This window comes from Castanea sativa, chromosome 12 (assembly GCF_040712315.1).
Source record: "Castanea sativa cultivar Marrone di Chiusa Pesio chromosome 12, ASM4071231v1".
Taxonomy (NCBI): domain Eukaryota; kingdom Viridiplantae; phylum Streptophyta; class Magnoliopsida; order Fagales; family Fagaceae; genus Castanea; species Castanea sativa.
The window spans coordinates 15,501,306-15,571,688 of record NC_134024.1 but is presented as its reverse complement, the minus strand read 5'-3'; the positions used below and the strand labels follow the sequence as shown (position 1 = coordinate 15,571,688).

The 70,383-nt window shown below is 36.2% G+C and overlaps 4 protein-coding genes and 1 pseudogene across 9 annotated transcripts; 4 read left to right on the top strand and 1 right to left on the bottom strand.

Moving 5' to 3' along the window:
* Positions 1-12,240: 12,240 nt before the first annotated feature.
* LOC142619293 (glutathione transferase GST 23-like) lies at positions 12,241-13,911 on the top strand. Its single transcript, XM_075792356.1, has 2 exons — positions 12,241-12,618; positions 13,329-13,911. Exons 1-2 carry the CDS (start codon positions 12,304-12,306, stop codon positions 13,683-13,685), a joined length of 672 nt encoding a protein of 223 aa, XP_075648471.1. The 5' UTR covers positions 12,241-12,303; the 3' UTR covers positions 13,686-13,911.
* Positions 13,912-17,815: 3,904 nt separating this feature from the next.
* On the top strand, positions 17,816-19,101 carry LOC142619294 (glutathione transferase GST 23-like). Its single transcript, XM_075792357.1, has 2 exons — positions 17,816-18,217; positions 18,525-19,101. The coding sequence occupies exons 1-2, from the start codon at positions 17,903-17,905 to the stop codon at positions 18,864-18,866; spliced, it is 657 nt and encodes a 218-aa protein (XP_075648472.1). The 5' UTR covers positions 17,816-17,902; the 3' UTR covers positions 18,867-19,101.
* Positions 18,866-27,253, bottom strand: LOC142619292 (pentatricopeptide repeat-containing protein At5g27460). 4 transcript variants are annotated; one of them, XM_075792355.1, is made up of 5 exons: positions 27,113-27,253; positions 26,762-27,017; positions 24,706-26,115; positions 24,518-24,606; positions 18,866-18,918 (listed from the first exon to the last, which is right to left on the bottom strand). In XM_075792355.1, exons 1-3 carry the CDS (start codon positions 27,148-27,150, stop codon positions 24,880-24,882), a joined length of 1,530 nt encoding a protein of 509 aa, XP_075648470.1. In that variant the 5' UTR covers positions 27,151-27,253; the 3' UTR covers positions 18,866-18,918; positions 24,518-24,606; positions 24,706-24,879. The 4 variants fall into 4 exon arrangements, with proteins under 4 accessions (XP_075648470.1, XP_075648469.1, XP_075648468.1 ...); XM_075792354.1 differs by having other exon boundaries at positions 18,874-18,918; positions 24,760-26,115; XM_075792353.1 differs by lacking the exon at positions 18,866-18,918 and adding an exon at positions 24,163-24,301.
* On the top strand, positions 20,913-24,266 carry LOC142619295 (glutathione transferase GST 23-like; annotated as a pseudogene).
* A 2,085-nt stretch (positions 27,254-29,338) lies between the features above and the next one.
* On the top strand, positions 29,339-53,107 carry LOC142618508 (chaperone protein dnaJ 1, mitochondrial). 3 transcript variants are annotated; one of them, XM_075791452.1, is made up of 20 exons: positions 29,339-29,553; positions 29,639-29,729; positions 29,814-29,903; positions 30,009-30,100; positions 31,766-31,849; positions 32,012-32,050; positions 32,322-32,432; positions 32,515-32,556; positions 32,657-32,744; positions 43,705-43,769; positions 43,932-43,994; positions 44,088-44,160; positions 44,818-44,906; positions 47,352-47,423; positions 49,171-49,227; positions 49,870-49,918; positions 50,002-50,071; positions 51,827-51,916; positions 52,611-52,808; positions 53,009-53,107. In XM_075791452.1, exons 1-19 carry the CDS (start codon positions 29,527-29,529, stop codon positions 52,708-52,710), a joined length of 1,392 nt encoding a protein of 463 aa, XP_075647567.1. In that variant the 5' UTR covers positions 29,339-29,526; the 3' UTR covers positions 52,711-52,808; positions 53,009-53,107. The 3 variants fall into 3 exon arrangements, with proteins under 3 accessions (XP_075647567.1, XP_075647566.1, XP_075647568.1); XM_075791451.1 differs by having other exon boundaries at positions 52,904-53,107; XM_075791453.1 differs by having other exon boundaries at positions 52,575-52,808; positions 52,904-53,107.
* The last annotated feature ends 17,276 nt before the right edge of the window (positions 53,108-70,383 follow it).

Below are 70,383 nucleotides of genomic sequence, written 5' to 3'. Positions count from 1 at the left end.
CACTCACCACGAAAATAATCATAACTCCTCCACTAGTCATGAGCTATAAATATGAGATGAGAATAAGGAAAAGGGGTTGGGCATTTTGAGGGTAAACACTGGGAAAGATAGGGAAATAATTTAGAGAGAGAGAGAGAGAGAGAGAGAGAGAGAGAGAGGAAGTAATTCTGAGAGGTCCAAGGAAGAGTGGAGGAGACGAGTGTCCCTGAGTGGCCGAGCACGAAACCCCCATAGTAGGAAACCCAAAGTCCACAATACAAATAGACTGTGAGCTCAACAAACACATTTTGGGCACGCACATTCAGTTTAAATAAAACTCTATTAGATATATCTTTTAAGAGCTTGAAAATTATACTTCAACTAAAATTTTATAACAAAAATTTCCCAGAACTTGCTAAATCATCATTATTTTTTTTAAACAAAATTATTAAAAAAATTGACTTGCATGTAACCTTTTTGAGAAAATTTGCATGGATGCTTAAACATGTGTCTTGTGGGCAATCTATATTTTATTATATCTACAATTCTACATTATCCATCTAAAATTTGAAAGAGATTTCTTATTGATAAAGTAACTGTGGGGTTGGGTTTATCGGATTAGATTAAGCTCACAAAACATCAATTATTAACAATGAATTGTATGAATTTTTTTTATGTCCTTATTAATCTATATATATATATATATATATATATCTATCTGAAGCTTTTGACTTTTTATTAACCTTCTCCAGAGCTTGTCACATCATTATCATTTTTTTAAACTAATTTATTAAAAAAAAAAAAACAAAATTATTTAACTTTTTTTAATTAACAATATCAACTTCAACCCGATGAGGGTTAATCTTTGACATCAACAACTAAAGTCCAAACTTAATAAGGAGTGAAATTCTATCTCTCTAACAAGACTAATTTAAACTCAAACTCAAACATTGATAATCATGAACGCTATAAAAGCAGTACAAACCTCAATGTTTTTTTTAAGCCGAGTAGAGGTATAAGCTCTTCTTTTGTTATTTTCTTCTCCTCTACTTTGTTAAAAAATATATATTTATTTTATGGTTTTTCATGTATATATGATTTTTTTTCATCTTTTAAAGTTTAGACCCGTTAAAACTTAAAATTTATTACTTTATGGGTTCATGTACTTTTTTCTTTTTCTTATATTTCTCTTTTGAATAGTCATATTTTTTTGAATTGTTTCAATAACTTATTTTTAAAATATATATCTTTTTTGGCATTTTCAAAGTTTTAACATTTGAATTTGTGTTAGTTTTTGCAATATTTGGACATGTTTAGCAGATTTCAATGACTATACCATATGTTATTTTTCTGAAGGTAATCAATTTTTCTTTTATATTTCTCTATTGTGTAATCATATATATTTTGTGTTTCTTCAAAAATTTATATTCTTTCATTTTTTTTTGGTCTTTCAAAAGTTTTAACATCTAAATTATTCTTTTGATGGTAACACATTTTTCTCTTATATTTCTTTGTTGTGTAGTCATATATATTTTGTTTTGTTTCAATAATTTCTAAGCTGTGAATCATCTAATTCTTTAATATTTTTTGTTAGCCATTGCACATTCAAGCAATGCTTCTTTATCAAATTGTAACACAAATTAAAGTCATACAATAGCAAATCATGCAGTGATGTAGTTTCTTAATCAATTTAAGATTTTATATAATTATTTTAGTCTACTTCACAAATAGGTAGGTGATGATGCGATTCAATCAGTAGACTGGATAATCCGGATTCGAAAGGACAACTCGCTTTCCAATGGCCTGAAAAACAGAGTAAAACAATCAAAGGTAACCGGAACCGCCGGCCAAGAACCCTCCGATGGTAAAATCAGTTTTCTCTATATTTTTGGAGTTCCAATCTTTTGGGAAAAACAGTTCAACCTACCTTTCATTGGTCCGGACAAGTGCTTATATAGTGTCTTAGGAGCAGTTACTTGGGATTGTAACCTCTCCTGAATTTGAGGAAGCCGGGGGTTCGTGGATAACTCCTACAACCGTTTGGGAGTTATATTCTCTCCTATAACGGTCGCCTGAGGTTAGGCGTGAATTACGGGTGGTAAAATGTGCTTGATAATTTCAAGTGTAACATCCTCGTCCATGAGAAATTATGTGGACGACTCCTCTCGAGACAAGCGGTGCGCATCTCATGGACGAGGGACATAGCTTCGCTATCTCCCCAAGACGGCCTTGTTCGTTACCTCGTCTTGAAGATAACTCCTGGACGGTTGTCGAGGTGATGACCGTCCAGGGACGGTCTGAGCATTTCATCCCACATTAGTTGCCCCTCGTCCAGGAGTTATGCAACGTATCGACAGATTTTAGGACGAGTCTCTTTCTTTTCCCTTTTTTTTTATTATTATTATTTAGGAATGACAACCATGAAGGGAGACAAGGGGAAGGAAGTGATCGATGAGGCAGCTAGACCCGAACCTCAGCCCCAGCCTCGTCCTGCTTCTGGAGAAAAAAGGAAAAGCTTGTCCAAGCATGTGGACTTGGCTAGCTTGCCAAGTCGTCGGGGGAAGAAGGCTAAGTCTGGGTCGTCCAGGCCTGAAACTGCTAGGCCTGAACTCCCTTCCCAGCCGCCCGTCCTGGTCGTTGATGTAGACTTGTCCACGCCCTTTAGTGTCATGCCGTCCAAGTCCCCTGCTCCTGACTCATCCCAGCCTCCTCAAAGGATTTCTACTAATTTATTGGAGAACAAGGATCTGGCTTGTGAACGATTCCAAGAGGCTGTGAAAGGCGAGGACGTAGCTGCGTGCTACGACATGTCCTTGAAAGAGTTTGAGCACTCTGGCGTCCACGATCTCTTCAAGGTGACCATTTTTGCCTCGTCTTGGTTTATCCATGTTTACCCAATGTTATTTCTATCTTCTGAACTTTCTATTCTTCCATGTAGGTAATGTCAAAGTTCATAGCTGCGTCCAGGCAGGCCACAGAGATGGACAGGACGAGGATCCTTCTAGAGAAAAGAATAGAAGAGATCAAGAACGACTGTAGGACGTGGGCGGAGGTGGCGAACAAGGCCAAGGACGAGGCTGAGGAGTTGAAGGCTTTGGTGGGGGAGCTGAAGTCCGACGCTGCCAAGAAGGACGACCGTCTTGAACTTCTTCAAAGGGAGAATGACGAGCTGAGTCTACTTCTTAAGAAAGCTAAAGACGAGGCAGTTGAGGAATTCAAAGCGTCCAAAGAGTTCACTGACCTGATGGATACGAACTACGCAGCAGGGTTTGAGGATTTTAGGATGGACACTATGGATAACTTTCCTGAAGTTGACTTTAGCACCATTAAACTCAACCTTGCTGCTGCTACAAGTTCTCTCGTCCACACAGGCTCAGACGATGTCAACATCGAGGCCGACGCTTCCACCAAACCAGCTCAGGACGACCCCAACATTGATGCCCCTTCCTCTTGAAGAAAATGTTTCTTTTTAACCAATTGTTATTGTTGTTTAGCTTTCTTTTCTTTCTTTTTTTATTTAAAATGTATTTAAGAATTTGAAATGTATTCAAGTACAATTACCTCGTCTAGAGTGTTCTGGACGAGTTTATGAATAATGCCTTTTAATGCTTATTTTATAAGGGTTTTTGGACGGTTGCCGTCTACCCTCTTTAGGCTAAAGAATATCTTCTTTATTTGTTATCTATTGTATGGACGAGCTTATACGTTATCATTTCTGCAATTGTCTTTCAAACAATGCTCTAAGTGTTGAATGATCGTCTACACGATCTTTTTATGGACGACCCACTTAGGGCGAGGACGATGACTGCATTACTTTTTCTTGTCCTTTAGGCCATTATTACTCGCCTTCTCGCAAGAAGTTCATAATGTTTATGTTTTCTCGTCTTGACGAGTGCTCATCTTTGGAATGTTATACCTTAATGCTTACTTTTCTTTCTTAGACGAGTAGGCCGTGGCCTTTTTTCCTTTTGCTTTATACTCATTTGAAGGAAAGTCTTAGACGATCATGCCTTCGTTTTTTTTTTTAATCCTTTTTAAAGGGAAACCTTGGACGAGTATTCCTAGGCTTCTTTCTCTTGCTTTATCCTTTCTAAAGGAAAGCTTTGGACGAGAAGGCCTTGGCTTCTTTCTCTGCTTTATCCTTTTTAAAGGAAAGCTTTGGACGAGCAGGCCTTGGCTTCTTTCTCTTTGCTTTATCCTTTTTAAAGGAAAGCTTTGGACGAGTGTTTCTGCATCCGAAGTTTTCAATTCGTCTTAGGCTTTTGCCCCTTCTGTGGGTATTATGGAAACTAAATCTATGCATCAAATACATAAGAAATTCAAACCATATTATTACATGAACATTGTTCACAAACGTGGCACATGCCTATAAGCTAGTGCCTTATTAAGATACTTAAAAAGTACATAGCCTCGTCTTTTGTAAGCTGGTCTGTAAGTAGTGCAAAAGTTTAAGAACTAATGCACTTTTATTCGTAACACACCATAATAGTAGTAAAAACACAGCAGTAAATATAAGCAAACACGCAAATCATAGCTGTAACTTTGCCACTGACTTCCCTCGTCCCTGCTTATCACTGATAGTACCTCCTCAGAAGTTCCACGTTCCAGGGATGCTCTAACTTCCACCCGTCCAGGGCTTCCAGGTAGTAGGACCCTTGCCTCTTGCAGTTGATTACCCTGTAGGGTCCTTCCCAATTGGGTCCCAGTTTTTCATGAGCTGGATTCCTAGTCGCCAAGGAGACCCTTTTGAGAACAAGGTCCCCCATACTGAACCGTCTGGGTTTTACCATGGCATCATGCTGTCTGGCCATAAGATTTTTGTACCTTGCCGTCCTTTGCTCCGCATTCATTCTTACCTCATCAACAAGATCGAGGTCAAGGCGAAGTTGTTCCCCATTGTCTTTCTCCTAGTACTCCATCACTCGATGACTTGCCATATGAACCTCCGCTGGTATGACACCTTCACTCCCATAGGCTAGTTTAAAAGGGGTCTCTCCTGTCGGAGTTCGTGCAGTCGTCCTATAGGCCTAAAGAACACCTGGTAGCTCGTCTGGCCATATCCCTTTTGCCCCGCGAGTCGAGTCTTGATGATTTTCAGCAGGGATCGATTTGCTACTTCTGCTTGTCCATTTGCCTATGGATGGGAGGGTGAGGAATAGTGATTCTTGATCCCGAAATGATTGCAAAAGTCCCTGAAGGGTGCGTTGTCAAATGGACGTCCGTTGTCGGATACTAATACCCTGGGTACCCCGAACCTGCATAGAATATTCTTCCATATAAAATTTTTCACGTTCTGCTGAGTGATTGCTGCAAGAGGCTCGGCTTCTACCCACTTGGTAAAGTAGTCGATTCCTACCACCAAAAACTTCATTTGCCGGATTCCCATGGGAAAAGGGCCTAGGATATCCAGTCCCCACTGTGCGAAGGGCCATGGGGCCATCATTGGGGTTTGGTATTCTAACGGCTGTCTAGGCACATTGCTATAGCGCTGGCATTGGTCACATACCTTGACATAAGCTTTAGCATCCGCCTGCATTGTAGGCCAATAGTAGCCGGCACGGACGATTTTATGGACTAGCGACCTTGCTCCTGAATGATTTCCACACGATCCTTCATGAACTTCCCTTAGAACATAGTTTGACTCGTCAGGAGCCAAGCATCTTAAGTAAGGTTGGGAAAAACCTCGCTTGTACAACACTTCATTTATGAGGACATACTTTGCTGACCTGACCCTTAACTTTCTCACTTCATCCTTGTCTTCTGGAAGCCTTCCATCTTTGAGATAAATCATTATCGGACTCATCCAATTCTCCCCTCCTTCTATCTGCTGTATGTCAGGGATGTCTATGCTCGGCATATATTGGATGTTGTCGCACTCGTCTATGACCCCTGCCGAAGTGGCTTTTGCCAAGGCGTCTGCTTCCGCATTTTCCTCCCTGGGAAGTTGAATAAAACTTATGGCTGAAAATTTTCGTGCAAGGCGTTTCACTTTATTGAGGTATTTCTTCATTCGATCTTCCTTAGCATCACACATCCCATTCACTTGGTTAATGACCAGTTGAGAGTCTCCTCTGATTGTTAACGACTCTGCCCCTAAGGACTTGACTAATTCCAATCCCTTGAGTAGAGCCTCGTATTCAGCCTCGTTGTTGGTAGTTTGATATTGCAGACGGGCCGCATACTCCAGCCTGTCACCCTCAGGGGACTTCAGTACAATTCCAATCCCTCCTGCATACAGTGTGGACGATTCGTCTACATTAATCACCCACATTTCATTTCCTTCGTCCTTGTTCAGGTCATCTTGGCTGGGGGTGAATTCTGCGATGAAATCTACCAACGCCTGTGCCTTTATCGTACTCCTTAGGAGGTATCTGACATCAAATTCGCTGAGCTCAACGGCCCACTGTACTAGTCGTCTAGTAGCTTCCAACTTGCTCATCGCCTTTTTTATGGGATGGTCTGTTAGGACGTTGATGACGTGTACCTGAAAATAATGTCTCAACTTCCTGGAAGCCGTGATTAATGCGAAGGCTAGTTTCTCCATCATCGGGTATCGTCCTTCCGGCCCTCTCATCGCGTGGCTTGTGTAATAGACCGGTTTCTGGACTCTCCCCTCTTCTCTGACTAACGCTGAGCTTACTGCGTGTGGGGACACTGTCAAATACAAGTACAACTCTTCCCCAGGTACAAACGGACTCAACAGTGGTGCCGTCATGAGATACGTCTTCAAGTCTTAGAAGGCCTGTTGACACTCGTTCGTCCATTCAAAAGCCTTCCTAAGGACTTTAAAGAATGGTAAACATTTGTCAGTAGCTTTCGATACAAACCTGTTGAGGGCGGCGACTCGTCCAGTAAGAGACTGGACTTCCTTGATATTTTTCGGTGGCTCCATGTTCAGTATTGCCTGGATTTTATCCGGATTCGCCTCAATTCCCCTGTGCGACACCATAAACCCCAAGAATTTCCCCGATGAAACCCCGAAAGCACACTTGCTTGGATTTAATTTCATGTTGTACCGCCGCAACGTATCAAAAGTTTCTTGAAGGTCGTCCAGATGTCTATCCTCGTCCTGACTTTTTACCAGCATGTCGTCTACATAAACCTCCACATTTCGCCAGATTTGAGGACGGAACATATGGTTAACTAGCCTTTGGTAGGTCGCTCCCGCATTCTTCAAACCGAAGGGCATTACCTTGTAGCAATACAACCCTTGGCTCGTGATGAATAAGGTCTTCTCCTGATCCGCTTCATTCATCTGTATCTAGTTATATCCTGAGAAAGCGTCCATGAAGCTAAGTATCCTGTGACCTGCCGTCGAGTCCACTAACTGATCAATGCGTGGCAATGGGCAGCTATCCTTGGGGCAAGCTTTGTTTAAATCAGTGAAGTCCACGCACATTCGCCATTTGCCATTAGCTTTCTTGACCATGACCACGTTCGCCAACCAATCTGGGTAATGAACTTCTCGGATGAACTTCGCGGCGACCAACTTCTGCACCTCTTCCTTAATGGCACTGTCTCGCTCGGGAGCGAAAACTCTTTTCTTCTGACGCACTGGTTTCGAATAGGGACACACGCTCAGGCTATGGGTAATGACACTCGGATCAATGCCAGGCATGTCCTCATGACTCCATGCAAAGACATCGAGGCTTTTCCTCAGATGCCGGACCAAAGCGCGCTTTGCCCCCTCGTCCATGCTCGCCCCAACTCTAGTATACTTCCCAGGCTGGTTATCGTCCAAAGGGACGTCCTCTAATACTTCAGTGGGTTCCGCCACAATTCTTTTCCTGTCTATACTCATTGCCTGCATGTGCTCGTCCATTGCCAGCATAGCTAAATAGCATTCTCTAGCGGCCAACTGATCTCCTTGTACTTGGCCTACTCCGTATTCGGTTGGAAATTTGATGGGCAAGTGGTAGGTAGAGGTTACCGCCTTCCAACTATTCAGTGTTGGTCTTCCAATGATGGCGTTATATGACGATGCGCAATCAACAACGAGGAAATTTATCTCCTTGGTTATTTGCTATGGATGTGTTCCAACGACCACTGGTAATGTGATGGTGCCCACTGGTTGCACCTTCATTCCTCTGAATCCTACCAACGGCGAGTTCACTGGTCGAAGCTAATCTCGTCCTAGCCTCATTTGTTGGAATGCGGGGTAGTAGAGAATGTCTGCAGAGCTGCCATTGTCTATCAACACTCTTCTGGTCATGTAGTCAGAGATGAGTAGGGTGATGACGATCGCGTCATCGTGTGGGTGATGAAGTCGTCCTGCTTCCTCGTCTGTGAACGTAACGGCCTGTTGGTCTACTTCCCTCGTCCTAGTAGGTCGTCCGGACAGCTGGATGTTCTGCACCACCTTCAGGTATGTCTTCCTTGACTTGGACGACTGCGCCGTCGAGTTTCCTCCTATAATTACCCTTATTTCTCCTAGTGGGGGACGTGATGATTCTTCCACCTTGGCTTTCATTTTCTCATCTCTCTGGTCTCGTCCAAGGAAGTTCCTCAATTTTCCTTATCTAATGAGATTTTCTATCTGCTGCTTCAAGTCAAAGCACTCGTCCGTGTCATGCCCGTGGTCTCTGTGAAAGCGGCAGTACTTGCTCCTATTACGTTTGTTGGGGTCTCCCTTCATTTTATCCGGCCATTTCAAGGACGGATCGTCCTTGATCTGCATAAGAACCTGCTCCAGAGGCATAGTCAGGGGCGTATACTGCTGATTCCTCGCGGAGGAACTCGCCTTCTTACTATCCTTATCTTTCCTCTCGTCTACCCGAGCTTTCTTTGGACGAGGTCCCTGATCCGGATAACGATGGTGACCCACTTCCAAGCGTTCTGCCCTTTTTCTCTTCTTGGCTATGATAGCGTCTTCAGCATTCATAAAATTCTGGGCTGAATGGTCAAGCTCGGCCATAGTCTGTGGTTCCTGCTCGTAGAGCTTATGAATGAACAAGTTAGAATTGACCCCATTGTGGAAAGCGGCCAGCAATAACTTGTCATCCATCTCGTCCACCGTCAAGGCCTCCCTATTAAAGCGGGTGATAAAGGATCACAAACTCTCATTCTCCCCTTGTTCTATAGTCAGTAGACTAGAGGAGGAACGCTTGTGACGTTGTCCTCCAATGAAATTGTTGACAAACAACTTGCTCAATTCTTCAAATGATCCTACCGAGTTTGAGGGTATCTTGCTGAACCACACTCGCGCTGGTCCCTTAAGTGTGGTGGGAAAAGCTCTGCACATGATCTCGTCCGGGACCCCCTGCAGGTGCATGGTTGTCTTGAAAGTTGCAATGTGATCGCAGGGGTCGCGGTTTCCATCGTACGAGTCTAAAGAAGGCATTTTGAACTTCGGGGGTAGAGGATGACTGTTGATGGAAGCTGTGAAAGGGGAGTCCGTTCGATGGACCATATCGTCTACTGGGTTTGCCCTCCTCATATTCTCCCTCATCTCATCCATGGCTTTCCTCATCTGGTCCATCTCTCTCTCCAAGTGCGGCATCCTTCTTGAAGTGGTACCTTTTGTCTGATTCTCGAACTCGACATTCTCCCCTCCTCCTTCCTGACTTGGGGCCCGTCCTTCCATGTGCCCATCTTGGCGCTGCCTCCTGAGGTTGATCTCCTTATTCAACTCCTGGTTCTGACGTGTCAATTCTGCCATAGCGGCAGCCATGGATTGTATGTGTTGCATAGAAGGCGGTTGCATTATAGGTGCTGATCTGCGATCGCGAAGGGGATTACTAGATGCATCCCTACTCTCCTGGTGGCCTGGGCTGGTAGCCCTTGATCTTGTTCGAACCATTCAGCCTTTTGTCTGGGACAGAGTAAACTTTGACAACAAAAACACGATCGAACAAAAAGGACAGTGGATAGTGTTTGTTTGCTCTACTCTCGTTAGTCTCTTTCCCATAGACGGCGCCAACTGATGATGCGATTCAATCAGTAGGCTGGATGATCCGGATTCGAAAGGACAACTCGCTTTCCAATGGCCTGAAAAACAGAGTAAAACAATCAAAGGTGACCGGAACCGCCGGCCAAGAACCCTCCGATGGTAAAGTTAGTTTTCTCTATATTTTTGGAGTTCCAATCTTTTGGGAAAAACTGTTCAACCTACCTTTCATTGGTCCCGACAAGTGCTTATATAGTGCCTTAGGAGTAGTTACTTGGGATTGTAACCTCTCTTGAATTTGAGGAAGCCGGGGGTTCGTGGATAACTCCTACAACCGTTTGGGAGTTATATTCTCTCCTATAACGGTCGCCTGAGGTTAGGCGTGAATTACGGGTGGTAAAATGTGCTTGATAATTTCAAGTGTAACATCCTCGTCCATGAGAAATTATGTGGACGACTCCTCTCGGGACAAGCGGTGCGCATCTCATGGACGAGGGACGTAGCTTCGCTATCTCCCCAAGACGGCCTTGTTCGTTACCTCGTCCTGAAGATAACTCTTGGACGGTTGCCGAGGTGATGACCGTCCAGGGACTGTCTGAGCATTTCATCCCACATCAGTAGGTTCCTGTGCATAGCATGAGTTAGCAATTAGGTTAATCTAATTTGGTAAGTTGTTATTAGTTTTTAATTTTAAGTTATCACTAAAATTACTTTTTAGTTTACAAGTAATAGTTTACTACTTAAAATTTATTGTGAAAATACTTTTTTTTTAACCTAAAAAATTAAAATTGTAAAAATATTATAGATATAACATTTTTCTATAATTAATGAAATTTTTTTCAAGAACTATTTAATTAATGGAGGTCATAAATTTACTTAAATGGGTATATTCTTATCATTTATTTAGAAGTTTCCAACACATTATGTTAGATGATAGAAAAATATTGTTTCACATAATAAAACCTTTCCCCTTCTCAATCTAAATTTCTTATCTTTCTTTAGTACAAGATTCAAAATATTTTCTAAAAGTGAAAGTCTTACTAATTAAATTTCAAAAATAGTAATACTAATGTTTTGATTAGATCCTACAATTAAAGTCTAATTTTACACCATGTGTTTTTAATTATTTATTTTTAGAAAGAGTTTTATTTCCTAATTTTTGAGTTAAATATGAGAGTCCAAATCTTTTGTACCACTCTCCCTGCTCCACAAATAAAAATTTGACACGTGTCCACCTCTTTAATTAGGTACTAATTTTTTGCCTTTTTATATTCCAAACTTTCTGTTTCCTAAAAAAATTAAAACATAAAACCAACACATGTTCACCGGCTCCAATAGAAAGAGATCACCAACGATGTCATCGGCCACCCACTGCTGCTGCCAGGTCCACACCTCAGCCGGCCAGCTAGTTTATTTAATTTGGCTAATGGGTTTAGTGCTCCCTTTTGCTCTTGTGGTGATCTCATTAGACCTTCGTACACTAAAATTTATCCTTGTTATGGGCCTAATGTTCAGACTTCTTTTGCAAAAAAAAAAGAAAAGAAAAAAAAAGACTTTATTACAAGTTCTCTCTTTTGCTTTTGTCATCATCCATGGTGGGATTGGTTTTCCCTGTCTTCTTTTGTTATCTTTTCATTTGTCGCGTGCTCAGAAAAAAAAAAGTCCATCAAGGCGGCTAAATTATTCTAGACGTCAATATTTATTTAAAAACAAACTTTTTATCTTTTGGTGCAAAGATGAATTTTATTTAAAAGAAAACAGATTACCGGATCACATGCTCTTATACAGCCACTTCTCTATGAGTGCCTATTTGAAAATTGTTCCTAATATACTTCTCATAAACAAAAATAGGGCAGGTTTCATAAACAAAAACTCTGTTTTCTTGTAAACTTCCTTTTTTACTAGTCTGTCTGCTACCATATTGGTCTCATGGTAAACATGAAGAAGATGGACTGTCCACTTTTACCTGATAAGGTTGCTGCGATCATTAATTAATGACCTATTTGAATGGAGGGAGGAAGGAGGGAGAGTGGAGAAGAGTAGGGTAAAGTTGGTTAAAAATAAGTTAATTTTGTGTTAAATCTACTCTACTACACTTTACTCTCTTTCTCCTCCCTCAATCTAAACGGACCATAAAAGAACTAGATATGGTGCATATTGACCATCTTTTCTTAGCCATTGTATAACTTTAAAACAAACATTGCGAGTCAAAATTTATTTCTACACATTGCGAGAGGTACATCCATAAATTGTCATGTACTCACAAAAAAAAGTCCAACAAGGTGGCTAAATTATTCAAGGCGGCTAAATTATTCAAGACGTCAATATTTATTTAAGAAAACAAAGCATTGCGAGTCAAAATTTATTTCTAGACATTGGGAGAGGTACATCAATAAATTGCCATGAGATGTTAGACACCTGCATTGTAGAAATTAAGAATGGCCGAAGAATCTGTGAAGTTGCTAGGCTATTGGGGAAGTCCTTTTGCCCTTAGAGTAAAGTGGGCTTTGAAACTGAAAGGGATCCAGTACCACTATGTGGAAGAGGATCTCCCAAACAAAAGTCCCATGCTCTTGCAGTACAATCCTGTTTATAAAAAAATTCCAGTCCTTGTCCATGATGATAAACCCTTGGCAGAGTCACTCGTAATTCTTGAATATATTGATGAGGTGTGGAAGCAGAATCCTCTCCTTCCAATAGATCCATATGAAAGGGCCAAAGCACGGTTTTGGGCCAAATTCGCTGATGACAAGGTAAGAGAAGAAGCCACCTTCTCTATGAGTTTAGTTATATGAACTACTATGCTGGTTACACCAACTACCACACCCCTGACTATTGGGGATAGCTCTTCAATCATGCTCTTATTCATTGAAAAGAAAGTATGCTTCAGCTGGAGGACTATTGGTAATTCAAATACTGATGACTTATATAGAGATTTTTCTTACAAGACAACAATCTTAAAATAAGCACAAGATTTCCATGCAGCTTTATGAGTGCATGCTAACAGCATCTACGTTAGTTCGTGCAAAAAATTCTGTCTATTTTAGCAGAAGAACCTACTTTTTCTATTTTACATACTCACTTTTGAAAATACCCTACATCGGATTATTTATTTTATACTACATTACATTAAAATATCAAAATTTTTTAATTTTTTTAAATTGTTTCTCTTGCTTCACACATAATAATTACTATCCACTTTCTTCTTTTAGCCTTGGAAAACGCATCAAAAGAATATAAAAAACTATATGCAAAGTAAATAGTGTTATTGTAATGCAGTTATTGTAGCAACTTTATAGATTACACATTTTTAGCTTGATTGATGTGAATGATTTTGGGGGTTGAATGTGTAAAATTGATGCTATTTTCTATTTTGCATTGATGCAAATGCTCTAACATGCGATTTCCATCTAAGCTAACTAGCATAGAATAGCCAATTCTTTAATCAGTCTACTCTTTTCAGTGTGTGCCACCAGTGATGGCTGCATTTAGCAAGAAGGGGGAGGAACAAGAGAGAGCTGCGAAAGAAGCTCGTGAGAATTTGAAGACTCTTGAAAGTGGTCTTGAGGGGAAGCGTTTTTTTGGGGGTGAAACAATAGGCTTTGTGGATATTGCTGCTGGCTGGATTGGATGCTGGGCTCGAATGACTGGGGAAATCATAGGCATAAACCTGATTGATGCAGAGACCATGCCTTTACTTGATGCTTGGTTCCAAGATTTCCTTGAGGTCCCTTTTATTAAAGAATGTATGCCACCTCAGGATAAATTGCTAGAACACAACAAGGAATTCCACAAAATTTTGACTGCTGCATCAACTTGAAGTCTTTATATCTCTGAGCACATACTTAAGGCTACCTGCATATGGTGTATGAATGATTGTTAGTGAATTATATAAAACTATAAAGGATGTGGCTTAAGCTGATATTCTTGATCTGAATATCATGCATGTACCATTAGCAAAATCTGATGAATAAGAATTGCAAAATTACTAGGCAATATTATATATATGCAATATTGGAAGTACATGTTTTCGGAAATTTGGTGTATTTTTGTGCTTTTGTTTTGTGATGTGATGTTGGGGGTGAGGGATTGGATGCATCTTTTTGATTTTTGAGATTGTTCAATTGCATGGCAACATACGTGGCTTGTCCTTTGTTGATGCTCACTTTTGACAAATGGCCCAATAACAAGAGAAGCCCAACAATATGAAGAAAGTGAGAATAGAAAATTGTGAAGCAAGCCCAGCAAGACAAAATGGCAAGAATAATAGGCAGTAGACCTATACGAATAATAAGAGGTAAAAAGGAAGTAAATGGGCCGAGAAAGCCCAGAAAGTGAATTAATAAATTCATTGGGTTGGCTTAAAGGCCAATAAGCCTGAAAAGTAATAAGAGGTAAAGATGTGGTAATTGGGTAGAGGAAGCCCAAAGTATTTACCAAAAAAACTCGTGAGAGTAAAAGAGGTAAAGAAAAAGTAAATTGGTCGAGGAAGTCCGAAGAATGAAATGGGCTAGCATAGTAGGAATGTTGGCTAGTAAAGCCCAAAAGAGGTAAAGATGTGGAAAGTGGACTGGCATGATAGGAGCATTAGCCCGTAAGCCCACGGGTAACAAGAAATAAAAGAGAGGCAATGATATAGTAGGAAAATGAAGTAGCATGGCAGGATCCCAGCCAAGAGGCCCACGAATATCAAAAAGAAAGGAACATGGGCTAGGCAGGTAGGAGAGGGCCTTCACCTAAGCAATGCCTAGCCCAGGAAAGGAGTGAAAGGCAAGGGACATAAGCCTAAAAGCCTATATGTCCTTCATGTTGCAAAAGTTAAACACCCACCAGAACATACAACAGAATTAAACAAACATGAAGGTAGTAGGAATGGCGTGAAGGCTAGAAAGGAATAGACTTAGATGGAAGTGGAGCATACATAAAGGGCCCAAGCACCACCTACTTGTACCCAGCCAATACATGGAAGGTAGGCCACGGGTCAAGGGTATCAGAGGGTGTGATTTGGCAGTGAGGAGAAAAAAAGGGTCTATTTTGGGGTTTCCGCTTAAACTTATTTGGGAGAAATGTCTTGGTGAGATGACATCTTACCCAAAAGAAATAAGAAAGAGTTGAGACCACTTGATGCATGCTATAGAAGTAGGTAAGGGAGAGGCTTAATCCTTATCCAGATGAGTGTAGTGAGAATAGAGGAAGGTAAGAAACAAGACAAACCATTTTGTCTAGGAATGAGGAGCGGTGCAGCTAACACATTTCGTGCAATGGTAGTGGTTGGGCGATCAACAGGCCAGTGGGCAATTTTGGAAAGACACCCATAAGGAGCTAAAAGTGGTTAAGGGATAAAAATGGTAAATTCCATCATAGCAGACAGTATAAAGGGTGGTAGCTATGAACAGTAGAGGATCATCAAAAAAAGAGGTATCATCACCACAGAAAGAAATAGAGGTAGAACAAGAAAAAAATAAGAAAGAAATAAAACAAAACAAAACAAATCAAAGAAAAGCATAAGTGATAAGAATAGAGGCATGCATCAATAGGCTACCCATTTTTCTTTCTCTTGACAAACCCACTCTCTGAGAAATTGAGTGTCAAAGTTTAAGCCATTTAGGTCATTTTTCAAAAGTGTGTAATCTCTATGGCAGAAGCCTTCTTTGAGGTTATTTACATTAGAGATTGGTTTCCTTTTGGACTTGTATTGTTGAAAAGCTAAGCCCATTTCTTGGGCATATGAGTTTTACTTTTTGATTGATGAATGATTAGTTTGTTACCTTATTACTAAACTACTTGTTGTAACTTTGTTATTCGTGGTTGTATTATTTTGCCATAACCTTGTTAGATTTATTTGTCCTTTTATTTAGGCGTTAGTTTTATTTGTTAAATGTTATAGTTACTTTGCCATATTGTATTTCCTACTGTAATATTTGTAACAGTTGTTCCTATTGTGGACACGCCATACACTCAATACCCCAGTCGAGGCGCGTCTGTATTGGAAAGGCCCAACTTGTGCACAAACTGGTCTAAGGTGTATTTCACTTAGGCTAGCCCCAACTCTCTTACCCTAGAATCACGGGCCGTGGTACAACAGAAGAAGTTAAAGCCCAACAACACAAAAGGCCCACCACATCCTTCATCATCTAATTTAAGCTTTAATTAGTGAGTAGTTCTAGAACTACATACTTTTTCACAACTTTTTGTTACAACTCTAATATGACAGATTGTAAGTAATTATCTATTACTTACATATGAACCCACTATTTTTCCTTCATCATTCATACTCTGCAACATAACAATTATAACAAAAAAGTTGTAATATAAATTGTGGTACTAGATTTTGTCTCACTTAGTAAAACAACATGCAAGACTAGGTGCGTTGGGTTCACCCATAGGGAACCTATGAACTCTTAAGAATAGAAGTTGATATTCCAAATATCATTGGCAACTCTACGTTTAGTTCAGGGCGGTCATAGGATCACCCTAACTTGAATTTTTTTTTATTATATATAAATTTTAAAAATTTATGATTTTTTAATCCTTAAAAAATATTTGTAACCACCCTAAAATTTTTTAGGCCCAATATAATTAAATTTTGGACAAAATTTGGTAACAAACTCGATTGTAAACTAAAGCTATAACTCTACTCAATATTTTATTTTATTGTACGTGAATTTTGACAAATCCACAAATGGATACATTTTTTTCTTATATCCTCCATATTTCCAAAATTTCAAGAAAATAAAAAATTAATAGCTATATCATTAATCAAATATTTAAATTTCAAGTTTTTGTAGTATAAAATTATACATAAAAAATAAATTTATGGATCAAAAGTAAATAACATACAATTCACATGAACTTTGACATGCGTTATAAGAACATTTAATTCAAAAATTAGATTTTCAAAATTGATAATGTCAATTTATTTAACGATAGTCGTAGCCTTAGGGTATAATTAAATTTGTAGCCAAACATTGTCCTTAAACTTTAGTCCCCTTAACAATATATTAGGTCCTTACAAAAACAAAAAAAAAAATCCCAAGAAAATTTTTATCGAACTAAAATTTTGATAGAGATGTAACTTACAACATTGGTAATGAGACTATTATGCAAAAATTTCAAAATAAAAAAATGTGTGGAAAGAAATTGTAAGACTTTATGTATTTGTGTGAGTGTGTGTGTTTTTTTTTTGGGTCAATATATGAAGTTCTCTTTTAATTAAATTTTGTGTAATTTAAGTTTCTTAATGACCACTCTAGAAAATATTCTTGGAGCCGCCACTGCCAAGAATAGCTCTAATCCATCTTACTTGGGATTCATCCATAGGGATTTGGATAAAATTTATCTATAATTTTTTTTTTTTTGGGTATATGTAGTTATGTACATCTTAGTTTCATGTTTTTTTTTTTTTGGGGTCAATATAGCAATACAGCATAACTAAGTGGCTTTTTGACAGATGTATTTAAGTTTCACTTGATAATTATTTACCCGTAACCTACAATAGAAACAACTTAAAAAAAGAAAGAAATATATATATATATATATATATATATATATATATATATATATATGTATATATATTTGGCCAATGGTTTTGGTGCTCCCTTGTTGTGGAGGTGGGTATTTTTTGCACTTGTCTCTTAAAACTATTGTCTCACTAACATATGAGCCTCACACAATGGTCTCACGAGACCGGCATGTTTACAAAATATAATCCTTGTTGTGGGCCTAATTTTCAGACTTCTTTTGCAAAAATAATCTGACTTAATTACAATTTCTCTCTTTTTATGCTGTCATCATCCATGGTGGGCTTGGTTTTCCCTCTGTCTTCTCTTTTTTTCTTTTCATTTGTCATGTGCTCAGAGAAAAAAAAAAAAAAAGTCCATCAAGGCGGCTAAATTATTCTAGACGTCAATATTTATTTAAAAACAAATATTGCGAGTCAAAATTTATTTTTAGGACTTTCAGTAAAATTTATTTCTAGACATTGGGAGAGGTACATCTATAAATTGCCATGAGATGCCTGCTTTGTAGAAATTAAGAATGGCTGAAGACTCTGTGAAGTTGCTAGGCTATTGGGTAAGTCCTTATTCCCTTAAAGTTAAGTGGGCTTTGAAACTGAAAGGGATCCAGTACCAGTATGTGGAAGAGGATCTCAAAAACAAAAGTCCCATGCTCTTGCAGTACAACCCTGTTTATAAAAAAATTCCAGTCCTTGTCCATGATGATAAACCCTTGGCAGAGTCACTCATAATTCTTGAATATATTGATGAGGTGTGGAAGCAGAATCCTCTCCTTCCAATAGATCCATATGAAAGGGCAAAAGCACGGTTCTGGGCCAAATTCGCCGATGATAAGGTAAGAGAAGGCCACCTTCTCTATGAGATAAGTTATATGAACTACTATGCTCATATTATGCTCTTAAATTATGCTCATATTCATTAAAAAGAATGTATGCATCAGTTGAATGACTATTGGTAATTCAAATACTAGATGACTTATATAGAGATTTTTCTTACAAGACAACAATCTTAAAATAAGCACAAGATTTTCATGCAGCTTTATGAGTACATGCTAACATGCCATTTCCATCTAAGCTAACTAGCATAGAATAGCAAATTCTTATTTCAAACTCTAAAAACATTAATCAGTCTACTCTTTTCAGTGTGTGCCAGCACTGGTGGCTGCATTTAGCAAAAAGGGGGAGGAACAAGAGAGAGCTGTGAAAGAAGCTCGTGAGAATTTGAAGATTCTTGAAAGTGGTCTTGAGGGGAAGCGCTTTTTTGGGGGTGAAACAATAGGCTTTGTGGATATTGCTGCTGGCTGGATTGGATGCTGGGCTCAAATGACTGGGGAAATCATAGGCATAAAGCTGATTGATGCAGAGACCATGCCTTTACTCGATTCTTGGTTCCAAGACTTTCTTGAGATCCCTCTTATTAAAGAATGTATGCCACCTCAGGATAAATTGCTAGAGCACTGCAAGGAATTACACAAAAAATTTTGACTGCAGCATCGACTTGAAGTCTTTATATCTCCGAGCACGTACTTAAGGCTACCTGCATAAGGCGTATGCATGATTGTTAGTGGGTTATATAAAACTATAAAGGATATGGACTTAAGCTGATATTCTTGATATGAATATCATGCATGTAAGATAAGCAAAATCTGATGAATAAGAATTGCAAAATTACTAGGCAATATTATATATATGCAATATTGGAAGTACATGTTTTCGGCAATTTGGGGTGTTTTTGTGCTTTCGTTTTGTGATGTGATGTTGGGGGTGAGGGATTGGATGCATCTTTTTGATTTTTGAGTATGTTCAATTGCATGGCAACATAGGTGGCTTGTCCTTGATCATCTAATTTAAGCTTCAATTAGTGAATAGTTTTAGGACCACACACTTTTTTACAACTTTTTGTTACAACTTTGACATAATAGACTGTGAGTGATTGTTTATTACTTACACATAAACTCACAATTTTTCCTCCACCACTCACACTCTACCACAATGTGGTAAAAAAGTTGTGAGATAAATTGTGGTACTAGATTTTCTCTCGATTAGTAAAGCAGCATATAGGACTAAGTATGTTAGGCTTACCCCATTGGGAACCTATGAAGTCTTTAAGAATAGAAGTGGATATTCCAAGAATAGCTTTGATCCATCTTGCGTGGGATTCATCCATAGGGATTTGGATAAAATTTATTTACAGTTTTTTAGGTATATGTAGTTATGTACATCTTAGGTTCATGTAGTTTTTTTTTTTTTTTGGGTCAATATAGCAATATAGCATAACTACATGGCTTATTGATCAATGCATTTAACTTTCACTTGATAATTATTTACCCCAAACTTACAGCATATAGAACTGGACCCAAGCTTTAACAAGGGAAAAATGTTCACACACTTCCTAAACTTTGAAGTAGTGGCTAAAACACCCCTTGAACTTTTTTATTTGTCAATTTACTCTATAAACTTTACATACCTGCCAAATAAGTACCTCAGTTAATCTATTGTTAAAAACCTAACGGAATATTCATGTGTCCCTCACCTGAGTTAAAAAAAAAAAAAAAAAAAAAAACTCAAACCCAATGAAAAGCAAGTTCTCTAAAAGCCAAACCCAGTTCTTCGTTTCCTACAATCCTAAGCTTTTCTTGGTTCAAAAAGCCTAACCCAGACCAAGTTCTTGGTTTCTTAAAAGTCTCAAGAGTTTTTCTTATCGAAAAACCATATCCAGTTCTTTTTATTTTTAAGAGAAGGGTCACACTTAGGCAAACAAGTTTCGATATTGTAACCCTTCTTGCTTCTTGAAAAACCATACCCAGACCAACTTCTTGCTTCTTGAAGCTTTGGCAAGCCCTTCAATATTTTAACAGCTTCTATCTCAAAATAATAATAATAAAAATAAAATAAACAACTTCATTCTGGTTTATACTAGCATAAAGCAACCATTAAATATACTTGAACTATATTGTTAGTTTTTCTGCGAATTTATATGTGTATATAGGCCCACCCAATTCAACATATCTATGGGGTAGGTACTCTCAATATAAATTGGAACCACTTGGTTTCTGGAGACCTTGCTTTTCTTTGGGTTTGAGTTTTTTTTTTTTTTTTTAGACTAACTAAGGTACTTATTTGGCAGGTATGTAAAGTTTATGGAGTAAATTAGTTTTACAAAAATTTATCCTTGCTGTGGGCCTAATGTTCAGACTTCTTTTGCAAAAATCAATCTGACTTCATTACAATTTCTCTCTTTTTCTGTTGTCATCATTTATGGTGGGATTGGTTTTCCTTTTCCCTGTCTTCTTCTTCTTCTTCTGCTTCTTCTTCTTTATTTATTTATTTATTTATTTTTTTCATTTGTCATGCGCCCAGAAAAAGAAGTCCATCAAGGCGGCTAAATTATTCTAGACGTCAATATTTATTTAAATACAAATATTGCGAGTCAAAATTTATTTTTAGGACTTTCAGTAAAATTTATTTCTAGACATTGAGAGAGGTACATCTATAAATTGCCATGAGATACCTGCTTTGTAGAAATTAAGAATGGCTGAAGACTCCGTGAAGTTGCTAGGATATTGGGAAAGTCCTTATGCCCAGAGTTAAGTGGGCTTTGAAACTGAAAGGGATCCAGTACCAGTGTGTGGAAGAGGATCTCCAAAACAAAAGTCCCATGCTCCTGCACTACAATCCTGTTTATAAAAAAATTCCAGTCCTTATCCGTGATGATAAACCCTTGGCTAAACCCTTGGCAGAGTCACTCATAATTCTTGAATATATTTGACGCAGGACAACAAGAACAAAATTGAAACAACAATAAAATATATAGATATGACCTAAGAGTCAGTACTTAGGCCTTATTTGGAGTCAGCACTAAGCAGGGAAACCACTAAGAGTCAACACTTAGGGTGGATCTAGAGTTAGCACCAGACCAAAAAAAGACCAAATGACCATTGTTTTCATTCATTAAAATATCAACTAACTCCTCAAGGAGTATAATAAGTTGCTTATAAAGGATTGCTAAACCCTAATTCTAATTGGCTAGGAAACTCTAATTACCTTATTACAAAAATAACCTTGCTTCCAAATTAAAATGCTAATAGCCTAATAAACTAATAGGACCTAAAACATTAAAATACAATTGATTTGCAAACATAAATAATATTAAATAATAATCTTCTTGCATCTCTCGCATCATTCTCCTCTAGTTGGAGAAAGCTCGACCTCAAGTTCTAAAGCGTTAACGGATTAGATTGCTGACAAGTAACACTTGCTTCAAGTCTGGAATCACCCTAAGGAGCATAGAGAAAAGAAAAACCTTGAATTTCACCATGTCAAACTCTTCTGGAATAATAAAATCAATGTGTGGAATCAATATAATCTTATCTTGAACCATTGGAAGCACTATGTTATCAACTTTTTTCACTTTAGCAAACAGTTTGTCTTCATTAGCTTCCAATATCACATCATGTGCACCCTCTAACATAATACTCTCTTGAGAAACCATCTCTTCACCTTGTTGTTCTTTAATAGATTTATTTCCTTGCACGCATGTTAAAGCAACACTTGCCGAGGCGTGTACGTCTTTGTCAACATTAGGCTTTGGTGTCACTTGAGGTTTCTCCACTACCAACATATCATCATTAATGTTGTCTTCTATGGGGTAGCAATAATTTCATTGTGATCAATTATCCTTGATTTCCCTATTGAATCAGTTTGAGTCTTCATTTGCTTCATTTGAGCAAGCATGTCTTGAACATTTTTTTTGAGTTTTTCAGATAATTCATTTAATTCCTTGGTAGATTGTTCAAAAGTGCACTGAGGACATGAAATGGGATGAGAATTCATCCTCTTTGCTTCAACTTGAAAAGTACCACACTGAGATTATGGTAGATACTTAGCTCGAAAGTTTGGTGACAAATACTCATCACAAAGTTTTTCTTTCATATCTTCTCACACACTAATGGCAGGTTCATACTTTAAATAGCGGAAATATTCAAGATTCTCCCAAAACATTTGTACTCCACCTCTTAACTTCAACTTTGCATACCTAACCTTTTTGTTATCTGCAAAATTTGCTTGCTCAAAGAATTGCTCCATCCCATTCATCCAATTGACAAAATCCCTTGGATTATTTTTACAACCATCAAAATAAGGTGCTTCTAACATTACCATGATTCTCTAAAATAGTGCTTCAACAAATAGTTGCTGTGATTTCCTCTGGACAAATCGTTGGAATGGGTTTCTAAGACTGTTCTCCCAAATAGTTGCTGGGATTGGGCTTGTTGACAGGTTTGGATTTTGTGCTCTCCTTTCTTTTTCTTTTTTTTTGGGATAGTGGGAGAGCACTCACTTAAAGGCTTGGATTTAAAAACTAACTTGGGTTGGTTTGTGTAGTTTAATTGGCCTGGATTAGGGAATATTAAAATCCAGAAGGCTTCCTAATTGGGTGGGTCAAAAACAAGAGGGGGAACTTGATTAACAAATGGGTTGGATGAGGGTTTTCAAAGACAAATGCGTTTGAATATCGCTTATTTTGCTAAAAACATAAAATAATAAAAAAATAATTTCCGATTACTATTAACACTAAAAAACACTGTTCATTTGTCTATTTGCACTGTTCATGTCCCATGAACAGCACACCAAGCACTAATAAAAATAAAAAAAAAAGGCAAAACGTAAAACGCTGAAACGCATCAGCTTTCCAAACACTCACTAAAGGGTACTTGAGTTAAAAAGAAAAAGGACCGGGTTAGACATTACCTTTGAAATCAGATCAATGGTCATAGGCTACTGTTAGTGGCTGTTGGCAGAACAGTGAAGGCGGCGCGATGTATGATCAGCACTTGGATTCTGTGGGTTGTGGGTAGGTTTGGAAGCAGAATCCTCTCCTTCCAATAGATCCATATGAAAGGGCAAAAGCACGGTTCTAGGCCAAATTCGCCGATGATAAGTTATGAAAAGGCCACCTTCTCTATGAGATTAGTTATATGAACTACTACGCTGGTTACACCAACTATCACAGCCTTGATCATAAGGGATAGCTCTTAAATTATGCTCTTATTCATTAAAAAGAACGTGTGCATCAGTTGGATGACTATTGGTAATTCAAATACTAGATGACTTATATAGAGTTTTTCTTACAAGACAACAATCTTAAAATAAGGGTCCGTTTGGATAGAACTTATTGCTGAAAACTGAAAACTAAAAACACTGTAGCAAAATAATTTCTAAATGTGTGAATAGTGTTGCAGGACCCATTTTTAATAAAAAAAATTGCTAAAAAAGTACGTGAACAGTGCGTGCACAGTGCACGAATAGTGCGCGCACTGCATGTTTGTCCCCCCGCAGCAGAAAAAAAAAAAAAAAAAAAAGCAAAACGTGGAAAAAATAATCTGGATCCAAACGCCACCTAAGCACAAGATTTTCATGCAGGATTATGAGTACATGCCAACATGCCATTTCCATCTAAGCTAACTAGCATAGAATAGCAAATTCTTATTTCAAGCTCTAAAAACAATAATCAGTCTACTCTTTTCAGTGTGTGCTGGCACTGTTGGCTGCATTTAGCAAAAAGGGGGAGGAACAAGAGAGAGCTGCGAAAGAAGCTCGTGAGAATTTGAAGATTTTTGAAAGTAGTCTCGAGGGGAAGCGCTTTTTTGGGGGTGAAACAATAGGCTTTGTGGATATTGCTGCTGGCTGGATTGGATGCTGGGCTCAAATGACTGAGGAAATCATAGGCATAAACCTGATTGATGCAGAGACCATACCTTTACTCGATTCTTGGTTCCAAGATTTCCTTGAGATCCATCTTATTAAAGAATGTATGCCACCTCAGGATAAATTGCTAGAGCACAGCAAGGAATTACACAAAAAATTTTGACTGCAGAATCGACTTGAAGTCTTTATATCTCTGAGCACGTACTTAAGGCTACCTGCATAAGGTGTATGAATGATTGTTAGTGGGTTATATAAAACTATAAAGGATGTGGACTAGAGCTGATATTCTTGATCTGAATATCATGCATGTAAGATTAGCAAAAATGATGAATGAGAATTGCAAATTTACTAGGAAATATTATACATATGCATCTTTTGCAATGACAATTACAATGCTGCAGTTCAATAAAATAATTGCTGGATGTTAATACCTCCAAAAATGATAATTAATTATCTTATCAGTTGACTGCCACAATCTCCCTGAAGGAAATGTGCCCAAGTGACATCTGCCTTCCAAGATCTGCACAATTATAATCAGAACAATTAGAATGAGCTTTTGGATTAAACTTCTGCTTCTTCTAAAAAAAAAAAACTTTTTTGAAAAGCTTGCGCTGGGTACATAAGCTATTATCCTATCCTCTTCAAGAGAATCTTCAGTTGTATATGATTTCACCTCATGCGTCAAGTTTTCCTCGTGAATCTTTAAACCCAGATCAGGCAATCCAAAAATATGAACTGTATTCCACGTCTTTGCTAGAAGCCACTGGGACTTAATCCATGACAACAACTTTGCTTAAACATTGAAGGCTTGAACAAGTGCAGAAGTCTCATCATCCATCTCGATTTTATCTTTTTCCATCATCTTAAGGATGTCAAAAGCTGGTCTCTTAGCTTGAAGGTGCATTCTAAGCAATGATTTATACAAAGGTAAACTTGCAAGACCACAACTGTGGATGAGTCTAATATACCAATTTGCATCTTCAAAACTCCCATGCTTTTCAAAGTACTCCGCTATGACCATTAGAATACCATGTGATGGCCTCCAATCACAATGCTTCAACATAGCAAATCCTTTCTTCATGGCATTAATGGCTTTGTCCATGTTTTTGCTTTTCACCCATCCCTCCATGAGAATCTCCCAAGTCTTGTAATTTGGACACCCACCTCTCTCCAACGTGTGAAGATGCAATGACTCAGCTTTGTCTACCATTCCATTCCGCATATAAGCACCTAGAAGTACATTGGAGACTCTAATGTCATAATTCCGAAAGCTAGATTCCCATTCCATAAAAATTCTCTCAGCCTCTACAATATCACCTAGCTTCACCAAGCATGACAGTACACACATGTAATTGGAACATGTGATTCTCCCTCCTACAGCTTTGCTACCTTCCCAGAGCCTCAATACTCCCTCCTTATCATTCAAAGAGGCATACAGTGTAATGAGGAAGAAATAACCAAGGCGGTTACAAGTAGACAGCTTCTCTTCTGCATTCTTGAGGACCAAAATAGCCTTGTCAACAAGTCCTGCCTTTATATAAACGTTAGCCAAAGTCGAAAGGGTGCTCCATCCAACTTGTATGTTCTTATCACTCACCATTTCTTTGAAAACCATTTCAGCTGAAGCAACCCCAGATACCTCACCACATGCATTCATCCAAAGGTTGTAAGACAGAACATTTCGGGGTAGATTGTTTCGCTTCATCTGTTGAATGACAAGTGGCACTTTCTCACACTGAGATGTGGCCATATACAGCTTCATCATTTCGTTAAAAGGATGAGTAGTCACAATCAGTCCCATCCCACTCAACTTCACCATTAGGGCCTCGGCATTCTTGGTGTCCCTCTCTTTGACATAACCGTGAAGAAGAGCTAGACATGCCGCTTTCTTTGAAGCACTGTCAGTTAATCGTGTAAAATAGTCTTCACCCTCTCTTAAACCACACACTTTGATGATTAATTCCAGTTTGACAGCATGATCACCCGGTGACATCCGGAAACCGTTTCTAGTTTCCATCCATGTTACTATCTGTACATTAAACAAACACATCACATGTTATTTAATGAACTACCTAACAATAACATAGTTAGCAATGCTAAATATAATCTTGCATTCTTGCTACTCCTTTACAGCCACTTGACTGTGCTTATTAGTGAACTAATACTAATAGTGACACTGACGCACAACCTAAAATTAGCAATAACACAATGGAATTCTTCACACAGATTACTGACATTAATATTGAGACAGAAATTAAATTTCAATATGGAATTACTTTTCATTAATTATGGAGTATTGTGTATTGTGTGGATTGGATTGCGTGACACAGTGACAGCATTGTGAAGGAGTGTGTTGAGTATACATTGTGGGTTCCAGTTAACTCAATTTATAAAGTCACTTAAATAAGAGTCTGGATTGAATCTCGCCTACACCAAAAAAAAAATCTATTTCTATTGATGCCTTGACCTAACAATAAAAAGTAATCATTATAAAGTACATGCAATAGTTTCAAATCCTATCATATCTATCAAAAAAAGTCCACATTGGTCCATCCAGTTTATATAAGTGATTATTTACTTGTAACTCAACTGGTAAAGTCTTTTTTCGCGGAATAAAGAACTGGGTTAAAATGAAAATGGGTTATATTTATAAGTGATAGAGTTGAACTTGAAACCTCGAGTGCGTGGTCATGGCGTTTAGACTTGATTAGTTGCCTGGTGATGCGTCGAAGCTCGGAGATTGAGAGCTTGTGGCCTTGCTCGGCTCGATTCTGAAGCAAGGTAATTGCGCTGCGCTTTGGGGATTTGAGCCTCAGAATCTCGGTCATGAGGTCTTTGTTACCGATTCCAGATTGTGCCTTAACGTTTAGTGGTGATGATTTTGAGGATATGGGTCTCCACGGACTTGTTGCTCCGAGTTGATGCTTGACGCTGCGTTTTTGGTTAGATTCAAATTTCAAAGTGTCAATTGCGAGAACTGAGAAAGAGAGAGAGGTGAAAGGTGAAAGGTGAAAGGTGGGACCTACCGTCTTATTAGAGTGGTAAAGAGCGAGCGGTTTGCCATAGAAACCACCTGTTTCAGCGGTGCTGTCAGCTGTGCTCTGCTTTCCTGAAAGTTTTGGCGGAGTAACGGTGTATGGTTTGGCAGTGAACTTTAAGGAGCTATCTGTCTTCGGATCTGGGCTTTCCTAGGTCCAGGTCTGTTAAGAGCTTTTGACCCGTTACATGAATTTCACATTAAAAAAAAAAAAAAAAAATCCAAATTATACTTTTAATTTAGGCTCACTATTTGAAAGAAAAAAATAATAATAAAAAAGGTTAAAAAAAACATCTAACTTATTTGCTTAAAAAAATCACTTTGTGTCTTATAAAGTTATTTTATGTTTGGATAGAGTTTATTTCCTAAAATTGGTTATAAGGAAAATTCTTCAAATTCACAATGTGACAATTCAAATGATCATCCAAATGTACTTTTTTCATTACATATTTAATGAGACATTTAAATAATTTACCGAGTCATGTTATTATTATACAAATGAATGATTTTATGAATGTCATATAATGAGTTTGGATAAAAACTTTATTCTCCTTGTTTTTTGATCAGTTTGGTTAGGCATCTGGGAGCCTTAAAATTTTTTATTTTTTTTAAAACCCAAAATTCTGTTTCAAAACAATAACTCTCCATAACTTTTTAACAAAAACTCATTTTAAACTCAAAACACCGTTTTGCAATCGCTTATACAAACACCCTTTTTATCTTTTAGTAAATAAGCCAAATATTTTATACCTAAAAATATAAGTATTTAACAAGTCACACGTGTGCTTTAAAAATTGCTAGTAAGCCTGTTAAAATTTGTTGGATTTTATTTGTGAAGAGTGGGTTTTATATCGATGATATAATGGTACAATCAAAATGGGTAGAGCTTCTCGTCCAATTCTCAAGTGTATTGGACGAGATACGATGGATACACAAGATCAAATTTAAGCGTGCTTGCATATAGTGTTGTTAATGAACTAAGTTATTTACAAACATCTTGAACATTTGTTTACGTTAGTTAACAAACCAAACTCAAGCCCAACGTTAGGCTTGACTATTTAATGAGTCAAATTCATACATAATAATGTATTCGTGAATATAAGGCTCATTTAAACTATATATATTTAGACTTGAGATTACATTATGTAAATTTGTAAATAGGTCCATATGATATATAAATTACCATTGGTAGTTACTAATAATATAACTAGTTGGTTTGTGATGGATAAAAATTTAAGTCACGGTTTTACTGTATATTGAAAAAGAATAAGTTAATCAAGTAATTTATAAATATGCTCGAACTTATTCGACAAGAAAATAACCAAACTTAAACATATAATCTGATTTGATAATAAATTCAAGTTTGGATTGCGTTTGAAATAAAACTAAATAAGTAAGTCTAAACTTTTAATACTTAACTTGGTTTGACTTATTTACAAGTTACAACTTTAATAATGATAAAAAAAGATAACTGGAAGAAAGACAATAAAATATAGTATTTCAGTTTTAGCCTCTAGCTACAATAAGTTGTATATTCACAAAACACAATCATATTGTTCATGGTTGCTAAATTTTTTTAATAAAACACCCGAGTATAGTTCAATTTGAAAATGTATGTTGTCAAAATAGCAATTTGAAGGGTTTTACACCCTAATGCGAATGCTATTGCTTTTTATGATCCAAAGCAATGGATGTAAGCCTTTTTAAATATATATATATATATATATATATATTATTTATAAAAAATATTGGAAAAGGATGTAAGTCAAATTTAAAATGATGTTAAATTTTATGGACTTTATTATTTAAATAAATAAATTAAAAAAAAAGAAGAAAAAGGGACGGAAATTTTAGTTCGGATTTTAGCTTTAAAAAATGAGAAGTGCTACGTCCACAACATTTTTACACCAAATCATAGGTGGTTAGTTGTTATTGGTTCAAATTTGAACCTAACACTAAGATTACTTTTTTTCCTCAACAATAACAACCAGTAACATCCTGCCACTTAGAATTTATTGTAAAAATATTGTAAAAATGTTGTGGACATATCATTTCTCTTAAAAAATTTCTAAGATTTTATTTTTAGATTTAAAAAAACGGCGCCGTTTCACTTTTCGTAATCCCCAAAAAATAGTATCAATACAGACATACAGTACACACAACGCAACCGCCAACCGTTACATAAAACCCTAAACCCCGGCCACCAAAAATTTCATTTCACCGATGAATCAATTCCTCATAGTTCTTCACCTCTCCGATCATTCTTTTCTTACATAATAACAATACCAACTTTGACTTTACTTTTCTCTCATACTTTTAAACCACACACTATTTCTCTTCAATTTTTTTCCAACACTAAAAACAACAATTTCACTGCTAAAAAATTTAACTTCGTCCATTTCAATGGGAAGACTCAGTTTGTTAGGGCTGGTAAGTCTATCCGTACACTCCAATACGCATTTAATTAACCAGAAACAATCAATTCGGTAACTTTTTTTTTTTTGACTGTTCGCAGTATCGGCGGCATTTACTGTCTTCTGGAACAGTAAAACCGGCCATCGATAACGATGATTTGCTTCGAAGAGTTTCTACATTTCGCTCACAAGGTAATGTGAGGTCTAAAAATTCACAGTGATTAACTTGTGATTTGCTCTGATTTTGATTTATGTGTTTGTTTTTGGTGCAATCAGCTTTGCATAGTTGCAGTTTTGTATTAGGGAAACCTGTTGATTATGCACTCGCGAGAGTGCAGTTCGGAAATCGTTATATTCATGCCACAGGTTAGTTTTTTTTTTTTTTTCGAATTTTGATTACTTTTGTGAATAATTGGATCCTTTAATTGATTGATAGGATTTGGTTTTTATTGAGTGCTTTTGTGTTTGTAGGATTTTGTTCTTCGAATCAACGTGACTACTATGAAATTCTTGGCGTTTCGAAAAATGCTAGTCGAGATGAGATAAAAAAAGCATTCCATGCTGTGAGTACATTTTGGCATTTACATTTATCAATGTAGTTAATCATGTTCCAATCACTATATGTTACACTATGATTATCGATGTGTAAGTTTTAGAAATAGTATGGTTAAATGGATAAGTGAAAATACATGGAAAGATAGGATTAGACATTAAGAAATTTGCTTAAAGATAGGTGAGGCTCCTGTTGATGAAAAGTTGCAAGAGTCGGTTTTGTCATGGTTTAGAGGAGAGCGATTAGTGCATTAAGAGAGAGTAAGATGATTCAAGCTGAGGGGGGAAAAAAAGGCGTAGGAAGACAAAAATAACATTAATAGAAGTAGTTTAAAAAAATATTAATTCAGGAAGTAACAAAAAGTATGATTTCATATACAATAGAATGACGGAAATGAATATATGTGGCTGACCTTGACTAGTTTGTTGAGGATTCATAGCCGGCCCCAAAATTTTGCATTCTAATTAATATCAGTAAATGTAATACTACATGAGTATTGTCGTGTAAGTTTTAGAAATAGTATATGGGAAGCATGTGGTAGAAAAACCATTCTAAATTTGCCTGCATTTATTTGGACATACTGTGTTGGAAATGAACTCAATAATGTCTTGATCTTCCTTGTATTATGTAATGTCAAATTCTTCTTCTGGATCATTTTAATTATATCATTTTCAAAATATATTTTTTGATGGAATCTTATTATTTTTTGTTTTTGTATTTCCTTTAGTTAGATTTATACAGTCTGTGAGGGGTTGAAAAAAGTGTAGAATGGCAATTGCAACTGACAAAGTGTGAAATTTAGTGATTAAGGTGCCTGCCTCCAAAGCCAACACGAATGTGGCTTCCCCTCAATTGATCATGATCCTCTCCATTTGCTTTGAGATGGAGATGGTCCATTTTATGATCTAGATTTAATTTATATTAATCTAAAGGTGCACATGGTACCATGTTGTTTAAAATCTTATTCATTCAAGCCTCCTAGGCATGAGGATAAATTGCTTAGCCCGTCAGGGGGGAAAAACTCTTGGATTACCCGGTAACTAGTTTTGGCGGATGGGGTCAGTTGTCCATAGAAGTTTGATTAACAGTGAGAATTGTTGTATAGTATGCTTTGTAACGTGCAACTAATTTGAGTGAAGTTCTCCTATGGCATAAAAAAAAAAAAAATCTTATTCATTCAAATAATGAATGATAATTGGTTTGAAATGAGATGGTATCACTTACACCTTTAATTTAGTGCAAAATTTAATTCTCACTGTGAGTGAAATGGTCACTCAATTATAAAAACAAATTGAGATGACGAGGCTAGTTATCTTGGCTAATCTGTAAAAAGGAAGACAGGGGAAAAGTTGGATAGATGTATTCTTTTAAGAGTTTTAGATGTCTTAGATTTAACTTATAACATGACATAAGAGTGGTAATTTGTTTTATGTTTCTAAAAGAATAATGGAATACCTATGGGATGGGTCCTTTTTAATTTTCTATAGCACTACGAATGTGATAATTAACAAACGTTTGACCCTTGGCAGATTGAATTTTTATTTTGTTTTTATACAGTTTTGGGAATCATTTTGAAATTTGTTATTTTGGCTAATGCACCTGCTTGCATATAATCATTGTAACAAAAACATTATCATTCTCTGTTTAAGTTGCTGAGTTTCATTTTATTATGCAGCTTGCAAAGAAGTACCATCCAGATGCGAATAAGAACAATGCATCTGCAAAGAGAAAATTTCAAGAGATAAGAGAAGCTTATGAGGTCCGTAGTTGTGTTTGGATGGCAGGACATCAAACACTTATTTTTCAGTGTTCCCCTCCCAATTAATATTGAAATTCTCAAATTTTCAAATGGTATTTGAAATTGCCTAAATTTTCATATAATTGGTAATCTTGTTCATCAATTTTTTGTGGTTAATTTCAGATTTTAAATGATTCTGAGAAGAGGGCACAGTATGATAGGGTAAGAACTTTTTTTCTTTCTTCCTATGGTTATCCGTGATCTTTATATTATTATCATTTTTTTTTTTGGCTGTCAACTTATGCTAGTTTTTGTGGTTAGTGTCTTTGTTGTGTATTCATTAATGTAATAATGCTTGTCATCCATCCAGTGGTTGTTGCTGAGTTTGTGTCTGTTGACATTTTCAAAATTTCTGCAATTTAAAGCCTGTATCTCCTATTCAAGGTTTTCCAAACTAACTGAATTCTTTTATGTGTCTTTATTTCCAATAAAGAAGCGCACCCAAGGTAAAGAAAATGTAGAATATGCAGCTGGTGATGCAGAGGGGTTTAGATATGCTTATCGAACTCATTTTTCTGATTCATTCCATAAAATATTCTCTGAGGTAGTTTTCATAACCTTAAATGTAATACAGTCTATTGTCAATTTGTCATGGATAAATTTAAAAGTCATTTGATACCTTACAGATCTTTGAAGAAGAGGCCGATCCATTTGTATCCGATATCCAGGTGAAGTCCTTTTGCCTTTAGTTTCCAATTATGAAATGGGGCTAATTTCCTGTATTACCTTGGTAAAACATGTGATCTTAATCTTTTTGAAATTTCCTAGGTCGAGCTCTCACTCTCCTTTTCTGAAGCTGTAAAAGGATGCACAAAGGATCTGTCTTTTGATGCATTTGTGCCCTGTGATTCTTGCTGTGAGTAAACTCATATTTTGTTGGAATTAAATTGTGTGTGTGATATCATTGCAGAAAGTGCCTTTTTTCTATATGTATAAGTAAGAATTTTTATGGGTTTAATTTAGGGAATTTTTTTAAAACTTGCTATGGTGTTGTCTAAATTAGCAGTGTCCTGCAGCTTAAGTGCTTGTTTGTGTTAAAGCTTACCAAATCTGTCAGTTTCAGGTCCCTGGAAACAATTCTTGAAGGCCTAATGTAAAATGGGGTTAAAAGTCAATTACATGAATGTAAATAGAGGAAAATAAGCATTCAAGTAGCTTAACTTAATTATGATTGAATTTGAGATGTAATAGGTTTGAGGACAACCTATTGACCATCTTCCATAGAATCTTACCCACTCGCTGATTTCAGTTGAGTCATGCTAAGACTATGTCACTTCTGTCACTTGTACTTTCACTTGCATTCGCAGAACTTTTAGAATAAACTCTATTAGCAGATGTACCATCTGCGTTCATGTTGCCAGGTGTATTTCCAGAAGCCTCAGCCATCCCATTTGGAGAAGGCATGGCAAAAAGGATAAGATCTTGGAGGAATGGATGGTGAGCATATTTGTCACCGTGTAGATACATTCCTACATATGGACATGGAAGCATATATTTTTTGATAAGTAGATGTGGAAGCATATATGGGGAGCCTGGGAACTTTATGCTAAGAACCCATGTGGAGGTATAGGAGAATATGCCTGAAATCCCAACCAGTCAGGATTAAATGTATCAGTGCTAGTAGTGGATGACTGCTCCTGCATAGTTGTAGGAGGTGGTGGAGTTTTCGATGCCCTCTCTTTTTGCCTGTTTATCCAGCTTGCTGCTACATATGTTTAGTATCACCACTTGCTCAAAATTTCCTTCAAACCGTTTACTTTAAACCTGGACTCGTCAAAATGAAATTGTTATCACTTTGAAACTAGATGCGGGGAAGAGTTGGAATGAAGAAAGGGGGCATAGGGGTCAATTTGAAAAAAGGCGAGGCAACATGGGGAGAAGCTCTTTGCCATTTCCTTTTTATAAATTTTTTTTATATTTAATTTGATAGGATTGGAAGGGGATGAGGAGTTTGTGGTTTAAAGACTGTAAGGAAAACAATCTTCAAGGGATATTTAATGATGTAAGCTCATGCCTTAATAACTTTCTATACCATGATGGCTCGATAAACGGCTATACCAAGAACTGGAAGGGGATAAAGCTCCAGGTCCAGATGGTTTCTCTAAGGCTTTTTTCCATCATTGCTAGAGAGTTGTGGAAGGAGATGTCTTTGCTAGGAAAGCACCGACACGGCTATAGGGGTGCCGCACTAGCATCCGATGCGGGGTGCGGTGGGCGACGCCGCTGCCCGCACGTCGGTGCTCTTTTTTTTTTTTTTTTTTCCAATTCCAGATTCACGCTGATTCGACCCAAATCAGCGCCGATTCAGGCCAATACCAACTGATTCAGGCCGATACCCTTCGCTTCATATCGATACCGGCTTTGAATCAAGCCAAAATTCAAGTAAGAATTATTAAAAAAAAAAAGTGTGCAAAAACATCTTTAAACAAAAAAAAAAACCCTAAAACCATCACTACTAGGGGTGTTTCGGTTTGGTTTCGGTCGGTTTTTTTTTAACTGGCCAACCGAAACCGAAATTTTCGGTTTTCAATATTGTCAACTGAAACTGACCGAAATAGTTAAGACACCGTCGGTTTTGGTTTGTTTCGGTTTCGGTCGGTTTTTCGGTGAGTGTTCAGTTTTGGGCCTGGGCCTGGGCCTGGAGTTTGGGCCTCTTGGTTTTTTTTTTTAAAATTCTGTTTGGGCTTCTTAAAAAAAATATCAGTATTCAAGCCATTTGTTTTATGGCCCTTTTATGCTCTAATTAAGCCTATTTTAGAAACATGTTTTGGGCTTATTTTAGGAACCAATTGTGGCCTAGATTCGGGCCTTATCTATTTTGGCCCATGGTCATCTTTAGGCATTTTTTGGCTTTCTGTTTTGGCACTTTCAGCCCAGATTTGGGCCTTTCCTATTTTGGCCATTTTTGGGCCTTTTGCAACCTGCTTTGTATTTTACATTTCATAACTTGCAGATTCATCAAAAAACAAAAAAAAAAACAAAAAAATCACAACCTGAACCTGTTACAAATTCATAAATCCAAAAATACAAACATATATAGTAGATTCATAAATCACAACCTGTCATAAATTTATAACTTGCTTTAGAGCTTCTATTATACTCATTAAAATACACATCACATATTCAAAAATAAAAAAATAACCTGTCAACATGATAAAACCTGTCAACAATACAATTGCACAAGCACAACCTGACAACACAGATTCACAAATCCAGAAATAATCTAGAGCAATTTCACAAGTACAACATTACAAAACAGATTCACAAATCCAGAAATAATCTAGAGCAAAAAATTGCTCTAGTGCTCAAAGCCTCAAATCTGTAACTTTTTATAGGCAGTAGGCACCCATCAAATACAAACAAGATTAAAAAATAAACTGTATAAATCACAATAAAATAACTAGTGCAGATTTCAATACTTACATAATAGCATTACAACAAAATAACACCAAAATAATTGGTGCTGATTTCAATACTTACAAAATAAAATAACTAGTCCATGTGTCAATACTTACATAATAGCATTATAGCCAAAGACTCAAAATAAATTGGCCATATGTCAATGTCAACGTCAATGTCAACATATACTATCCATATTTAATATTTGGCCAAAGATTCAAAATAAATTGGTCATATGTCATTGCCTATTGCCTAATATCCTATATTTTCTATGTATAGGGCACTGTCAAAGCACAAAATAAAAGCCCATATCTATATATCTATACGTAGGCCACTATCTACTAGTGTTTAATATCAAAAAGTGTAAATATCATTATATATCATTATACCACCCTTCCAAAGAGCAAAGAGCAATCTTCAACCATCAACGTCAATAGGTGTTGGTGTGGACATGCCTAGTTCCGATGTAGCAGCATCATTCACAAGTTCTACAAACAAAAAATGAAAAAAATATAAAAGCCACTTGTACAATAAAACAATATATATGCCAAGAATCCAAGACATGCAGTTTTTCTTAATAATAATAGACATGCAGAATTTTTTTTAATAAATAAAGAAATAGAAATTAATTTTTTTTTAATATAACAAATAATAGTCATATCTCCATCAAGCTTTTCAAACTCCTCAACATCATCCATGGCAGCACGAAGGCAGATTGGAGCCGATGAAGGACGGAGCCAATTTTGACCACAAATGAGGGCTTCCACCATAAGTGGAGACAATGAACTCCGGAAGGGATCAAGGACACGACCAGCCGTACTAAAGGCAGATTCTGAGGCCACAGTGGATACCGGAATTGCAAGAACATGTTGTGCAACTCTTGAAAGCATACGGTATCGTGGAGAATTAACCTTCCACCAAGCCAAAATATCAAAATTATCATCAAAGACATCTTCACAACTCTATAACAAGTATTTATCAACCTCTGATTTGGTATTTGAAGAATCAATACCCTTCAAGTGCTCCTTAAATCCCATCATCCTCATTGCCTTCGCATCAACCACACTAGAATCATCTCCCTCCATTGATCCACTTGGTTTTTGGCCTTGGGCTTATGCAGTAGCACTAGCACTACTACTCCCCACTTGATTTTGAGCATAAGCATTATATAAATCCACCAAAACAGCCTTTATTCTTTTTGCCATATCAACAGCCTTTTGGTTCTCATACAAAGTACCAAAACAGTACTCAAGATACCTCATCTTGTATCGAGGATCAAGAACTAGCCTTACATACAACAAGTGATTCATATTATCAAAGTTCCCCCAATACTTTTCAAATTTGGTCTTCATGTAATCAGCCATTTTTTTCAACAAATAACTATATTTTTCATACTCTAAGTCAATTGTGTCATGAATTGACATGAGCTCCAAAAAGAAAGAATTGCTAGTGACATAATTAGCACCCGAAAACCACAAGGTTGCATCATAAAAAATTTTAAGAAATTTCGAAAAGATCCTAATCTTTTCCCAATCCACATCACCCATTCCCTAAGCAACCTCATCTATATCACTTCCATCTTCCTTTTCCTCCTCTCTAATTGTCATAAGATAATTTGGATCTTCTTTCTCCAATCTCTCAAAAGCTTTTTGATACTTCTTAGCCTTCTCCAACATAATATAGGTTTAGTTCCACCTAGTAGGCACATCTAAGCACAACTGATCTTTAAACTCAACTTTCTCCTTCTCCGCACATAACTTAAATGTGTTTTGTCTTTGTGGAGACGATCTCACATATCGCACAGATTTTCTCACCTTCACTATTGTCTCATCCATTTCAACTAACCCTTCACGAACAATTAAGTTCAAGATATGAGCACTACACCTCACATGCAAGTATTTATGCCCTAAAATTGTTGCCTTCCTATGCTTAGTCTTTTTTTGAATAAAAGAAATCAGCCCACTATTAGAAGCAGCATTATCAACTGTAATAGTTAAAATCTTGTCTATCCCCCAATCAAGTAAACACATCTCAACTGCCTTCCCAAGTGTTTCACCATTGTGATTTTCCACTAAACAAAAACTAAGAATTCTCTTGTGTATTTTTCAATCACTATCTATAAAATGGGCAGTGAGACATATGTAGTTCAAATTTTGAACGGATGTCCATGTATTTGTGGTAAGGCAGACCCGCTGCTCTTTTAGGGTTTCTTTCAACTTTTGTTTCTCATCTAAAAACACCTTAAAGCAAGTTTTGGCAATTGTTGTGCGGCTAGGGATTGGATTGAACCTAGGTTGGGTTTTAGACATAAACCTTTTAAAACCATAACCCTCCACAAACCTAAAAGACAGCTCATCTAAAATAATCATCTCTGCCAATGCTATCTTACATTTCTCAAAATTAAACACCCATGGCACTAGTTTACCACTACTTTCTTCTTCTTCTTCTTTAGGTTTGAATGCTAGGGTTGATTGGTTTTTTTTTTCTTCCCTATAAGGATATTTCAAACATAGTGATTGTATGTGAGTTCTCATGGTTGTAGTGCCATTTTGCTTAGTGTCACAAGCATAGGTTGTGCCACAGTAGTTACAAGCTGCCCTAGGTTTATCCCCCCTTCAATAACAGTGAAATGACCCCAAACAAAAGATCTTTTTTTACCAGTATTACCTGCATTTGGTGGGAGTGGGGGTTTGCCTTTGTCTTTATGCACATTGGTTGTGCCTTGACCCGCTTCAAGGTCTTGACCCTCTGGGATTTCCGTTGTCTCATTCATCTACAATAAAAAATAAAACACAATAAGTCAGCAACTATAAAAAGTAAAAAATAAAAAATAAAAATTTAACCCCAATAGCAATAAAACAATAACACAATAAAAGTCAGCAACCAAAAAAAAAAAAAAGAAGGAAAAGGACTCTAGTATACAGCAACAAGCCGACAATAAACACGTCAATAAGATAATAATAAACACATCAACGTCAAGGCAATAATAAACAAATACCCCAACATCACAGTCAACTATTAACAAATGCACCAACATCACAGTTAAGCACATGGGGTAGTTGATTTTCAAGTCCGTAACATCAATTATAAAATAACAACTCAACATCACAGTCACGGATTCACAGCATGTCAACAACAATAAACAAAAATATATCAACAATAAATAAATAAAAAAGCAGCTAACTTTAATTATAAACTAAAGTTAGGGTTTTGAAAAAATCGATAACCCATGTGTTAAAGTTAGCTCAGCTGATTGCCTTTGTCTCATGTGCTCGTTGAAAAGCTCAATAACCCCCTCTCTGTTTTGTATTTTGTATTTTTTTAATACACCCAGTACCCACCCACGCACCCAGTACCCCCCTCCCCCCCCCCAACCACCCACCACCCACCCCCCACCCAAATATGAAAACCAAAGTATGCGGTGTACAGAAAACTCAAAGTAAGCACTATAACATTGCAGACAACACTCTGGGTAATGTCTCACACTGGGCTTGCAGAAAGAGTCAACATGTGACTATTAATATATATTTGCAAAATGAGGAATAACTAAAAATAGCAATTTCAAGAGCATGCTTCGATAAGGTAGATTTGCTTTTTCAACTTAATCTGTTATACTTATACCCATTTCCAAGGCCTCTAAATATAGCTTCTAATAGAATCATTCCATAAGACAGCAAGCACTACACATGACAATCTCAAGTAACACAAAAAATATTGTAAGCTATCTATCCCAATCATATACACCCAGATAACACAAATCAGGCATTACCCAATAAAACATTAATACTTGAAAAAATAAACATCTTGATATTATGTTGTTACTACAAAACAAAATTACTATTTTCAAATACCAAAACACAAAACAGAGAGAGGGTCAAAGGGTAAAGAGATTTTCAAAATAGAGACTCACCGTGAGATGAGAAGCCGATGATTAAGCCGGCGTGGGGAGGGCTGAACGTGAGAGAGAGTGAGGGCTGAACGTGGAGGGCTGGAGGCTGTCAGTTTCGAAGGGTGTAGGCTGAATGGAGGCTCACTGTGGGCGAGAAGGGAGGGCTGAACGTGAGAGAGAGTGAGGGCTGAACGTGGAGGGCTGGACCGCTGGAGGCTGTCTGTTTCGAAGGCTGAATGGAGGCGGTCTGTGGGCGTGGAGGCTGTCGAAGTCTCTATTTTGGAGATGGAGAGTGGCAGCTGAAGAGAAGAGAGAGTGGAAAGTGTGAGACTGATAGAAAAATGTGGGGTATGTAGGGTAGGGTTTCCAACTTTAGATTTTATAGTGTAATTAGTTTTAGTTTAATTAGAATCATTAGATATTTACTTAGTTTAATTATAGGTAATTATAGGTAATTAATTTAATGGGTTTTATTTTAATTATAGGCCGGATCACTTATGACTTATCAAAAAAAAAAAAAAAAAACAAGGCCGGATCAGTCAAGACTCAAGGCCCATAGCATTATCACTTGAAATTTTGAATCACTTGGCTCAATTGTGAATAAAATTGGGCCAAAGTATGCCACTTATTAAATATATATTATATTATATTATATATTTAATATAATAATATATAATAATATTTCGGTTCGGTTCGGTCGGTTCGGTGTATAAAAAATTGACACCGACAACCGAACCGAAATATTCGGTTTTTTATAATATAAAATCGAAACCGAACCGAACCGAAATTTTTGCCTTGGTTCGGTCGGTTTGAATCGGTTTTTTCAGTTCCACGGTTTTTTGCACACCCCTAATCACTACCTCCCTACCTCTCTGCTCTCTACCTCCCTCCCTGCATTCTAATTTCAATGTTTTAGTTTCAAACCTGTGGATTGTATTTAATTTATGAACATCAAGTTATCATCTACTATTACTCTTAAATTTGGTATATGTTTATATAATGTGAAAAGTATGCTTAGCAACATATAGAAAATATAAATATAAATATTTTTAATAATTTTTTAATCGCCGCACCCGTGCCTTACTTTTTCAAAAATTGTTGAGTCCTGTACCCGCATCTGCACCCGAATCCAGAAACGCACTTGTGCTTCATAGGTCTTAGCGGTCTTTGAAGAATTCAATCAGCATTATAAGTTTGAAAAATCTCTCAATTCTACTTTTCTAGTCTTAATCCTTAAGAAGAATGATGCCTCTAATATTCGAGACTTTAGACCTATTAGCTTGGTGGGGAGTCTTTATAAGATTTTGGCTAATATTTTGGCAAATCGTTTAAAAGTGGTGATGGATCAGTTGATGTCTGAATCTCATAATAGTTTTGTGAGAGGCAAACAAATTCTTGATTAAGTTTTTATTGTTAATGAGTGTGTTGACAGTCAGGTTAAGAGTAAGTTTTGGGGGTGATTTGTAAGCTAGATATTGAGAAAGTTTATGGTCATGTGAATTTGGAGGTTCTTTTAAATCTATTGACGAGAATGGGCTTTTGGGAGAAATGGTGTAGATGGATTCGTACGTGTATAACCATAGTTTAGTTTTTAGTGTTGGTTAATGGGTCTCTAGCAGATTTTTTTGACAGGTCAAGGGGTTTGAGACAAGAGGATCCGTTGTCTCTCATGTTATTTTTGGTTATGATAGAGGTGTTTAGTAGGATGTTGAAGAGAGTGGAGGGGGCAGGTTTACTTCATGGCTTTAGGGATGATGGTAGGAGGGTTGGAGGGGAATGTGTTTCGCACCTGTTGTTTGCAGATGATACTATTCTTTTTTGCGATGCAGATGTGGAGCAGCTCCTACATGTTCGTTTGTTTCTACTTGTTTTCAGGCCGTGACAGGCTTGAAGGTCAATGTGTTTAAGAGTGAAATAGTTCCTATAGGGGAGGTGAATAATATGTATGCTTTGGCAGAGATTTTGGGTTGTAGGGTTGGGTTTTTGCCAATGACGTATTTAGGCATGCCATTGGGGGCGTCTCATAAGTCCCCCTCTATTTGGAATCCTATATTGGAAAAAATTGAACGAAAGTTAGCCGGGTGGAAAAAGCTGCATTTGTTGAAAGGTGGTAGACTGACTCTACTAAAGAGTACGTTATCTAGCCTCCTTACTTATTTTTTGTCTCTTTTCACCATTCCTACTCATGTGGCTAACAAAATTGAGAAGTTGCGAAGGGATTTCTTGTAGGGTGAGTCCAAGACACATTTGTTGGGATGGGATAAGGTTTGTATGCCTATTGCCAATGGTGGGTTAGAAGTTGGGAAACTGACCACCTTCAATAAAGCCTTATAAGGAAAATGGCTTTGGCGTTTCGAGGTAGAGGAGACTTGGCTTTGAAGGAGGGTTGTAGCTGCTAAGTTTGGGGAAGAAGGGGGGGAGGGGAGGGGGGACTTCCAAGTTGGGAAGAGGTGTCCACGGGTGTGGCTTGTGGAGAAGTATCTGGATGGGTTGGGATGCTTTTAGCAAAAACATATAGTTTAGGGTTGGGGTGGGGAATAGAATGAAATTTTGGACAGATCGGTGGTGTAGGGACCTTCCTCTCCATTTGGTTTTCCGGTCTTATACAGTTTTGCTATTAACAGAGCAACCTCTGTTGACTGTTTTGATAAGACAAGGAGTGGGTGATAGGAGAAGTTGGGATGTTCGTTTCATTCGATGTCCTAATGATTGGGAGGGGGTATTGGTGGGTGATTTCTTTCGTTTCTTTGCAGCAAATTTACTTTCAATGGATGATGGTGATCGTATGTAATGGAAGTTGACGAAGAATGGGGATTTCAATATCCATTTTTTGTTTTATCATAATTTGCGTGGTTCTTCTTCCATTGTTTTTCCTTGGAAAGGTATGTGGAAGGTTAAGTCACCCTGGCGTGTCTCTTTTTTTGTTTGGACGGTAGCTTGGGATAGGATTCTCACAGGTGATAATTTGCGGATTAGGATATTTGATTTCGTTAACTGGTGCATCTTGTGTCGTTGTTGAGGGGAGATAGTGGATCATTTGTTACTACATTGTGAGAAGGCTCATCATTTGTGGAGTTTTGTCTTTAGAACTTTTGGGATTTCGTGGGTTCTCTCAAGATCAATTGCAGATTTCATTTTTGGTTGGTGGAATTGGTTGGAGAAGCATTCATCTAACATTTGCAATCTAGTTCCGTTGTGTTTGATGTGGTGCATTTGGAGGGAACGCAACCGGTGGACTTTTGAGGACTTAGATAGATCTGATGACCAGTTGCTTGCTCTTTTTACAGGTTCCCTTTTTGATTGGTCTAGGTTTAGGGCTTGGGGACTCATATGTAGTGAATTTCTCCATTTATTTCTTAGCTCTCTTTTTCTTTGTAATTAGTTTCTTTTTGTTTTTTTTTTCCCTCTCTTTTTTTGTAATATTTATGCTTTCTGCTTCTTTGCATAAAGTAGTTTTTTTGAATATGCATCTTTCTTACTTATCAAAAAAAAAAAAAAAAAGTTCCAAGTAAGTCAGTACTTAAACAAAGTTTATAGTAACGTAGCAACTAGTTGTGCCATAAAATCAAGTTTACTGTAGTGCATTTTAGCCAGGTGTACCTCTGCAGAAAGGCTTTTGTTGTTTTTGTTGTTGTTGTTAACACCACCCCCCCCCCCCCCCTCCTTCCCCTTTTTAAACTGCTCTATGTTCTCTGATAAACTATCATTTGTGCCAAAAACTTAAGTTGTTAGGAATAGTGAATCTAATCGCTTAACTATCATTCTAACATTCCTCCTCATTTGTGGGCTCAAACTTCCCCTTAATAAGTGGGGTGCAACACATGGGATTGTAACTGTTCAAATGGGTGGTAGATTAGAGACAATGTTTGAATTTAGGACCACATGCTTTGATAGCATGATAATTACTTGTCCCAAAATCTAAAACTATTATGAATGGTGAATTTAATTATTATTATTAGAACATTAGTAATATAAATAATACTTTGTGATAGCAAGTTGCCAAACAAAGCTCAATGGAGAAAATTCAATCAGAATGGAAGAATATAGCAAGATGTTTTCTTGTCACCTTTAAAGTTGATGGTAAAGCTGAGATAAAGCTTAACCATATCAAATAATTGTGATTACAATTTTTTTCCCCTCTCTAGATAGCAGTAGAGGAAGCACATCAGGGGAAAACCTTTTTTTGGAATACATTTAAGTAGCATCTAAAAGTTAGCAGGTTTAACAATTCCAAGAAATTCATGAAAGAAAGTGGATTCAAGGCTTTCATTCAATCATGTAGAGTCCTTAGGTCTTATTTTATTTCATTGTCAAGGAAAACCTAATTACCACAAGCCTGTTGTAAACATTTTGAACTGATTATGAACAGTTGGATATTTAAAATATTGCTTTGTTTTGATGAACATATTTAAAGTAAAGCATGCTTTGATCTTATTCATGCCCTTTATGTAATCCCCTTTTAAGTCTATTGATTACTTGGTATAAATGATTGGACTGCTCTTATCTTTGTGTTTATCTTATGATGCAGATGGGCGTGGCTATCCACCTGATGCCAAGACAAAAGTTTGTCCAACTTGCAGAGGCACAGGGAGTGTAAGTGCTTTGAAGATCTACATTGATGATGATTAGTGGATAAATCATTCTGAAAGGACTCACGTTGTGAGGAGGATTTCTTTTGCCTTTTATTTTGGAAGTGTGACAGGTTAATAGTTTGAATGTTCTTTTACTTCTAATCCTATCTAAATCATCAACCAGGTAACAATTCCTCCGTTTACATCAAGGTGTGGCTCTTGTAAAGGGTCTGGCCGAATCATTAAGGTCTGATATGAATTTCAGTGAATAACTTTGTTGAGCTTGATTCTTGATTTAGTTATAAGATATGTTAATGATTTTTTAATTCATCTGGTGCAGGAACACTGTATGTCATGTAGAGGATCAGGGACGGTTGAAGGTGTAAAGGAGATTAAAGTTACAATTCCAGCAGGTTGGTCTTAGACTCTTCTGTTTGAAGAAATCACTAAAGATGTAGCTGACATGGCCTGGGGGTGTGGCAAAGGAAAATCATACATCTAATTCTAGCAAATACAAGGAAAAAAGAAAAAGAAAAAAAGAAAGAAAAAAAAGAGAGAGGCTGCAGAGCAATTATCACATATATTATCATATAGTAATAATCAGAAGCATGTTTATTTTTATTAGGTTGGCCCAACAAATATTGTCCGGACACGTCTACATGCTCAATATATGATTTTAAAATTGGGAAAAATACTTTTGAGAGGTTATATGGCATTAATGCTTATGGAAGTTTGGTGCGATTTTCTTTATTATATTTTTCACTCCCTTTCATTTATTGTTAATTGAATCTTCTCTATGACAAGAACAGGCAGTGGTTCTGTCTCACATAACACTAATTTTTGAGAAATTGAAAAGCGATATGACTGTAGAAACAGATAGGATTTGGAATTGAAATTGAATACAGAATGCCTTACAGGGTGAAAAGAAGGGGAAAAATAAAAGTTCTTACTGAAAACCTCCCTTTTGTTGTGATCTATCTCAAATGACAAAGAACCGATATAGATAGATCTTATTGGTAGGAGTTCATGTATTTTATCTTATCATTATTTCTATTTTCTAAATGGATTAGGTGTGGACTCTGGAGATACGATTCGTGTACCAGGAGCTGGTAATGGAGGACGAGGAAGTCAACCTGGCAACTTATTCATTAAGCTAAAGGCATAGTTTTACTTATTCATAATTTAGCTTACTCAAAAGATTCATTGCTGGAGTCTGGAAGAGTGTGTGATTGCAAGTTCTTATTAGTTTCTATGATGGTAAAATAAGTGAAGTTCATTAAGGGAGGTTCCTAGGTTGGGAGATGGTGGGCAACAGCATATAACCTTTTTTTATAAAAAATAAAACCAAAAGAAAAAAGAAAAAAGAAGCATGATTTTTGTTCTAGTTTTCAGTTGGGTAGTCCTGTTACTCTTTACTTATCCAAAAAAGGAAAAAAAATCAGTTGGGTAGTCCTAATCTGTCATACTGTATGAGTAAAAGCACTTGGATCTCTCTCTAAACTAGTTTTACTTATTGATTATATAGCTTATTCAAAGATTTGTTGCTGGAGTCTGGAAGATTGTATGCTTGCAACTTCTTATAAGTTTTCATGATGGTAAAAGTAGTTGAAATTCAATAAGTGAGGTTTCTAAATTGTGGAGATGGTGGGAAACAGCATATCCGTTGTCTATGAAAAATTTTAGAAAAGAAGTGAGCAAAAGAAAAAGAAAAAGGCATGATGGTAAAAGTAGTTGAAATTCAATAAGTGAGGTTTCTAGGTTGTGGAGATGGTGGGAAACAGCATATCCGTTGTCTATGGAAAATTTTAGAAAAGAAGTGAACAAAAGAAAAAGAAAAGGGCATGATTTTTGTTCTTGTTTTCTGTTGGGTAGTCCTAATAAGCTGTCATGATATATGGGCAAAGCACTTGGATCTCTCTCACTCTCTGAATTAAGCTTAATCAATAACTAAACACTGTGCACATGTATCACCTCCTAATTTGTTTATTTATCAAAGTGCATGCGTGTATATCACCTCCCAATTTGTTCATTATTTCCTTTTGAATTTTTTTACCATAATGAAGTGAATTTTTAAATGGTAGCTTGCTCTGTATTTAAAATCATGTGACATAGCAAGCCACTGTCCAACATTCTTATCTAAAGTTTGATATGATGCTTCTATTATTTCCTTGGTTAAATATTTGGTCATTGATGTCAATTAATAATGTATTGGAAACATAAGTAAACTATGATTTTTAATTTTTTTAAAAGTTTCTATAGAATAGACTTGCATTTGTTATATTTTGCTAATTATATGGACTGTTTCAGATCTCTTAGTCCCTGAATTCTGCCTAGTTGTCTAAAGGATAATTTAGTGTTTGAAGGCTGATCTATCGAGATAATTAGAATAATATCAATACAAATTTCTTCTACTTTACTGCATTTATCGTAAATTGGTGCATACACATTACTTACAAAAAAGTCCTGGGTCAGTCAAATCAAAGATGGGTTCACATGAAAAAGAAGGGGTGTATCTTTTTTTGTTCTAAATATATTTTTCTCAGCCTGGTCTTGAGGGAAAATGAACAATAATAAACTTTTTTTTGATAGGTATGAACAATAATAAACTAATTGTGAATATTGTTTTATTTTTATTTTTTTATAGGTATTAATTTTATTGAAACGAGACTACTTTGTGGAAAATACACGAAGTAGCCTAAAAAGAATTACGACTGAAATAATATCGACATATGAATTGACTCTATGAAGGATTGAAAAAAAAAGTTACTATCTATGAGACTCAATACAAATGACCGTTCACAGAGAGAACTAATGAAGGATACAAAAGACCACTCATTGTTTAATCTTATGAACTAAGACTTGGTAGACATCCTTTCGTTACCAACAATTTAATTTTTCTAAGCCTGCTTTTGAAAATTACTCTCATTATTTTAAGGAACATAATAATGCCTTGTTTAGTTTCATTTTTCATTGTTGCATGGAGAAATTAGACAATTTATTACCAACCAAAAAAAGTACAAAAATTTTCTTCAGGAAAAAATTCTATCTCATTTAAAATAATGATTTCTCTCTTGCTCTTTCTCCCTCCAATGAAAAAGTGAAAAACTAAAGAAAAAGTCCATCTTGTTTGTAATGTTTCATCACATCTGCATTTCAATGGCCTGCAACTCTTATTTGCATATTTAAGATAAATGTGCCTATAGCATAGATAATCATTCGGTAAATTGTTTTTGCACTTTAGCTGTCTGTCACAGAGGCAGAGTATTTGTGAACTCATCAGTGCAATTCCAGTTTATCACAATTAAAGCAAGCCCCTTCCTTTTACTTCCTTTAGATTGACTTTATATTATTAATATGCATTATATGTTGTCATGAACTTGATAAGCAGCAATATGCTATCTTTGCAGCATAATAACTTTTCTTTCGGAAAATTTTAGTTCCTTTGACTGTCTCTGGACACCTATGTTTGAAGCATAGAATGTGAATTTACTTGAACTTGACTAAAAGAGGAATGCTTGCTGCTGTAGAAGTAAATATTTTTTGTTGGTTGTGGGATGCCTTTTGTCATAGTCCTTCTGAACTTTCTGTTGTTTTGGTAAATTAGGTTGCTGAAGATCCTGTCTTTACTAGAGACGGTGCAGATATCTATGTGAACTCTAATATCAGCTTTACCCAAGTGAGAACTAAATCTTTATGTAAATACCTGTCACACTTGAAAAACTTAACTTCCTTCCTCAATAAAAATGTGAACAGTATCATTTATAACACCTTATTTATATTTTTGCATACTGTGCATTTTTTTAATAAAAAAAAAACTATGAGTTCATTTTATACTTTCTAAATTATGGTAATTGTTTTTTTGGTCTCTAAAGTTTCAATTTTGCCAATTTGTCCTCAAATTTGCAAATGTTGTCAATGTGGACCTTCAATCCACTAATGTTAAAAAAGTATAATAGGAAACACACTCATAAAAATTAAAAAAAAAAAAAAACTACTATACTTTTTCAATAACTACATTTTTTCAATAAAAAAATAAATTCATAAAAAATTCTACACCTGTGCCAAATCCCCAACACCTTGCACTGCAGCAGAACCACCTCCCTGCAAGTGCAAATCTCCAATGGGGGCCACCCATGAAAACCCCCTTTCCTCATGGCCGTTGAGCACCCCTAAACAACCATCTGCCAAAAATCAAGCTGAGCCATCACAACAGAACCCAAAGCAAACACCACTGGCCACATCCTGACCTTCAAACTCACCATAAGCAGCCACTGCCTAAGTCCAAAACGATAACTGCCGAGACCCAAACTCCCTCATCAAAACCAACATCATAGACATATATTTTCAATTATGAATTTTCAAGCTGCTGCTGCATAATTATCAATTTGTCCCTTTTGACCTTGGTATGAACCATACTGGGTATAGGTGGTCATCAAGGGATTTCTGCGTACTATATCTTTCATGATTTGGTGAGCAACTCATGAAGGATTTCATTAACAATGTTAGACATATACAATATTAGAAGTCTGATCTTTTATGACCTCTAAAAAAAGAATATTACAAAGAAATGAAAACCAAGATTGAAGAAAAAAAGAAGAAGAAGATATTTGGTTGCAGAGAAGAACACATAAAAAAGAGAGTTTTCAGGAGTCTTGTTGCTCAATGACATTGCTTAGTCTCCTTTAAAAAGTAGAACTAGAGTTCAAATTCCCCCTCCCCCACTTGTAACAATTGAATTATCAATGATAGAGAGAGAGAGTCTATTGGGGAAGTTTGAAAATGGGGCAGCAAAGACGAGCAGGCAGGGGAGTGTAGGATCTCAAAAGAAAAGAATGACCCACTAGAGTTGAGAGGCAAAAGGATTTCAGAGTCCCATGGAAAGGTTAAATTGGTGTGAAACGTAATAACCAACTGTTTCTCATTGGCAAGACCAAACTGTTTCCCATGATCCATGAGTGACCATACTAGAGTGAGATGAGAGAGAAGCTTGGATGGGTTAGATGAGAAAGAGAGAGCGAAGAAGAGAAAAGAATAAAGAGAAACAAAGAGGGAAAGAGGGGAAATAGTGAAAGAAGAAAGAATATTTTTATAAAAAATATTCAAGTTCAATTTTTTATTTGAAAGATTTTAATATTTTTTAGTACTTATTAAAAAAAATTGTATTGAAAAACTGGAAAAAAAAAGTCTTTTTCATGGGGTTAATGGCAACTTTTTTTAACGGCTGGATGGAAGGACCACATTGACAACAATTGTATTCTTGGATGATGAAATTAACAATTGAAACTTCAGGTCCAAAATGGCAACTACCCCAAACTTAGATGGTGTAAAATGAACTTTATCTTCTTCCTTTCTTTATTTTTTTTATTTTTATTTTTGGATAAATATACTTTGGTCAATTAATTTGAGTTTTGAACTATTTTCAGGCTATTCTGGGTGGCACAGTCGATGTGCCAACTTTATCAGGGAAGATGCAACTAAATGTAACAATTTTATCCTTTATATTGTTCTTTTTGTTTAACAGAATGTTTCTTTCCTCTCCATATTTTAAGGAAACTGCTTGATTTTTTATAAACAGTGTAGCAGTGATGGGAATGGAATCTGTTGAAATATGGCTTAACTTTTTCTTTAAAGATTCACTGAGAAGGCATAGGTAGTGCTATAGTTTAAGAAAAGGGATCAAAGGATCAAATATTGTCAGATAAAATGAGCTAATTTGACAAAATAGCGGGCAAACTTTTAGCATGAACATGGTCGTGAGTCATAGATATGATGTGAACTTGACATGTAGTAGTGACTAGTGAGGTCTTGAAGAATCAAATGTAGACATGGCACTATGGCAGTAAAAAAAAATTATGTAGCAGGAATCTTCAGTGCTCTATTCCTCCAAATTAATATTAAAGAGAAGATATATATTTCTTCTGATCTATGCTAAAAGTGTTATGTTAGCTATCTTAAGACTGCTATGTTGGAAGTCATTGCAGCTGGGAAGTTCCTACCTTTTTATGTAAAAATATGCCAGGCCATGTCTGGTGGTGTACATGATATCTCCTGGCCCTTGTTTGGACATGCACCAGCTCAATTTGACACTGACTTTTGATGCATTACAATTTTGGCCTTCTCAGATACCAAAAGGGGTTCAGCCAGGACAACTTCTGGTTCTAAGAGGCAAAGGTATAATGTCATCCCCACCCTAAACCCTCTTCCCCCCAACCCCCCCCCCCCAAAAAAAATGCTTACATTGTAAGTTGCTGCAGGACTGCCAAAGCATGGCTTTCTTGTAGACCATGGAGATCAGTATGTTCGCTTCCGTGTTAACTTTCCCACGTAAGCTTCTTACTCTTTGTTGTTTTATAATTCTAGCTAAATATTCAAATATTCTGTTGCTGTCTATTTCTGCAATAGCACCCACAGATGATGATGTTGAACTTAATGTGTATTTTTTTTTGATAAGAAGAACTTAATTTGTATTTAGGGGAGTTATTTTTTATGAATTACATTCTATAATGTTGTATTTGGAACTGTATCCTTTGTTTCTTGTTGTGTTCTCTTCTTGGCTTTTCCTTTTATACATCTTGTGTATTTAGGATAGTGTCTTCTTTTTTAATTTTTTTTTTCAATAATAAATTATAATTTCTTATCCCAAAAAAAAAAAAAAAAACTCTTAACAGTAGATGGAGTTCTATCTTTAAAGTTTTCGGTAATCAAGGACTTGCTAAACATACAGTCTACGTAGTTCACACACTTGAAGTGATCTAAACTTGGGTGCCAACTTATTTATTTACTTTATTATTATTTTTTGTTTTGGGGGGGGGGGGGGGTGTGCTAGGCTTGGTTGTTGTTGTCAGTCATAACTTAGTTGCAACAGAGATATCTCCTGGAAATTGAACTTCTGTTTTACCTCGACTATTATTTTCAAGAGGAAAGTATCTTAAGACAAGAAACACTTATGGAAGAGACCTTTTGTATACATGCATCATCTCTTTGATAATTTCCTGGTTATTCAACCCAATGATCCTTGGCTCAAATAGCTCTTCTTCCTTTCACAAGTGTGAGTGGAGGGCAGGATCATGGGTTCATACCCATTGGGTGTGAGTGTAACTTACCTGTAAGAAAAAAAGGTTCCTGGTTTTTTAAATACGATTAATGTTAGATGGTATCTTGTGACAATGTAAAACTCTCAATAATAGTTCCTATGTTTTCTGAACGTTCATTAGAACACATTCTTGTGTCCATTCAGAAGTTTTCTTCCTCATGGTTGCTTCCAAGTTCATACTCATTATCATTTATATTTCCATTCATAAGTGTAAGGAAACCTGGTAAGATCATGTAGTTTGACATACTGCCTTAGAGTGGGAGAAGTTGAAGGTAAATCAGAACATTGATGCACGGTTGCTTATGATGAAGAGAAACCAATTATTAGAGCCGTGGTACCTCATAATGTTGTAATGTTTTCTCTGAGTTCTTGAAATTGTTGTGACTAATAAAGAAATTGCTTTGCTCATGAAGTTGGGATTGGTCAAACTGGAACCAAGTTCAACCAGAACTGGCTTCATGTTTCTGCTTGGCTTGTTTATATGCCTTAAATATTGCCTCTAATTTGATTTGTTTGTGCATGTTAGTTACCATTTGTGGCCCCATTCCTTCCTGCAAAAAAAAAATTGGGAACTATTTATGTGACTGATTGTAAGGTGCATACTATATTTTCTAAGAAGGCTTATCTTTGTTGTGCCTTATACCTTTTTTCTTTATAATTTTTGTCTTGGGTGGCTAGGTTCCCCAATAAGAGCTATTAGGGCATACTTTTGATTATCGTTTCCATTGGAGTTTACTTGTGTGAATGGCTGGATTATGATCACTTGAGTTTACTAATGTAATATTATCACCTGTTTTTATGAGGGCTTTTAGATACTCGGCTCTTTGCAAAGACTGATATTGTGTTTTACATTCCCAATACTATAGTGAAGCAAAATTCTTTCATCAAACTTTGTTTTTTCTCTCTTTCCTGTGATATTTCTGGAGCTAATTTGCTTTAGTGAGCCGTATTGATTCTGTTGTGTTCTGTTTTATTCTATTTCTTAGTGAAATAAATGAACGCCAGCGTGCTATACTTGAAGAATTAGCAGAGGAGGAAATAAATTCCGCAAACGGTAACTCAACTGAAGGAAACTGGTGAGTGTTTTTTGTTGTTGTTGTTGTAGGTCCTCAGTGTGTAAGATGCTTATCATTCTTTTGAACTTGGATACCTGTCATGACTATATGAATGGTGTAAGTTTCCACTATAAACCAAGTCTAGGCATAATGTAATTGTGTTCGTAAACCACTGTTGTAGCTTTCTTACATTGCATACTGCATATCTTATACTGCTTTATGTGAGAGCAGATGAGAAGCTTAAACCATTTGTGCGGGGTTTTTTATTATCATTTTTCATAAACTGGTTGTTAGGAGACCACTTTGTTTCATGTGCATTAGCCTCCACTTGAGTTGTAAATTGGTGGGGTTTTAGGTTTAATTTTCAGTATTCTAAGGCAAAATAAAGACAGAATTAAAAACCACCATTACTTGGAACTATTGTTTTGAGAAATCTTCTTTTGGGTCCAGTGGGTGTCATCATTGAAACTGACCTTTGTCTCTTCAAAAGAAGGGTTTTATTTTTGCATACTAGCAAGTATTAGTAGCATGATTGGATTGAAGCAATCAACTTGTATTCATATTTTGAATGATTTTGCTCAAATTACCAAAAGATCAGTTGGGTGAATGTTTGACTAGAGATTGTTGGCTCCTTTAGTCACTCTTCTGACTGTAATGAAGATCCTGAAATGGATAACAGGCTTTATCAGCAGCTATCTACTGGTTGAACTTACAGGTGGCAGCAAATTCTCGAACGTATAACAGGTCCTAGGTTTATGCTTGAACTATCTCTATTCGTGTTGATCCTGCTGTTCCTGAACAAAACCATGGGCTGATAGCTGACTCAAGGTGGTTTTGACGAAGATATCTGGACTAAGCCTCAAAGAAACAGGATCGCCGCCTTTGTCATCCTTTGGACTTTTGTTGATAAAAGGTACTCAATCATTCCCTATACATTTTTTTTCCCATTCTCAATGTGTTTTTTGGCTATCAATATTTGCTATTGAATCCCTTATTTTTTGGTTTCAGGTCCTATGTTTTTACACATACTATTGTTGTATAGAACTTGTTTTATTTTGATTATATTATAAAAATAATGTTCATCTACTTATGTCTGTCTTCCATTCTTTTCAGATCTTTCATTAAGATTTTCTTTTCTACTGGAAAGTTTCTTTGTATAACTCAATTCTACTTGTCCAAAAAAAAAAAATAAAACTCGATTCTGATGCTAAACAATGAGTAATGTTACCGGTCTGTTCTGCCTTGGAGCAGATTTTTTTATGGTCATCTCTCTCTTCTTTGGTGTTCAGTAAAAGGTTCAAGTTAGTGGTTGGCAATAAAATGGATTTTGAACCTTGGTCAGCCAATGAAGTCTTACTACAAGGTTAGGTGGTATTTTTTTCATTTAGAAAAGCAGTGGGGTACGTATTGATGAGTAATCATGAATTAAGAGCCTGTTCGTCAGTTCCTTCAAACAGCTATACTCTTAACAAAACTTGGCCAATACCTGATAGGAGGATTGCAAAGATTTCTGAGTTGGATTGGAGGATTGCAAAATTTGGAAATGGTAATATTTGGAAATGAAAAGTAGGCATAACTCCTAAAGCTTCTATTTTGAAAAGTACACAACCCATTACAAAAATTTGGTAGGTTTCCTGACCTGTTTCAACTTTAATAGGACAAGTTTGAGATTCTAACAATATTTACAGAAATTCTAGGGTTCCTATGACCCTTAACTGCCAGTTTTTTCCTCTTTTTTTGTCAGCCAAGACTCTCTTTATGACCTTATCCTTTTGTATTATAAAAATCTATGTAATCTAAGATAGTTTGAATCTTATTTGGGGCCTTTATTAGTATTGTTAGATGGTTTAAGTATAACTAGTTATGGGTTTATTTGGTTGACATAGTATTTGTTGAAGTGTCATGTAAATTGAATGATTAATACTTAAGAATTTATGTTAAAATATAATACAATAATCTTCTATTATGTTATTACTTAGGGTGCATTTGGTTCGCTATGATGTGCTCTTGATGTAACGTACATTACAATGATGTGATATTAAAATTGGTTTATTTTATTTTTTCTAACATTATCAAAATTTAAAATTACAAAATATATCACATCATTTTAATCTCATTACCTTTCTAAACAATGTGATGTATTTTTGTATTGAGATTACATTAATGTAAAATTACAGTAACGTAATATTATAGCGTAATGTAACGTTACGGTGAACCAAACGTCCCCTTAATGTTGAGTAAATATTAGATCTATCGCACCCAAATACATAAAATAAACATTGGTTTGGGATGAGTTTGAAGTATATGTTCTTAACCATTTCAAGTTTGTAAATGCTTAGCCCAAATTTGACCCGTAGCAAGTTTTATGCTACAAAAAATTTGTGACAATTGAAGATTTGCTTGTAATTTGTTACCCTATATGATAATTGATAGTATTTGTTGCACTGACTTGGGGGCCTGGTTAATAGGTAAAGTGATGTTTTGACTTTAAATACTCCTTATTTTAGTAAACATCAACGAATTGGAAACAATAACTAAGCAGTTCTAGTACAAACTCTACTAGAGCAGTTTGAATACAAATGAGAAATAACATAATTAAGGGGAAATATTAAGCCACAAAATCTACATAATATGTGCAACCCATCTTAGCAAGCGTGTCTGCACAGTAATTGCTCTCTCTGTAGATTTGTTGCAGTGTTTCCCTTCCCTACTTGAAAGTGAAACTGCCCTACTTGTTCTTTCGCCCCCTTCCCTTCGATAGCCAGCGGATTTTGTAGCAATAGCAGGCATTCGATGCTGGCGAGGTTGAGATTTTGCCAGGGATGTCAAGATCTAATCTTGGGGGTTGAGGTCTGGTAGTGGCAATTGTGGACGTTTAGATTCCCTTTCCTTTCGTCATTGTCCCCCTTACCTATCGATGCATTTGTTGTCGCCATTGACTCACCAACCAAGAATCCAATAGATCTGAGTCATCTGACCGTCAAAACTCCTTGACTTGTCCGGTCAATTACTCGGTGATGATTGGCTGGTAAAGGTTTGTTTCCTTTCCAACATGACGTGATTGGATTAGGATCAGCCCTAATCCAACCGACTTGTGATCAACCCGACGTGTTATGGTTTCTCTTTCATATTTTATATTTTAGTATTACTGTCACAACCTCTAGGTCACATCATTTGTGATAAATATGCACAATAAACCGCTATACACAAACCATAATGGTGTAAAAAACAGCTCATGTAATGTGACCTTAAAGTAAGAAGCAGCTCTCCAACCTAAAAGATAATGGTGGGAGAAGCTCCAAAACAGCCAAAGAACTTTGTGAAAATTAGCAGATCCTTTATTGAAATGTTTCAATGTTACTATTTCAGGGAAGGATTTCTTATGTAATTTACAATCATGAGCATTTTTCTTTGGACTTAGATAACCTAGCAAATAGGACATAATCGAATATCCCCGTTTAAGATTTCCACATGCAATCCAAATTCGGAGCATTCTGGCCCTAATGAACAAATGGATCCAAGTAAACTGGAGAAATGGTTACATTTCAAATTCCAAATGTATACTACGGTATATCCTACTGGCAAAAATTAAAAAATTAAACTTTAACGTCATAATTTAGGAATTTGAGGCATTTCTGACTCTAGTTCTGGGGTCTGCTTTCTTATCTTGCTATGTTTTAGCTCACCATAAAAGTAGGAAACAAATCCCCAAAGAAAGTGCAAGAGCTACTCCTTTTTCAGCTTGAAATTTTTTTTTTTGGGTAGAAAATAACAGCCAAGATCTCTGTCACAGAGAATAGAGCTGTAGTTAAAATACCAGATAGCAAAGACGAACCGCAGAAAATGATTCCAATTACTCCCAAGTAGAGACATTATTGACAAATAATTGCAGTTCATACTAGCACCAAGTAGTACTTTGTGTCCCCAAGCTCGAATTCCATCGCTTCCATTGTAATTTCCTTTCCTATACAATATATAGGCCATATTCTTACTAGGGATGTCCATGGGTGAGGCAGGTCGGGTTTTTGCTCAACCCGCAACTAACCTGTACAAGATTAAGTGGGTGGTTTTTTCAACCTGCAACCGACCTGTAACAGTAACGGATTCGTTGGTTCGGGTTGCTGGCGGGTGGTCTTCGATTTTGGGTGAACTCGATAATCATCGGAATCCACTACGCAGCTAGATCTCGCTAGATTCGGCGAGATCTTGCTAAATCCATCCAAGATCCGGTGAGATCTTGTTGGATCCGACGAGATTTCTGCCAAATCGTGATGAGAAATGATTGGTTTGGCCAGATTTGGTTTATTGTGCCAGAAATCAACGGATTTAAGTGAAAAAGTGGCTAGAATCTAGAAAAAATGGCCGGATTTTAATGGACTTTGGACAGGTCTAGTTTCATGGGTTTTAGAGGAAGAGATCCGAAACCCGACCTGCCGTCGTTGGGTTTTTGGAGTCGAAACCCGAGTCCGACTGCCAGAGTTGTCGGATTGGGTGGTTTCAGGTCTGGTCCGGGTGGGTGGGGCAGGTTGGGCGGGTGGGCAGTAGATTTGGTCAGCCCTAATTCTTACATGGATTAAATATAAATTATATGTTAATAAAAAAAAATTCTACTATTATCGCAGGAACTATTTCAATGATTAACGAGTCACTCAAAATTTTAGAAATAGATTTTTAACCGTATAATAAAATATGGGATAATTTAATGGATGGTTTAAGAACATTGGTTTAGAGAATATTTTTAGAAACTCATGATAATAAGCTACAAGACTCTTGGCAGATTGTAGACACTTGTCATAAAGAGAAGATAATCATTTACTCATTTGATACAATCATGCTTTTTTGAACCCAACTTTTGTAATAGTATAGGATGGGTTGGTATATTTCAATATTAAAATAATTAAAATTTAAATTAATTAATGGGTATTGCCTAAGTTTTAGCTGAGAATAATTATCTAATTAAATGGGAAGCAGTGAAGGTTAGAGTCCTTATTAGTTCAAGTGCACTTTGAGTTAACCAGATGGAAAGATACCTTGAAGTCCTTGTTAATGAGCATCCCTACGGTGCAGAAGAGTTGCAAAAAAACACATCACCATCTGAATCTCCATCACAATATTAGTGATGCAACTTAGTATGAAAAGTACTTTCTTCATGCTTGGGTTATTTTGAAGCTTGAGCTCTAACAGGTCCTTGTGACACACGCACTTTCTCTTCTTTGCGTGGATCTTTGTGAGTCTTTGTATTTGTGATAATTGATAACTGATAACTAGTAATTAATACACCTCTTAAAAGTCTCCGTCTTTACTTTTAGGGTAATGTCTCTTATACACATTTTGTTGCACATACTATACACACAATTATATTTTTTGAATTGAAATTGTGTCTTGAAATCATGATTTTAGTTCAAAAAGTTTTGAATTGAAATCGTGACTTCAAGACATGATTTTAATTCAAAAACTGAATTGTGTATATTGTGTGTAATAGGATAATGTTTAATAGACCTGACCATTAATTTTAATGGAGGGTCGAATTGAAACCGTTAGGAAAATACTAAAACTAATAATTTGGCTTTGTTAAAGAATGCCACAAATGCCTTGAGGGCAATGGTTAAGGTGTATTTAATGTTTTATTAAATAAAAATTTTGTAACTTTTTTTTAAAAATAAAGTTAAACTTTACACATATATCCAAAAAAAAAGCGCACAAAATTTGTGGTTGTAAGCCAATGAATAATTAACAAGTTTATTTTATTTTTCAAAAAATGTGCATTACAACTCATAATTTAGCATCTATAACTTATTAATTTTTGAATTTTTTTTTGAGACAGGTGACACATTTGTTTATAAACTCTATGTAGTATTCCCGAGTCCTGACATCACTCAAAAGTCAAAACAATTAAAATAGGTGGTTTAGATTTTAGCAGTTATACTTATGGTACCCAAAAAAATGTTGTTGTAGATGATAGGGGGCAATTCGATGAAGAAGATCTTAGCCGTGAGAACCCCTTACAATTGCTCAATACACTTAGTGTAGAAGGTACTTCTAAGAGGCTGTCTTATGTTCAAGTGGAGATAAACAAGAATGGGGTTGAAAGTTGAAACAATGTTTGATACCGGTGCTATATTTGATAGTATATATGTTTTTTTTTTTTAATAATAATTGTATTGAGTGTTTCTTGTTTCCACTACATTTTCATTTTACGATTAAATTTGTAATATTTAAGATAAATCATGAAATGAATCTATATGAAATTGAGAAAATACAAAACTTTTAGGAGAGACAAGGTTGAGTAATTTACAATTAACTACTAACAGTAATTCTTTTTTTATTTTTTTTTGAGAAACACACACACATACATATATATTGGGGAAGGAGGATTAGATACATATAAGGGAATACACTCACACGCCAACACCAAAATTGCATGCAGCAATTAGTCTTGCAGAGCAAGTGATAAACCCCTTCTCAATATCACACCTTACCTATGTGTGACGACTTAACAACACTGAGTATTTTTTTTTTTTTGAGAAACACACACACACACACACGCACATATATAGGAGAAGGGAGATGAGATAAGAGAATACAATCATACGCCAACACCAAAACTACATGCAGTAGTTAGTGTCGCGGAGCAATTGATAAACCCCTTCTCAATATTACACCTTACCGATGTGGGACGACTCGACAACACTGAGTATCTTTTCTTTTTTTAGAAACACACACACACACATATATAGGGGAAGAGAGATGAGATAAGGAAACACTCTCACACGCCAATATTAAAAAACAACTAAGACCATGACTTGACTTTAAAGTCATGGTTTCTGACTTGGAAATCATAGTTGGAAATCACGAATTTAATTCATGGTCTAAGTTATTTGTTGGGCTGTGTATAACACTGTGTAAATATACTGTGTAATAAACACATCCTTTCTAATAATTAGTATTCTCCCATCTTCCCGTGTGTGTTAATACTTAGTATTCACAAAAAAAAAAAAAAAAAAAAAAAAACATCCCTTCTAATAGACAGTATACAGGCCAACTTGTTACATACTTCAATGCAAATGCCAGCATTCAATTACAAGTGATTGTTATAGTTACAGGTCCTTCCTCAATAAGTTTGTCGTTTTGAATTTTTTTTTTTTTTTGATGAACTTGTCGTTTTGAATTCACGGGCATGTCATGGTATGAAATTAAAATTGTACTATTTTATGTTTAGCAAAAAAAAAAAGTACTATTTTATAACGCATATAAGCCACAGAAATAATTTCTGCCACCAATTAGCATCTTACAAAATATCATTATGGCCTTGTATGAAACATTTTTGGTTCCATCGTGCCATTATCACTACGGGTGCATATCAGTCCCACTATTCAATAAGTTTTGGCAATACATGAAAATAATTTGTGTCGTAAAAAGCAAGAGCACCTTTGACGGGGAAAGCTTCCGCTTAGTACTCTAGTAAACTGGACGAATATGAGGCCGACACATTACTTGGTCATCATGGGTTGAGTCCAATGTATTGGAGTACTGAATGCAAGTAAAGCGAATGTTACTTGGTTAAGGTTACAACTTCTCAACTACTAACAAAATATTGAATGGTAGTCCATTTTTATTACAACAAAAAGAGGTTTTTTTTTTTTTTTTTTAATTTTAAATTATTGAAAGGTTTACTCATGTTGTTGTTGTTGTTATTATTATTAGGATTTGAACCAATGGCATAACTTTACAAATTGAGTTAACCTGAACTCAATTCTATAAAAAAATAAATAAAATACATATGTTAATTTGAACTCAGACATTCAAGCTCAATTTATGACTAGAGAACTCATAACAATTAAAGCATTCACAAAAGCCTCACAGCCCTCGCTACACTTATAAGTGATATTTGTTCATATTTGTTATTTCCACTAATTTACCATTAATAGATAACTACATCGGCCTCAATACTCTATCCCTAACTCATTTAAATATTATTTTTTTCTCTTACCAAAAATCAATCTAAATCCAAATCAACCACCACACCCACCTCACAAATCAAACCAAATATCAACACAAACCCACAAAAAAAAAAAAAAACTTTAAACACCCAAATTTGCCATCGTAAAAACCAAACCAAGCTAGTGTATTTTATTGAATCGTTGAATCAGATTGAGAATCATAAGATTCTACTTTTATTGAAAAAAAAAAGAGTATAGACGGTGTATATCAAATAATCATTTTAAAAATATTTGATCATAGTTGCACTCAGTTCTCTCTGTCCACTCTTTGATTGTCAAAGTTTGAGATTATCCACAATCTTTAAAAGTTTAACAAAGCCATTGAATGCAAGGGCAATGCCTCAAAATATAGCACCACCTTTGGGATAATATATATATATATATATATATATATATATATATATATATATATGTGTGTGTGTGTGTGTGTGCGCGCGCGCGCGCGTGTGGGACAATAACAATTGTTTACATGGAAGAGTCCAGTGTGATTGTTGTCCTTCCCACAACTAAGCTACCATTTTGTTATCTCTAAACTAACACATAGTGCTTTCCTCATTTTACAATTGTGCCAAGCAACCCCAAGAGTGGTAAAGAAATTTTATGCTCTGTATGGAAAAATTTGAATATTTATGTTTATGTTTATGTTTATAAAGTTTTTATTTTTAATATTGTATTTAAAAATTGGTTCTTTATTTTTACATAATCCTAACCCTTTAAGATTTTTAAAATGGTATGAAAAGTGAACATGATTGTTAAAATTAATTAAGCATCTAATGATAAAAGACAACAACAACACATTTAAATATTGAAAAATAAAATGCCATTAAGCACAAACCTAAATAATAATAAAATATAAGCTAACTTTGTCAATAATTGAGATTTAAATAAAAATAATGACCTTATTTTGTATTTTTGATAGCTAAAAAATTAAGTATAGATTTTATATTTGTTTTCTTCTCATAGGAGGGCTCAACAATGGTGAAAGTTTCTACATAATTGATTACCTACAATTCATAACAAGATGCGCATACACTCCGAAACAATTATGAAAAATAATATAAAATTTTCATTCTTTCATAACATGGAGTTGTACAATACTATAATGTCCATTTCAAAAAATATTTTTTATTAATTTTTTGAATTTTTTTATGTTAGAATTTTTATATAAATAAATTATAACTACATTGTTCTAGGCACTTAACAAAAATCACAACAAAAATTAATAGGAGGAATAAACGATTGAAATTAATACAAGAGGATTAAACTGATTGAAATTAAAGTTGTTGAATTCATTTCAATTTTAGCCTAAATTAAATGGGTGATTTGTAATTTAGCCTATAAAATTATTATGTTTATGTTTATGTTTATGGTTATATACTTTTTTATTTAAATGTTGTATTTAAAACAAATTGTTCTTAATTTTCTCAATCATGATCAAAATGCTAAACAAAAACTTTCACCTTATTTAAACCCATGAACTTCCTATTATTGTTTTCCATGTATAAAATTGTGAACTAAAAAACTTTTTATCAAAATACAAGGGCATGAAACTACTGAAAGATAATTATGCTTAGATTAAGTGTGAGATTTGGCATTTCTTCTTATTGTGTTATAATTTCATGCTTTGTGTAATATCCCTTGTCGAAATGATCAATGGATGATTTGCCAAACAAAAATTTTCTCCTTACTTAAACCCAAATTATATGCTGGACTAGGATTGATGAAAAATAAAGGCCAACTACCAAATAGTAATGAGATCAAAATAGTCGATATAAGAGTTGGCTTATGAGGATGCAGGAATGTATGTGTTAGGAATATGAAATAATTGTTGTAATCCATTTAGTTAGTTAGTTAGTTGAGATTAGGATGAATTAGTTAGGATTTAAGCACATGTAGCTCATTTTACACATGGTTTAATTTATAGAGCACATGTTGAATCAACTATCCAATTATCTTGAGCCATGTGGGCCAATGAGATTAGAGTTAGTCTCCTATAAATACATAATTGTAATTCAACACTAGATATCAATTGAAGAATAAACCATTGCTTAGTGTATCTTTCTCTCTTAATCCCTCTTTTTTCTATGGAGGGTGACTACTCGAATTAAGTCAATTTCCTTACAATTCCTATCAATCCCCCTACAATTCCTATCCATCCCCATTAGGAACCTCTAGGTTCCTAACATTTGGTATTAGAACCGTCGATCTCGAGATGGGTGAATATGACCGACAAGAAATCTTGAAGGACTTACAACAAATGGTGAATGAAGTTTCAGAGAAGGTCAAGGTCTTGGTTGAATCTAACATGGCCATGAAAGAACTTTCAAGAATGCAAGAGGATCTTGAAAACATGTCCGAAGAAGAGTTTTAACTTCTTGGTGAAATGGAAGTTGGAGTACAAATGACAGCCGAAGAAGAGTTGGAGAAAAATAAACTTGTTGAGATTAACCTAGGCCTTCTTGCTGAGGTCACATGCATCTCTATCAACAAGTCTATATTACAGAAGAATGCTAGTGAAGATGTGTCACTTGGTTCATGGTTTACTGGTCTTGAAGTTGAGCACTTTGATGAACATGTCTTAATGCAGGTGGGTTTCATTAGAGAAGTAGTTCTGAAGGATTATCCTGGTCTCTTAAAGAAATGGGACCTAATGCTATTAAATGGGGCTAAGGTTGATCTTGGACTGCGCTATGGTGACCAAGTCTCTCTCTTACGGGTCAATCACCAAGGCAAGAAACTTGATAGTCCATTGGTTCCGATCAGATGGAATTTTGTCTCTGAATTACGATTTGAAAGTGTAGAAGAAATCACATTTCCTTCTTGGTTTTTCTCTCATACGTGGCTTACTTCTTTGTGGCAAGCCCAAGTTAATGTACCAAGAAGGGCTCTTGGCTACAATCTGGAAAGCTGCCACCTATGATTGTCCTTTTGAAGCCCTTACAATGACATATGGTGTCCTAAATGCACAAGGACGTGTTCAAGTTCTTGGTGGCAACAGTGGGAAGTGCCAAGGTTCCAATGCTAGCATTGCTTTTCCATGTAATGGAATGTATCTTGCTAATGATGGAAGTCTTGGTTTCCTTAGGCTAGAACACGTGGAAGGGCATCAAGAATTGTCTTCGGAAACAATGTTATTCACAACATTATCAATACAAGGAAAGCAAAAGTGGCAATGCAATGAAACTTTTACAAAGTCAATGCGGCAATACTATTATTGTGAATCCACATGTGCAGTTAGCGCTACCGTTCACATTGGTTGTTGCTGAAGGAAATATGACATGTTTATATCATATACAAAACATATGCAGCGGAAAAATAACGGATATACTTTATTTATAAAAGTTAACATGTACTATATAAGTTTTAGAATTTGAGAATAAGAGAGTGTACCTTGGAGCGGTGAATTTCAAAACCGAAGATCAGAAGCAGTTGGGAACACTTTCAATTTTCACTCTAATTCCACTAATGCCCAAGATGGATGGTCTCTTAATCAGTTCCAAAGGAAGAATGTCAAAGTGTCTAACACATTACTTCGCAATAGTGTTCTTACAATTTTCTACAGAAAATTCTGTATATTTCTTCCTTTGTATCTAACTGATTATCTAATTGGGCTGGCCTTTTGGGCCTTTCTAATTGGGTTTAAGTGTGTGGCTTGGAGTAGGACCAAAGGGACCAATAAGACACTAGCTCCAATGGGTTTTGGGCTTTTCTGTCAATTCTTGACAAGTCCAACGTTACCATTAACTATATTTGATACCACTATATAAATATAGTTGCACTCTAGGCCTTATTTATAAATTATATCTCAAGACTTTATTGTACATGAAACTCCTTCATAAAATATTCGTAGTAACACAAAGTCATAAATGTAGATTGCCGCTTTGTAAATTACTACATCTTATCCTTGAGTACTTGGTTTAATCCTTTAAGTTATTCATCATATGTTTATGAAATCCAATTTTATAAATATATATTCTAGCAATAATTTACTAAAGTAGTTAGGCTTAACATTCTGAATAACAAACCCATTAAACTTCTCTCAAGGGAATATTTTGTATCTCCGTTAAGAGACTATGAATTCCATCTTGTGAATATATGTTCCATCAATATTAAATGTGATTGCCCAACATACTGAGATTTTGACCGTAACTCTAGATCTCACTCCTGATATATTAAAGCAACCTACATCTCATGATCAAGTCCATTATTCTTTCAGGATTAAGAGTTCATGTAAATACAAGTCGTGAGTTTATAATTCATTTGACAGTCGTTAGGAGAATAATAAATCTCACACCGGTCCTGTTCAATATGTTTTAACTCTTAAAACATATCAACATATCAATTAGAAATCTCCATTTCCGTGATCAAGACAAATCATCTTAGTTGATATGTTATAGTCTTCGTAGATGAAATGCCCAAATTCATCACCGACTACGAACTAAAATTCTGAGTTTACAAAGAACTTGTAATTTATATCTTCTGTAACTTTTCATATAAATCAAATACTATGCATCTCATGGACTATATGATAATGTCCCAATATTCATGTTACCACTATTTTTAGATAATACAAAACAACTTTATTAAACACAACATTAAGTCATACATAATATCATACATAATAACATACATAGCATGATACAATAGGATTTAAGGGCACACATCCTAACAGTTGCTACAACTCATTGTTTAATGCGGAGGACAACACTGAAACACGGTGTAGATTTTCAATAGTGTTGGTATTAAGACTGGTAGCTTTTCAGATTATGGTACTCTATTTTGGGCTGTGGTTAAATGCTTGGAAATATTTGATGAGTTTGACCGTCAAGATGCTTTGATGTATTGGATTAGTGGTCAGTTCCCCCTCATGAAGGTGTCACTCAATAACAACACCTTGTGGGCAAGGTGTTTTAAAGGGGAGAGAAATGTTAGGAATATGAAATTATTGTTGTAATCTCTTTAATTAGTTATTTAGTTGAGATTAGGATGAATTAGTTAGGATTTGAGCACATGTAGCTCATTTAACACATGGTTTTATTCATAGAGCACATGTTGAATTAACTAGCCAATAATCTTGAGCCATATGAGCCAATGAGATTAGAGCTAGTCTCCTATAAATACATAATTGTAATTCAACATTAGATATCAATTGAAGAATAAACCATTGCTTAGTGCATCTTTCTTTCTTAATCTCTTTCTTTCTTTATGGAGGGTGACTTTTTCGAATTAAGTCAATTTCCTTACAATTCCTATCAATCCCCCTACAATTCCTATCCATCCCCATTAGGAACCTCTAGGTTCCTAACAATATGGATGGATATGGGTTGTTGTTTTCTTATAAAAATCAACCTTTAAATACACAAATTTGCCACCGCAAAAACCAAACCAAGCTAGTCTCTGATATGAAAGTTGGTGGCGGTAAGATAGAAAACTCAAATCTCTGATATGCGACCTTCAAGCGTGGCAATTTGTGATAGCGACAAGCACCACTAGATTGCTCTTAATTCCACCACCACCACCACCACCACCAAGATCGAGCTTGAACTTTGGATTTGGGGAAGCTAGCATACAATGGTGAAGCCAAAAGAATTTCACAAAGGACTAAATTAAATTTAAAAAATTCTTTAAAAAAAAAAATCATGATAAAATTTTTAATTAACATGACATTCCCATAATGTGTTAATCAATATCACACATCTCTAAAGTAATGTAAAAGGAGTTACATCATGTGATTGAGCATGGTAGGAAGTTCATTATTCCATGTCATGTCTTGTCTATGGAAATACATAGAGCAAATCTTGCCTAAGAGCTTTATTGATAAATCTAGACTTTGAGGCCCAATAAACGGATTGGAATGCTTCCTTATCCGAACCTGCTTCTTCAAGAATGTGATCCATTGGAGTAATGTAAAAGGAGTTACATCATGTGATTGAGCATGGTAGGAAATTCATTATGCCATGTCATGTCTTGTCTATGGAAATACATAGAGCAAATCTTGCCTAAGAGCTTTATTGATAAATCTAGACTTTGAGGCCCAATAAACGGATTGGAATGCTTCCTTATCGGAACCTGCTTCTTCAAGAATGTGATCCATTGGAGAGAAACATGGGGAGGTGGACATGGACATGAAGTGTTTGAGGATGTATTGTTGGACCCCTTTAGTGTAAAAGCTGTCACTCCATACGATGTGTCAAATTCCAACCCACAACGCATGCTTGCTATTTGTTGCTCTTCATCACTACTTGCTCTCCCTCTCGAGAAAATCTATCATGTTTTTGTTATATGTATCTACATTCTCACATAGGATGGGTCCATCTCCTACTACCTTCAGCAACAAGTTAGGCGCTCTTTGCATCCCACAACATGTTCAAATTCCAAGCGATTGATTCATTTGGGAAGGCCCAAATGAAATTTAATAAGAGTGGATTAATTTGTTTAGTACTTTTTTTTTTTCTTTTCCTCAAAATCTTAGGGGTTCTGGTAAGAATGTTTACATATATATTTTTTTAAAATCTTATTAGCATTATAAAACAAGGATTTTATAAAGTGCATGCCAAAAGATGTAAATTGAGTACTTCTTTTGGAATGGAGTTTCTTTGGCTAGAAAGCAGATTAATTTCTTAATTTCCAGATCAAGGACTTGGGGTTTCTCTAAGAAATTAACAATTCCATGCAAATTAGTGAGAGTGTTTGCAAGAATACATGATGGTTGGAAATTGGATACAAAAATTAGGGACATAAGTTTGTGCAAAGGGCAGAGCGGGTTAGGGGGTGTTTGGATTTCACGTTTTCCATCCCCCATCACTCTATTTTCATCACTCATAACATAAAACTGATGAGTCCCATGGCAGAAGGGTGTATTTGGGTTTGTTTTCAGTTTTTGTTTTCATCACTTATTTCTCTGATTTTTGATATATGAGTTATGAAAACTGAAAATACATTTTAGGTATTTTCAAGTTATGAAAACAAAGTTATAATGGCAATATGATAATTTCATTCCACTTATGGGACCCACAGATTTGTCTTGTCATGTCATACCCGCTTGCACCCACCGACTCTTTCTTTCTCAGACTCTCTTTTCTTTCCTCTTAGTTTTCTTTCTTTCTATTCTCCTCATCTCTTTATTCTTCATTTTTTCTTCAACACAGAGCCTCCAATACTCCTCCACAAACCGCTAGTCACCGCTACCACAAGCCACCATTGAACCACGCAAACCTCAAACCTCAAACCCCATATTACCACTGATGATCACTTCAACTTCATACCACCACAGCTCCAAACACAAAGAACCCTGTAGACGACTAAATTTCTTAGTTCGAAATAAATCAAACAAGTAAAAATAGTTTCACAAATGCGAATTTGTATTGATGAATATGTGGTACAATTCTCTGTAATTACAAAAGAGTGATCCTTTGATTCGATCTCCTTGAAAGATTTATTGATTGGAATTGTGGTAATGTGATTTTGATTTGAACACAAGATATCCTTCAATTTGGCTGAGGAATGGATCGAAGATCTTTGAAACGGAATTACAATGAATCTCTGGCTATGAGCTTGTTAGAAATTCTTTGTTCTTCGTGTTCTTCGTGTGTTCTTCATGTTTAAAGGTTTGTGGTGGAAATTCTTCGGTGCTTTAGAGGCTTGATTCCGTAGAGCTTCGTTGATTTATGGTTTGTTGAGGTTTCTGGAGGCTTTTGAGCTTGATTCTAGTGACCTTTGAGACTTGGACGAGTAGTTTGGATGATTTTGCTTCGAATGTTGTCTGTATTTGAGGTTGAAGTTCTTGAAATTCTTGGAGGCTTTGGGGTTTGATTCCGGCAGAACTTCTGGATTTCTGAACTCAAGATATCTTCTTCCTTCTCTCTGTCCTCCTAAATGTCTTAGGAAGGCTTCTATTTATAGGAGTTTAGGGGTGGGTGAGCAACACGTGGCGGAGTCTGATTGGTCTGCTTATGTCATCGCTTACACGTGTTGGATTGCTTGTGTCATCGCTTACACGTGCAGGGCTGCTTGTGTCATCGCTTACGCATGCTGATGCAGTTTCATGCCTTTATTTCAATGACACTTGGCAAATTTCTATTGGAATCTGAATAGTGATGGCAAAACCTAGCAGCAGTACGTGGCGCTTCGTAATTGGTTGTATTTTATGGACTTGGTAGTATGATGTGTCAGCTTGTGATAGGTCAGGAATTTTTCTTTTCTACAAATGCCCCCTCGAGACTCGTTCATGCACACAGTTTTGGAGTGTGGTGAATGAATGAATCTTGAAAGAAAATGGATTTTTTTATACTTGACTCTTCTAGTGAAATAGTTGAAGGTGGTGGAGCTTTTAACAGGATGAAGTAATTGCAGAAGAGTAGACCCACCCATATGAAAGGCTTTGATGAGACCGAGAAGGGGTCTGCGAGTATTTGAATGTACTCGTGTGACCGAGCTTTCTCAGCAAAAGTTAAGTCAAAGTAATTTCAGAAGAGTATTTTGGATCGTTGGTGGCGATCACAGAATGTTGAAGATGGAGAAGAGGTGAGAATGTTGGCTGGGTATAGCATGCAGAGTTCTGGAGCTAGCCTCTTATTTTTAAGGACTTCTGGTGAAGTTATATCTGAAGGGTATACTTCGGATCATAGAGAGAACATGTGGGAGTGGGGTTGAATGTGCTTGTGTTATCGCATCACTCAGGTTAAGTTGAGGTAATTTCAGAAGGGATTTTGGGTTTGTTGATGTTGATGGTGAAAAAGATGGTGATAAAGCAAAGTGAATGGGTGAGACATACGACACCATGGCCCTGACCCCGCATGTTGGGGACTCTCTGGCGTAGATGTCTCTGGGAAGTACACCTTCAGATGTGGGACTGGCTGCATGCTGAATGAGGTCCGACGGCAAGTCATTGAATGCACATGTGTGACTGGACCATACTGACGGACATTAAGTTGAAGTAATTTCAGAAGTATATTTTCTGAAATTCTTCAAGCTGATCTTAAGTTGAAGTAATTCCAGAAAGTGTGCTTTGTGGTACCAGCAATGATGACCTTTGGACCCCATGCTGGTGGAAACATGGAATGAGGCTTTGGTGACCATTCACCAACACCAAAGGCTAATTTCTGATGAGCTGGTACCTTGGAGTTCATCACAAGTGTTGGATGGGAGACAATTTGTAGGATACCCCAACACTTTTTACCATCTTCACCTGATGCAACTTTGTTGGGAAAGCACAACAAATGAAAGATGGAGCTAACTTGTGATCCTGGTTTTAGAAACCAGCCAAGCTGCTGTTTGTTCCGAACCACTGCTTCTAATGGGAGACCAAATAGTTGAAGAGAGACTACGGAAGCCCTGTTTTTAGGAACAGGTGTCTCTGCTAGACTTGGATTTCTTGGCCAACCAATTCCAAGGAAGCATGGAAGGTCGATGCAGACCTTGTTATGAATAACTTTATGAACAAATGTGGTCATTATGTGAGGAAACAAAATTTGTTTGAATCCTAAAACAATGATGATGTTATGAGAAGGGTTACTACTGATGATGTTATGAGAAGGGTTATTACTGAACCATGAAGGGGTTGATTTCAAACTGATTATGAAGCGATCTTGGTTGCTAGGTATTGAGAATGACGAGGCCATAGTGAGAACTGGCTGTGAGAAAGAGGATTTGAAAATTTGAAAGAAGCAAATCTTCATTTCATGACTTAGTGTATGTGTGTTTTTTTTTTCTTGATGGGTTTTAGTGGATCCGGCCCTTCTATTTATAGCGAAGAAATGAAGAACGGTAGCTGGGTAGTTAAGAACGGTGGACGAGACTTTTTGGTGAAAACGGTGGATTAGAATGGTAGGCGTCGAATGGGAATGTTAGGTTGGAGATTGGTAGGCACCGACGAAAATAGTAGGCTGAAGTAGTGACCCAATGTAATTTTAATTTTGAGACATACCTGTGAGAGTTCGTCTGTTTTTGAAAGGGGAGCCTTGATCAAGTCTGAAGGATAATTTTGAGGGAATCTAGATCAAATGGATGGATCTTAAATTATGATCTTGAGAGCTTAAATTTTGGACACCGCTAGTACTTTGGAGAAGTGGGTGTAGTTTCTAAGTCCAAAACAAATACCTAGATTTCAAAATCAAGATTCTTGCGAAAACCTGATAGGACAAGTTTTGCTTGAACATCTTGATTTTCGGTCAAAGTTTATATCAAAGCCAATAGTTGTAGAATCACACTATTTAAGCAATTTTAGATTCTCAAATGAATAAATAGACCCCAAAATTGGAAAGTACGCAAAAAATTGAGCAAGACCGGTCAATCTTAAAAATTTTGACTTTTGGTCAAAATTTGTGCAAAAGTCAATTTTTTTAGAAATTGGACTGTTGTGCAATTTTCGAGTCTCGGTTAAAGAAATAGACCCCAAAATTGGAAAGTACGCGAAAAATTGAGTGGGACAGGTCCGTTTTGAAAATTTTGACTTTTTGGTCAAAGTCAAAATTAAAGTCTTAATTTGTC

What these genes read in the sequence shown, in the direction of transcription:
- LOC142619292 (XM_075792355.1), bottom strand. Translation starts at nt 27,150, where the DNA reads ATGGCAAACCGCTCGCTCTTTACCACTCTAATAAGACG. An exon ending in TTTACCACTCTAATAAGACG is followed by an intron (nt 27,018 to 27,112) that starts GTAGGTCCCACC and finishes CCAAAAACGCAG; the next exon opens with CGTCAAGCATCAACTCGGAG. An exon ending in GCCATGACCACGCACTCGAG is followed by an intron (nt 26,116 to 26,761) that starts GTTTCAAGTTCA and finishes TTTAATGTACAG; the next exon opens with ATAGTAACATGGATGGAAAC.
- LOC142619293 (XM_075792356.1), top strand. Translation starts at nt 12,304, where the DNA reads ATGGCCGAAGAATCTGTGAAGTTGCTAGGCTATTGGGGAAGTCCTTTT. An exon ending in CCAAATTCGCTGATGACAAG is followed by an intron (nt 12,619 to 13,328) that starts GTAAGAGAAGAA and finishes TACTCTTTTCAG; the next exon opens with TGTGTGCCACCAGTGATGGC.
- LOC142618508 (XM_075791452.1), top strand. Translation starts at nt 29,527, where the DNA reads ATGGGAAGACTCAGTTTGTTAGGGCTG. An exon ending in CTAATATCAGCTTTACCCAA is followed by an intron (nt 47,424 to 49,170) that starts GTGAGAACTAAA and finishes AACTATTTTCAG; the next exon opens with GCTATTCTGGGTGGCACAGT. An exon ending in CAGGGAAGATGCAACTAAAT is followed by an intron (nt 49,228 to 49,869) that starts GTAACAATTTTA and finishes TGGCCTTCTCAG; the next exon opens with ATACCAAAAGGGGTTCAGCC.
- LOC142619294 (XM_075792357.1), top strand. Translation starts at nt 17,903, where the DNA reads ATGGCTGAAGACTCTGTGAAGTTGCTAGGCTATTGGGTAAGTCCTTAT. An exon ending in CCAAATTCGCCGATGATAAG is followed by an intron (nt 18,218 to 18,524) that starts GTAAGAGAAGGC and finishes TACTCTTTTCAG; the next exon opens with TGTGTGCCAGCACTGGTGGC.